This window comes from Manacus candei, unplaced genomic scaffold, assembly GCF_025592945.1.
Source record: "Manacus candei isolate 608988 ecotype Guabito, Panama unplaced genomic scaffold, ASM2559294v1 h1tg000093l, whole genome shotgun sequence".
NCBI lineage: Eukaryota > Metazoa > Chordata > Aves > Passeriformes > Pipridae > Manacus > Manacus candei.
The window spans coordinates 1,746,472-1,818,560 of record NW_026138141.1 but is presented as its reverse complement, the minus strand read 5'-3'; the positions used below and the strand labels follow the sequence as shown (position 1 = coordinate 1,818,560).

Below are 72,089 nucleotides of genomic sequence, written 5' to 3'. Positions count from 1 at the left end.
GCCTGGTGCTTTTTCCTGACGTGGAAAATCTGGTTTAAGTTTGAAATCTGAAATGTCCAGCACATGAGAAAATTAAGAAAAATAAATAAAGACCAGAAAATTGAGTGTGTGATAACTATAATCTTTAAATTTTTCTATGGAGGCAAGCCCAGGTAGGAAAAATTGCAAAAAAGGGAGAGAGAAAGTGAGAAGCTTAAAAAAGGTTAACTGAGAAGTCATAGATTCAGCAATTCTGAAGCATGTGATGTCACTTTTACCCATGACTTTTCCTCCATGTTCTTCTCATGAAGTCTTTTTCTTATAAGGGTTGTATAAGACAGCTGTAAAGAATACCCAGAAATGTCGAAAAAATAGAGCTAAATTCACGGCGAACTGATGACCATGACCCACTAAGGAAAAACTGAAAGGAGCCTCTGATTTGGATACAATTACACATCTTCAAAGTTTTGTCAGACAGGAAATCTCACACTAATCAGAATTGTGAAATTTATGTAAAATTTGGAGACTACTGATTAAGTATTGATAATTATGCTAAGGGAACCAAAACCCATGGATCTAATTGGTGATAGGCCCTGTTCCCATACATAGTTTTTGGCCTAGTATTATGGCATATTAATATTCTTTTGACTTAGATTGTAATGGTTGTGTCACAAAAAACCAAAAACAAACACAACAATTTAGGCCTCTTAGGCACCTCCTACAACTGGGGATTTTAAATACTTTTTACATTAACTTGCCTTCTTAGCTGTCTATCAGGGTCTGAGTTTGACTTTCATAATTTATTTCTCATATAAAAAATAAGTTAGTAGGTAGAAACTAGTGAATTCAAATAATGACACAGTAATCAAAATTCTCTCCAGACAACATTAAATGAATAGAGGTTTTGAGAATATTCAAGAGAAGAATGGAACTAAGATCAGGAATTTTAGAAACAAAAAGAAGGCTGCAAAGCTGCATCTGACCTTGGAAAGGAAATATTGAAAAAGTTCTTTAACCATATAAATGAAAATATAATAAATGCAGAGTCAAGATTTGCATAAGACAGATATTTTTCTGTGTCAATTAGAATCTATCTTTGTTTCCAATACGAAGAACTATGCTGATCTTGTACAGAAAGTGTTAAAGGCTAAGGAATGATAGACAGAAATTGCCTTACAAGACAGAAACTAAACAATATATCTAAGTCAAGATAATTTGTAATTTTCATCCAAGAGCCTAAAATTTACTTACAAAACTGTAAGTCCATCCGGAATGTGTCTGAATAATTTCATCATGTCAGCTGAAATATTGTGTAATTAGGAATAATGATATTTTATCGGGAAGAGAAAGTAAAAATGTTCTGTGAGATGACAACCATTAATTAAGACTCAATAGCGTGCAAGTCTTCAAAACAAACCATGGATATACAATTGAGATTAAATATGACACAGTTTATCAAAGATAGGTCATGCTAGGTAGCTTAATATTTTTCTTTGATAACGTAAACCAAAGACGTTATTTAGGAATTACATTGATGATGAAGGCTTTCATAAAGTGTCATCTCAGGCACATGGTGTGACTCTTGGGAATGTCCCTGTACAGGACTAAGTGCTGGACTTGATGGTCCTTGTGGGTCCTCTCAAAGGCAGCATATTCTGTGATTCTGTGATAAGTGCTTAAGCCTGAAGAGTTAGGAATTGGAACAGGATCTGTGGACTGGGAAGAATGTTAGCTAGAGCAGAGAGGATGATTCAATATTGAAAGAAGAACTGGGGCTACAGGACTGGTCTCTGTAGCAGACTTATGAAGATTGAATCAGCCTTATTTAGTTCTTTCAAGAGAGATGTTGATGCACAAAAATGCACTGAGTACATAGTCATCTCCCCTTAGGGCAATACTGGAAGAGAACGTGCAGAGGGATAAGGATGGCCTGCGGAATACCTTGTGAACCTGAAAGATGAAGAAAGATGAGAGGCAGGAAAACAGCACAGTAATGATATCGCCTGTCTTCCCCTACATTCCAGGAAGAAGAATTCCATTCCCAAGTGCAAACTTTTCCAGTAAGGAATAAAAAAAGCATTATGAACAAGCTTGCAATAGAAAACCTTATGACACCAATGAGATACTAGTGTGAAAACAGTAGGCAGTTGGCTCCAAGATACAGCATATTTTGTTCAATAAATGTACTATATACCCTGGAAGTTTAAAAGATTCTATAAGTTGGCTGCCCACAATAAAGGCACCATCTGGGGAAAAAATAAAATTTCCTTACAAACTGGTATTTCTACATGAAAGAAAAGATTTTCAAAAGTAGATCAAAGATTTTAGTGGAATCTGGTGGGTGATTAGGCCGTCCAGTTAACTTCCTCTTAATGGTAGGCAGTAAAATAACAACTTTCATAAATATTTGCTCTGGGCACAAAGCTGAACTATTTTTATACCTTAGAGAAACATTTCTAACACCAGAAGTCTCACTTCTTCTGTATGTGGAAGGTCAAAAACACTGATTAATAATGGCCTTATATTGACATAGAAGGAGAGTGACTACCAAAACAAGATTTCTTGTTGAAGTGTATTCTGATTGTCATCTTACCACTCTTTAATGTGCAAAGCATGCCTACTAGCTAAATATTTGACTACCAAAAGAATAAGCTGGTAAGGAAGCCTGAATAAAACTGAGATGTTTAGATTCAAAATGTTAATTTGAAGCAAAATGTATAGATCTCCTCTCTCAAAACAGAAATTTAACCGGATATCTCGTTCAACCTCCATTTTAGAATAAAAGTGAAGGCTTTAGCAGATGCTTTGTGCAGGCACTGTTTTAAAGTAAAGTGAAAGGGAAGTCACATTAATATTTGCTTCTTGCTGTGCACTGGAGGGAATCAGAGTAACATAGTTTCAACTAAAATAAACCTTGGATTGATTTCCGTGTAAATTTTCAAACATAGAGCATAGCGTGCATTTCTTTGTGTCATCCTCCCAAACCCACCCTTAATGACCAGAGGATTCTTAGGTAAGGCACTGCCAATTCCAGTTATCTCCTTTCCCTCTTCATCCCTCAAATGTTGGGGACAAAAGAGGAGGTCTGAACCATAATTTTAAAGTATGTTAAGTTTGCTTGCACATTGAAACTGACTTTAAGACCTTTGGCAATCAGCCAAGTATGGATTTAGATTTTGTAATTAGTAAGAGCTCTTCAAGGAATAAGGCTGGTATCTTGCTGAACTCAGTGCCCCTGTTCAGTACAAGAGCTTGAAGCAAAGAAATCTGCAAAGGAAGATGGAAGTGATGCTGCAGAATTAAACAACCTTCATTTGAGGCTGAACTGGTGATAGGATGACTGCCTAAGAGGATTTTTAATTTGTACATTCAACCTGTCTGTTTACTAGTAGTGTTAAGTTTTATTTTGCTCCAGCTCAAAAAGTTTCAGAGAAAACTACTGATAGAGATAAAAGGCCTTGCATTGAAGAGAATTTCTCCAAATAAAAAATCTCAAAGGAAAAGAGGGGAGAGTGAGAAAGTGTTTGTATAGAACCTGAAAGTTATGTTGCAGCTAAAATGGACTCAGGTTATTACACTTGAAGTTTGCAGGAAGAACAATATCTCTCTTGAGACTACCAGATAATACATAACCAAAAAAAAAAAAAAAAAAAAAAAAAAAATTTAAAAAACCCTCCAAACCATATCATTGCACCTAAGGTCTCCAAGTGGAATTTTATCTTTCAGTAACACCTTCTAAAAATCAATATATAGGAACAATTCTCAGTATGAACAGCCTAGTTAAATACAAAGAATGACATAAAATTAAATAGCATCAAGTGATTGAAAATTATTCCTGGGATCAATCAAAAGTTAAGATTCTGGTTTCAGTTGGACTTCGAATGACAGAGACTATCCATACGCCTTATTTTTTAATTTATATAGGGGGAAAATATCACCCTTGTTGAATACTACTAAGAATTGCATTTAATATGACCATAAAATAAGATGAGTTTTACTTATACCACGGCTTCAAGTGCGCAGGGAGAGACATCCCGCTGTGCTGCGCCTGGGCCCTATCAGGGAGCTCACAGAGCAGGGAGCGCTCCTGGACACAAGGGAGCGCTCCGCCGAACCAGCCGGGTCGTTCTCTACCACGGAATAGAAAACTACGGAACTAAAACAGCACTTCAAGTTCCAAGCACAATTTTCTGGAGAGATAATTTAATTTGTGTCCCTCATCTTCCTATTCCAAGAGAAGTTTAGTTTCTTTTACTCTGGGACACTACTTCAATTGTTGCAGCTCATTATTTTAAAAACAAATGCTTAATGGAAACAAGACATGCCTAAATGTCCCATATCTGCAATTACTGGTTCACAACAGCAAGTAAATGCTGTCCGCTGGGGAAGGTAAATATTATCAGTAGTAGTAGTAGTAGTAGTAGTAGTAGAAGTAGTAGTAGTAGTAGTAGTAACAGCAGTTGTAGTAGTATTGTTGTTGTTGCTGTTGTTGTTTTTATATTAATATATTATTATATATTTATCGTTATTATTTCATAATATTAATATCAATATTAATATTAATAATATCAATAATTTTATTATTTTTAACTGAGGCAGAGAAGTGATTGTCATATTGCCTTTTTTTATCCCTGCACCTAAAGTGGTAAGAAAATAGTGACCTATCAAACACTGATATGTTGTGATATTAGAAATTTGTGATCTGAATTTGTCTTTGGCAGTCTCGAAGACTAGTCAGCAGCTGCAGCAGCAAGGCCTGCAAAAATGCATCACTACTTTAAGTGAATAAGAAGCTGTCATTCCTTTTTTGAGTAACTTTTCCAGATGTTCTGTCATCAGTCTCAGGCTTGTTACAATTAACCTTAATGACTCTTTAAAGTCCCTTTCTAGATGTGGAGATTTGGGATCAGAGAAGAGAATATTTCACATTACAGCTTCCCCACAGACAGCAAATGGTGTTTCTGCTCAAAATTACCCCAAAACTATTTCTGATCCAGAAGAAAATAGTCATAGATGTTAATTATAGCTCTTACCCTTACCCCTGTTTGTGAAGTGACAGGAAAAATAAGTCTGTCCTGTTAGCTACAGAAGGTAAGATGATGCAAAATCATGGACAATGAAGAACAGCGACATGGAAATCAAAGATCAAACATTGTTCTTGGTGATCAACAAATAGTGGATATCTAGAATGAATGCTGTGAATCTTGATTTCTCGTGGTCATGTCCTGTGTCATCCTCAGGGGTTGCATTTTCTATGATTCTATGATTTTACTTCCCATGGAGCAGGAGGCTCAGCTCTGACATTTGCTTGAATTATGGGAGGCTGGAGACACTTCCCAGGCCCAACTACTTGGTGATCAGTGATTCATCTCCTGTTAGTGTGTAAAGACCCCTCTTCTCTGCCTTCTCTCTTCAGCCTTTATTCAGATGAAGCCCAGCAATACTGAGGCTAGTGGGTCAGACCACAGGAAAAGGGAGAGTTTGTGGTTCAAACCTGTCATCAACCTGCAGATCGGAAATCTGCAACAAGTTATTGGTCATTGCAATAATGGAAAGATGGACAGGTGAGAAGAACTTCATAAACAGGAGAGAGAGGAAGACAGTAATTATTTCTGGTTCCTTCAGGGGGAAATTTATCTTTGTGCATGAGATCTGTTTACCATATTTTCAACAGACCTGGGATAGCTGGCATCACCTTACTGAAAGCAGGTCCTATGCACGTGGATGAACTTCACTTATTTGAAGGGAAACTTTGCCTTCTGCAAAACATTTTCATCCAAAGTTTTGACTTGAAAATTTCCATCCAAAGTATGATAATTGAATGCTTTGCTGACCAGTGAAAGGAAAACAAAACAAAACAAATAAAAAGATGAAAAAATGAAGGAAACAAAAAAAAGACAATTAAAAAATTAAGAAAGCTTAAGGGATGGGAAGCCATATAGGAAAATGAGACCTAAAATGTAAATGAATATTTCTTGTTTTAATCAAGTTTTCAGATTACGTTTCAAAAAGGAGTAATGAGTATTCCATTATGGAAATACTTGCCTGTCTCTAAAGGCCTGTAGTTTCTTTCCCTCCTGCATGAGCCTTTCTGTTCAAGTAGTTCTTGTTCTGTCACTCTAGCACAGCACTATTTTCAGGATAGCAAAAAATCTTGTTTATTTTTTGATAATCATGTGTATTACGCAAAAATAATATGCTTTGCCTTCTAATAACTTTCTCAAAAGCTCCAAAACCAAACTGAAAAAACAACCTTTTCTTATCACCCCTTTCTGCAGGCAATAGTCTCTCCTACAACCCAGGAGGAGGCAAGTAGGCAGTGTGGCACTGGATGCTCATGGGTCTTCCTCAGGAGCTGGATGTAGCAACCAGTGCAGCTATTTTGTCCAAGGGTGCTTTCAGGGCCAGGGCCAGGGTCAGGGACCCTCCAGACCCTCTACATCTCATTGTAAGCCTGCCATAAACAAGTGGATCACCTTCAACCCTTGTGCTCCAGCACTTCTCAGCACAGTTTCTGGTTTCTCAATCACCTTGTGTTGCTTTTCCAGACAGAGAAGCAAATGGAAGTTCTCAAATAACACTGTGTTGATGTTCCAGGCATGCAGAGCCTGGAGGAGAAGAGAGAAATTTTAATCATCTGTCAGCAGAGTTTGGTGACATTGAATTCTCACTTGTGATAATCCCCAAGAGATGAGCATGTGATAGATGGTTTGTGTAGACATGGCTCCTTCAACACCTGGGAGAGTGAGACCAAGAAACCGGGTAAAGGGGTGAGATAATGACTGCAGCTCTGGTTCCTCCATAGGAACAAGGCTCTGGAAGGACATCTGTGACACTATAAAAATACGCATTGAGGTATCGCACGTTTTTCTGGACTTGCACTTACTTCAGAGAAAAGGGTCCATAGACCAAAGATTGTATTTTAAAAATAAAACAGAATTTCATAGTAACACTTTGTGGCCAAGAAAGCCAAATGCTTGCTTGACTATTAGCTTGACATCACCAAGTATTTGTAAGTGAATAGATACTTCCCTAAAGATTCAGTTTTTTTAATTACTTTATCATTGTATAAGGAATATGCTGTTAATGTCTAACTCAAAAAGACTTTCCTTATGTCTAAACAGCATGTAGAACTAGCTTGTAAAACCTCCACATTTCTCTATCCCAGGCTATTTATGGGCACTGACCATGTGTCTGGACGTCTTCATGAAGCACAGAGAATAACTTCCTTACAAATCAGAAAGAAAACTTAGATTTCTAAAAGGTTAGAATTTGTGTTGACTAAGCATGGTGTTCTTTAATCTAAAATCAGTGCTTTCAGACAACACCTTCCTAGATATGGGTTATCAGAGGAACAAGCATAGGACAAAGCAGACAATCTAAGGGAAAGGTTGGTGCCAGGAGATCCGCCAAGAGCTGCAGGTGGGATTATCTTGAAGTCGGCAAAAGTAGGCTTGAAAGGTCTCACTGTATTTAAGACTTTACAGATCAAGCTGGAGACACTTGGAAAAATTTATATCTGTGGTGATAACAATTATCTGGCTGCAATTAACCTGAGCCTGAAGTCAAACCTGATCTTTAGTCTTAGTCACCTCCTGAGGCAGCAATTTGGCTCTTCTCCCAAGGCAGACAAAGCTTCATTAGGATCAGGAAACATCCGGATAGGAGATTCAGGCTACAGTCTCTGCTAGGTAACTGCTGTCATCAGAGGTTCTTAATCTTTTTACTTGCTTAACTAAAGCAAGCTATAGATTAACCATTTCAAGACAGTAGAAGGATATCAGCTGTAGTTAGAAGGCTGGGCTTTGGAGGGCCTACCTACAAGTTTAATGCTCACAGTGGCTTCTGTTAACTACATAATTCTAGTCTAGGCCATGCAAGCACCAGCAGCTAAGGCAAAGCAGTGGGGAGATATCACAGTGCATGAATATGTAATTGCAGATTACTGCTGATGGTCTAAATCTAGCTGGGTTAGATCTGCTCGGAGGTATGGGAGTGGACACTGGAAGGGGACTCCAAGAAATGAGGATTACTTTCCTGGGCTGTATTAGAGACTTACTGGGAGACTTCAGTAATTGTGCACAATATTATAACTAGTTTGGAAGGCTTCATCCAGGTCTTACCTTATATTATAGAAAGTGGGGGGGGTTAAATTAATTATGGTATTGGGATTGATATTTGTTCTGGCAGGGGAGAAAAGCAGAAAGAACGACGTTTTTGAAGAGAAGAGTTTTCAAGACTACATTTTTATGTAGTGAAGGTAGTGGGGAAGGGTACGTGGCTCAGATCATCAAGAGGTAGTTAAATATAGGTCATTGTGGTCCTGACTGGGATTGCTGAGTATATGTTAAAGTGGATGCCTTTAAGGGATGTTTTGCAGAAAGGTGTGTGCTAGGATACAGATAATGTCAGAAACAGATTTGTTAGTCTGGATTAAGGTTGCTTGTTCAAAGAGAATATACTACAAATCAATATGAAAATAAATAAATCAAATTATAAAAGCCATACTGGTATACTAAGAGATTAGGTCTCGAACGAGCAAGGACTGAACTGTTGTTTTGTCAGCCAGAATTTGGGTTAGTAGAATTTGGTTTAGCAGCTGAAAACATCTCCCACAGGCTGAATTTACATTTTGTGTCTGGCTTCAGAGCAAATGATACTGCAAGACTCATGTACTAAATGGCACAGAGAATGTCTGAGAGTGGTTTAGGCCTGACTATTGGAGGACCATCAGTAAAGGTTTGGATGAACATGCAAAACTGTATTGGTGAGGTCACTGGGACAGATCCACAGATTATTCTTGTTGAACTTGTCAGTTGGATGGGGGCGCAGAGCCACAAGGATGGGACTGATCCTTTGAGGTTGGAGGTGTGCTGCATTCTTACATACGCTTGAAATACACTTCCCACAAAACCAAAAAGCATCACTAACAGAGAATGATATTTTGTTTGACCTTAAAGGACACTGGTGTTTGCCATTAGTTTGTTTATACTTAATAAGGGTGTGCTTTGCCTATCTGGACAGGAAATAAATCAGCATAGAACTTTTTTTTTCTTTTTTTTGTCCCTCAATCCCTACTCATAACTGTTAAAGTTACTGTTAAAAGATGATAAAGACTATTGATATCACTATGTTTGTTTCAGGTTAAATATTTTCCAGGGAACTGGGAAGGGATGGAAGCAATTCAGGACACTTAAAATAATGAGTTATTTCCTCTCCTTATAGTACTTAAAGTAATTGTCTTGGGGGAGGGTGAAGACTCATTCCTGGCAGTAATTGAATGTGTTCTCTTCATTTTATTCTTTCAAAAATATCAACACTGTCTGTACTAACTGACTTTTCTACACCTGACAACTTTGATAACACTGTTCACTTCCCATAATAAATAGGATCAGCCTTCAGTACCACTTTTGTTGACATTTATCTTGTGGCACTCTTTTTTCTAATCAGTGCAAGGGCAAACACAGACCTTATTGCATTTGTGACAGATCTTGAGCCTGACTGTGTAGCTGCTATTGCGGTGAATAAACATCTGTCCCCTTTATCTAATAAGCAAAGAGTAGTTGACATCAAGTGGTGTGCAAAGGAAAAAGAGTGAAAGGGTTGCATGACATCTTTAAGATGTCAAAAGTAAATCTTTCCACAGCAAGGTAGAAAGTAGGACAGCAATATGACCTACTCTTCATGCACTTCCTGACCTTCCATGATCTGGGGACAATGAGAGGCCCTGTGCTTCAAATAATGAGTGTGGCATCTTTGCTAGGAGAGCCTACAAGATTCATGCCAGTTCTGGGGTTGAGTTGCTGTCATTTCCCTGGGAGGCTCTACTTGCAAAACTTAGAACTGGCTCAAAAGCTAGTAATATGCTCCCAACAAAAGTACCTTTGTTCTACTTCAGAAGACAGAACCTGTCTGCTATTGTCTTGAAATTTCCAAAGAAAGAAGGTTTGTCTTAGCAGCAAGCCAATTCACAGTTGATAGCAACAGTGAGTTGATACTTCCTATGAAATCTTGTGAATCCAAGAAATTATTTTGCTTGTGTACTAAAACAAATCTTCTACAAGACCAGGTTGGATGGGGCTTTGAGCAAGCTCATCTAGTGGAAGGTCTCCCTGCTTATGGCAGGAGGGCTGGAACTAGAGGATCTTTTAAGTCACTTTCAACCCTAACCATTCTGTAAGTCTATGAATCCATGAACTGAACCTATAAAATACCAGAATACAGAGGATTTAACAAATAAAAGAACCTAATATCTTGTCTCAAAAATCTATCAGCTTCATTCACTTACATTTCTAATGAAAGGAGGGAAACGCCATTGTACTTGAATTAAAAATAGTTCTTCAATAGAAATTTTTTGAGACTGGAAAGTAACCACACCTTTAAAACCTGTACAAATTGAGTGGTGCTGTCAAAAGCATTTTGTGCCTTTTCAGTCTTCCTTCCACCATCTACTCATCGACCTTCCCACAGTGGATGGAAATAGGAATGTTTTAGATGGAAATTTGACCTGTAAACCAGTTTCTTGATGATGTCCCAGAAAACAGGAATTATTCTTAGTGAAATTAAATATGGAACAGAAATGACTCTCAAACTTTCCAGCTATTCCCTCAGAACCATGACCTGGAAAGAACAATCAGAGGTTCTGAGGATGGAAGATCAATGGCAAGTGTAGAGATCTGTTGAGCTGCACTGCATGTCTGCATGGAGGCACTCCAGAAGAAGGCTTAAGTGGCAGAAGGAAGTTGCAAGTGATCAGCAATTTCCTGGGGCAGTGGGGAGAACTAAAAAGAAGCAAGGGGACAATACCTAAATTATGGAGTGCACAAGTTTTACATGTACCTTTGCCTGATGAGAAGCAATCCTAAAAGAATTTAAACAGGCTTAATGGGTGTCTGAGTGTCAAGCTACGTTCCCTGGCTTCACTGTGCTAGGAATTTTAGTGTGTGGACCTCAATAGCTTCTTCATATACAAAGAATTGAGGAGCACCCTCTCTATAGACTGAGTTAATGGATGCTGAGAATAATATGCCTTAGCTTCTGTTGAAACTGTGTTGAGCTCTGGTAACATATATATTTTGTCCTTTATGACTGTGAATCTTTTTCTTTGAGTTATTTTTGCCTTGAATACATGACCAGTTTCTACTGTTAGGAATATAGCTAACATTTTTTTATATTGAAGTATAGAAACAAGCATAATACTGATTCTAAACACACAATTAAGAACAATCCTATCTTCCACTTCTTACATGACAAATGTGTAGAATACTTCACGCCTACACTGCTGTAACAACAAAACCAGGAATGAGCAGTTTGTTCCCTGACATTTTGCTAAAAATGAAAATATGCTCCTTAACATTACTTAGTTTCATGTGATAGGAAGGTTTCAGGATCTTGAATGTCTTCATTGTTCCAGACAGTAGTAATACATCACAACTGGCTTACAAAGCCAGGAAGTTTAAACTGACCATCCAAGCTGAACAAAACCAAATTTGAATGGCTTTGCAAGTCATGTTCTCCTTATGAATCTGTCTAATAAAAAGAATCTTACACTACTCTTTGTAGTGCATGTGCTGTTATTATAGCTCTGCTTTGCATTAATGCTGCTGCTTCCCATGCTTTCCTCTTTTAATTTACATTATTTAATTTTATATAATCACTATTATATTACAAATAAACAGACTTTATTTCACTTCAATATAATATGAAAAGATGTTTCCATTGTAAACACTCAACTGGAAGGTAGGGTGTGGTACTTACAGCTTACCCAGTAAGTCTGAGCTAACTGGCCTCTGCTTGAACCAAACACTATTTAGCTGCTTTGGCATTTCTCACAATATTAGAATGGCTGTGCTCCCAGTAGTTTACTGAGCATATGAACTCCTTTTAACAATTCTTCAGACCCTGAGTAGAATCATATTTTCTGCAGTCCAGTTCTATGCCTAGTAGCAGTGATAGCCCTTTCTTAAAATACAGCCTTTCTTCACCTTGGCCCATATTGGATTAATATCTGAAAATTAATATGCAAACATTAACATGGGGAAAAAATGGCTAAAACTTAGGAATATTAGTTCTTTCAACTTCTCAGCAATGCACTGTATCCCAGAGGCATAACTTCAGCCTTTAAATCTTAATTCTTTCCAGGGTCAAACCACAAATTCTAAAGCCACAGAATGGTTTTTATTTCTACAAATCTCTTAAAAAGTCTAAACTCTTTCACAGTACTGAAACAATGACCAGATGAGACATGACCAGATGTCTGTCTCTTTCCATTAGCAAGGCTGAAACTGGAACAATATTGGCATTACTGAAATAGAAAGCAAGGCTTCAAGGGTTCATGGTTCTTCTGAGCTGGTCCGGGGAAATCAGTTATGACACTGACATCATTTTGACCTGTTGAACACAGTTCACCTGCAACAACCTTGAGCAAGTTTATGTAACCTAGTAAAATAGAAGATTTTCATGGCAGGTACTGAAATAAGATTAGAGAAATTTTGAAGTTTTGGGGTTTTTTCTCTCTTTGTTTAAAAGAGGAGAGGTAGAAGAGATGTGGAAACTCAAAGAAACACTTTTTACCATGCAGAAGAAAATGGGGGAGGTACTAGCTAAAAACCCGACTAACAAACTGACAAGTCAATTTTTTTATGTTTGGATATATGCTCATAAAGTGTTTCTTCTCTTCTAGTACCTCTTCACTTTACACCTAAAATACATGTAATATACCCACAAAGGCTGTAGACTTGACTGTTGTTGAAATAGCTGATGCTCAGCTGGCTTTCTCTACTCTGAACTACTAAACCCCTCAATGACTTTCATTCCTTCCTGTAACATGCTTCCTGAATGATCAGAGGGTCTTCACTGTACCCCATTGCAGCCAAGTGCAATGAGTAGGTACATGCACCATTGAGTCTGTCACTGACTGCTATGACAGACACTGATGTTTGCTTTTAACAAGTCCAAATGTGGAATCAGGTCTCAGGAGTAAAAGCAGAAAGAACTCTCTTCTTCATTTTTACTGAGCCCTCCAAACAAAGCTACAACAACAACAACAATCATTACCCCCCGTCCCCCCCAAAAAAAAATACTAAACTGAAAAATGCACAAATCAAAAACTTGAAAGTCAGGTGTAGGTTAAGGAGACTGGAAGAGAGTGAGTGGAAGGGAAACAGGCAGACAGAAGATGAGGGGGGAAAGTGTTATCAAATGAAAAATGATTCTGAATAATACAACTTCAGGAGACTGAGCTAGAAAGGATCTAGGTTTAAGCAAAGAAAGATGGAAAATAAACAGCTTCTTGGTCTCACATGATGCTTCTTAATTGGTTGGAGTTATAACAGGGAATTTAACAGCTCACTGGGCTGTAAGTGAAAGAGAAGAAAGAATAAGAAATGGGGTTTTGATTCTTTTTATTTTTTTAGCAACCTAATCTAGTGGATGGTGTCCCTGATCATAACAGAAGGGGAAGCCTAGATGTTCTTTAAGGTCTCTTCCAAACCATTCTATGAATTTGTGATATTATTGGTCTTGGAATGGCACTTCATTGACAGGATGGAAATCAGACATTCATCAATTAGCTCAGGGCTAACAAATTAAGACTGAAACAAAAAGGTTAAAAGAGGGCAGGAACTGAAAGACGTGGGTGAGAGAAACTATGTTGAGTCAGGAAGCAATTGAATGTAAAAAAGTAAGATGTGGTTGAAACTAAAGCCTGTGATCACATAATTAATTGCAATAGAATACAGAACAAGACAGTTTGAGTTGCGCTTCACGGAGTTATAGTCATTCTTGCAACACTTTCCAAACTTCTGTGTGCTTAATTTCTAGGACTAGTACTGCAGTGCCTCTATCCTGTTTGTAGAAAAAGGTAATTTTGTTAACAAGGAAAGAGGTAGCAGGGCTAAATCTTAACTGAAAACTTACACAGCTTATTGACAGCCCTTTAACTGCAGTTGTTATAGCAGAAAATGTGTACATTTTCTCCAAAGACTTGAACCAATGCATAAAGACACTGGGTTCCAGTGTCATAATCCCTGTGGTTAGAATGTTTTCATCATATGCTACAGGGGTCTACCATTTTGTCATGTAGGTTAGTCTTGGAGATGGTGAGTAAGAAAAGTCTGAAGGATTCATCTGCAAGAGCATGTTTATCCCATGACTTACCTTCACAAGTCTTTTTACAGAGAAATATTTCTTATATACATAGTAGGAAGAAATGAAGTTTCAGGAACAGCCATGATAATGTAAATAGTTAGTAATGTAGAAAGATAAGTTAAATCAAAGCAACCGGTTTTCACAACACAAAATTGTGGAATCATAGAATTGTTTAGGTTAGAAAAGACCTTCAAGGTCATCAGTCCAACTGCTACCAGCAAGGACTGGAAAATGCTTGAGCCAGGTGCAAGGAATCTGTTCAACCAAACAGTTAAAAATCATTGTAGAACAGTTGCTTTCCACACCAGTGCTATCCACCTGGAGTGAACTGATGTTGGCAGAGACCCTACTGAGAAAGCAAGATGAGGCTGTACAACTAATCAGCATCCCTGGCTAAAGCTGAAGATACAAAAAGACACAGATGTACCCGTACTTTGGCAAACGACCAGAAAGTTTGAAGCAAGAAACAAAGTACATTAGAAATGTAGACTTTCTAGGCATCTCTGTCTTTGGCACCCACAAAGATTCATCGTATTACTGAGCCAAAAAGAATTGGTACAACATTCTTCTTCTGACCCATTCACTCAGCTGTGCCAGGACATAGCACAGGACTGCTTATGGTTGAGACTCAAGGCTGCAATTCAGTATGCAGTGTTGCTGACTGTAGTGGTTTGAACTAAGTTTTCCCCCTGAAGCTAAGAAAGTGGTAACCCCCAAGGGGTGGTAACCCCTGGAAGTTTTGAAGTTTTGAAGTTTTGTCCAATGGGCGCTCCTGCAAAATGTAAACATACCACAAGCAAACGGAAGAGAAGAGTTGTAGTTTGGTTGTTGTAAGAGAAGTGGCCATGTTGTAGAGCCACGAGGAAGGAGCTCGGAGCCCCTTGGGGCCTCTGGGGCCCCCCAGTCCCAGTTGGGGAATATGGAGACGTGGAACAGTGTTAAACTGGACTATGTGTCTGTAGCTATGAAGGCTGGGAGTTTCTCTCCACCCTGGGCAGTGTCAGGAGTAGCAGCAGCCAGCACTGACTGGAGAAACAGTGGTACAGAGCCAGAAAAGATAAGATGCAGCAGAGGAATTACAGTCAAGCAGGAGAGACACAGTGTTGTCCAAAGAAAGAGAACTAGCAGCAGAGAGACAGAGTTTGGGGTAAGAACTGAACCAGACCCCCCAAACTCCTTGGAGATCCCTCACATCCTAGAGGGAGGGGTGAAGTGCGACATGCACTGTAGAGAGGAGCTGAGAAGCTCAGAGCGTCCTGGGAAGCTGGACTGGGACAGAGGGGAATGCAGAGGGGGTGGCCTTGGCTCCCCCCTCGCACTGTTGCCAAGGTGGCAGCCTGAGGCAGGTCACAGAAGCCCTGCAAGGAGCTTGAATCTCCTGGAGATACCAGACCATCACAAAGACCCCCCCCTTTGTCTCGTGATGTGACCGTGGTGGAACGACCTTTGTCTGGGGTGACGTAGTCCACGGAGGAAGACCCCTTTGCCTGCATCAAGGGGCCGAGGGAACTTGGATACGTCCCTCGTGAGTGCTGGCAGAAATCCAGCTATCAGCTGCTGCATGCATGTGAAGAGGACAGATTGCTGCTGTAAAGGATACTCCTGCTTAGAGACTGGAAGGGATCTGTTCTTCTTCCCTCCTGGACTTTTATTTGGAGGGGAGAAGAGATCTGATCCATTGTAAATACTATATGTCATGGTAGAGATAGTTGTGATTGTGTGTATAATGTATTATAATATTTATTTGTACAGTCATTGTAATATATACTTCCTTTCCCCCACTTTGAGTCTGGTGTGTTTTGTCTGGAAAACCCATCTCACATTAGGTTGAGATGTGGGAGGGGGCTAGGACTAGGGAATTTAGATTTTGGGGCCATCTCAAACCATGACAGTGACACACTCTGAAAAGAAGGGGAATGGGGAAAAAGAGAGAGAAGGTAGAAGGTTAGCATGTTCCCGTGGCAACATGCTAAAAATCATTTCTGGTTTGTTTGTAGGAGCAAGCAGTAAACAGAGCAGTGTTTATGTGTATGGTTTCTGAGACCACCTTACTTTACTGTCAGCCAACTCATCTATTCCTTTCTTTAGAAGTTGCTAAGGAAATTTTAAAGAAACGTGCTGATTTTACTGTTTGATTTTATCTTGCTAGAAGGACTGAAAGTGTACTCATAAAAACTAAACAAAAACTGTTGTAGGAAAGTGGGATACACGATGCTTTCATGAGGGCACATGAGGATTATGTGAGCGATGCCTTAGGAATTTTAGCTTTTTGTAGATTTTAGTATAACTGTGTAGTTTCTCACACTTTAGAATAGCAGCTGACACTTACCCAATCCTATTCTTATACTCCATATAGAATTTTCTAAATTCTTTAGGCTTGTTTAGGTTCTTTTTCAAGGAAGGTCTATAGCAAACGCATCCTGTTTAAGAATATAGGCACTCTAGACTGGAATAACAAAGTGTCTTGTACCTAAAGCAATGTTGAAGGCCCAGAACCTTGAAGAAGCTCCAAAGATAATATGTGCCGGAAGGAGATCCAGGAAGATGAGGAAAAAATGGGTCTTGAGACTCCTCACCCAGTCCCAGGGAGATGTGCCAGGGGGGGGCAATTCTGGGGAGGATCTGGGGGAAGTTAGTTCTCAGATTGGATGGATAGTACCATAAAATTGTAGAAGCTCTGGACACCGTGCGTGCCAGAAGGCCTTCATTAAAGACCTGCTCTCTGTCTTATCTATACTGACATTGTCTGCTGAGTCTTATTCTCCTGATTTTTAGGCAACATGAGGAAAGACCCTGCTGTTCCGAGTCTCACAAAGGTTGTTGCATTTTTAGTAGCATGGAAACTCCTTCCCTTTGTGAACAGAGATATCCAGTCTATATTTGGGAAGCAAAGTACTAGAAACTGAAGTAGTGATAACCTCTGGCAATAATAATGCACTTCATATTTCTACATCCAGATAAGCAAGAATAAGGCTTGAAAAGTTTCTAACTGAGATGCCAAATTGAATTCACCCTACTGATAGGGACATGGTACATATAGAACTGAAATGATTTTCCTGAAGGCCTCAGAATACGTGAAAAGAGAACCAAGGTTTCCTGAACACTAATTCATTGTTATTTGACTGTGTTATACTAATGCATCCAACTTTTTCCCCTGTGCTTTTTTCCCCTCTTCAAGACAAGAAGTGATCTTCAGGTAACCTTCTTACCTCCATATGTCACAACAAAAAATTGTCCCCACAAATTTTCTCTGACTTACTTGTTACACATCTTTCACCTGATGTTCCCACTGTGGATGCTTGATAATGTTTTCTCAAATCACTGCTCAGGCTGAGATTTTTAATAGAATAAAATTATTGGTTCTTGTGTGTAGGTCCAACTAGGTCAGCAGTAAACATGAAAATGGCTCCAGCAAAAGACTGGTGTCTGGAATTCGTGTTGCAATAAAATAATATTAAATGTCATAGCAAAAAAAAAGTCCTCATAATCAAGCTTTATGTTATGATTCATCCGTGATATTAGAAGGGCTGACAGTTGAAGGATTTAGAAATACAACTAGGCAACTGTCACATTTCCTCCTGTAATGTGTCAGAACTGCAAAAGATGAGCATAAGTCATAGGATGTTGTTCTACCTCCTTATGTGTCAGATCTGACTAATTCTAGAAGTTCAATTTGTTTTTTTTCGTGTAAGTGTGATATAACCCAAAACTTGGCCATGATTTGAAGGTTTTGGCATAAATCTAAGGGACCCTGGATGTCTGGAACTTTTTTGTTCCAGAAAAAAATAAGTCTTAAATTTAGATTGTTGCATCTAGAGGTCTCTTGTTCACTTTATTTGTAAAACTGACGCACATTATTAATTTCACAACAGCTAAAGGACTCAGTTCTGTTGGTGCATTGGGAGCACAGCTCAATGAAATAGTTTTTCAATCAGAGGTTCAAAAATCTTGGGAGATCTGTAGATGGTTTCTTAGGCTTGTTTTGCTAACTTGTCTGTATAAACTACTGTCAGGATATTTAAAGCTATTGTGCAACAATGTATGTTTATGCAGGAAAATATTATGAAGTTTGTAATTGGGGAAAAAAATTAAACCACTGGCCTTGAAGGTTATTGAGATGCCTGCATGCTCTTGGGTGTTGCACAGAATTCTACGTACAGTCTCCAGTATTGCTTACAGCCTTATATATATCAATGCCACTGTAACTCTGATGCAAATGACTACCACAGCCTCTAAGTTTTCTATACTAAGCTTGACCCATAGGTGTAGTTCGTTGTCCCATATATTTTTAAAGTAAAGTGGATTGTATAAATGGTATTTACAATCTCTACCTAGTGGCCGTAGCACCTAAGGAAATCATGTATGTACATGGGCAAAGCAGTAGAGAAAGAATAATAATGCTTTAGAAACGCTTCTATGTTCTCCATGTGCAATGATTAATGCTTTTGAAGTCTGCAGGAGGCACTGGTACAAGTTGCTGTGAACACGTTGAAACACTGGAACTTCTCTGTATGCCTTCAGTTCTGATTCATCTGGGTTCTTGTACAAGCCTGTGAAACAGCAAGTGCAGCAGTCTCATCTCCTCCCTTTAAACAAAGGCAAGAAAATAATAATAATCTGGTTTTCTGAATGCTGTTACTGCTTTCCCTTTTCTGCTCTCTTCTCCCAGACCACGGCAAGGAGTTCCAGAAAGGAGATTAATAGCTTTTAGAAGGTGTCACTGAGACAGTGTGTCAAAACTAACAGAAATAAAATGGCCTGCTACTTTCACATCACCTTGTTCATGTTCCAGTGTTCCCTGGCATTTGGACGCAGGACAATGCACAGCAGTGGTATTCCTCCTGAGGCTGCTGTGGAGGTAATAGCGTGTCAGAGCAAGGTGCTCCTGATAGCTATTTCAGGCTTTCATAATTCTTTTTCTTACAGTTGCACACAACCAGATTTGGAGAAAGCCTGCTTTGGAGTGAACTTCCTACACACTGAATCCCCCACACAATCATACTTTGGTTCGTATGACCTAAACTTATCTTATTCTATAAACAAGCACCAGACTTTATTTTGTTAGTGGATTTGAGGAATAGTCATCTTGATGGTGATTATTAATACCTTCTATTAGTCTACCTGACTTTACTCATCTGCAGTCATTCTTTCATTATAGAGTATTTTCATTCCTCCTAAGGGACCCACTTAAGAAGTTCATCATTACCCTCCCCAAGCCGGAGTCACGCAATGTGACACCAAAGCATGACCAGTGAACATCCCTCTCAAAACACTTCACCCTCCTCTGGGTGTTGGTTTGAATAAACAAATAATGATTGCTTCCTAGAAGCATCTGACAAAGAATACCGGCATTGTGATGTAACTGGTTGAAAGCAGGAAAGGCAGGACTCCTGTCTACCACACCCTATGTTGTCATGTACTTGGAATTCTCTTAATGCTCCTGCAGCCTTTGAAGAGAAGACAAAGGCCCCATTTCTGTAGCCCATACTTCCAAGGGAAGGTTATTATGAGAAATACATTATCACATTATGAGAAATAACTCCCAAAAACTGGCTGTCCTCCAGGAAATTAATTTTTTAAAGAACTTTAAATATTCACAGTCTGATATGACATAACTCCAGATTAAATATCAGCCAAACTTTTTGCTGTACTGTAGGAATCTGTCTGACACTGTCAACCTATTAAGGAAATAATAAACTTGTATAGGCTTAAGGTACTTGCTGGCTACCTTCCAACATATTCTTCCAACATAATTTTTATAAAGGGGAAAAAGCAATGACAATATATACGAGCATTCAGGTCAGTATGGTAGAGCATTTTATGTTGGCCAAAAGGTGAGGTCTGACTGATTGCCCAATCAGTCAGCTGAAAACTTTGAGCAGTCTCTGAATTAGGCTAATGTTTATGACACCGGTGAGTCAAATTCATCTTGGATGTACTCTGGTTGAGAGAGGGCTTGACTGTAGGTGCCCCCCTTTGGATCTGGCTTCAGGAAAATTCCTACATTTTAGAATCGTATTACAACTATTTTTGCCCTCTAAGGCATCTTAAAGACTTTATTTAATGGAAATTGAAAGAAAAAGTATTATGAAGAGATCCATTATTATTAAAATCAATTATAGAAATAACCTGAGTTGCTGTGTCTCATCCCCTAAGTATAACGTCCCTTAAGTATATCATCCCTGTAAATAAATTTGCTTTTATTTTGTTATTTCTTTCCATTTTGAAGTCTAGCACTCCTCAACATGCATCTTTTGTGGAAAGCAAAAAAAAGACGTACATTGAGAACAAGACTTTAAGCCTCTTCTCAAGCTGCCCGTTGTTGTCCTGTTTCATGACTTTTGTCCTCTTATTACCCATGTGTTTATCTTCAACAATCACTCAAGAGCTAAATTTGCAAAGAACTATCATTAAAATGAGGTTCCCATCTTACAGGCTTGAAAGTAGTTACCCGATTAAACTACATGCCTGAAGTTCATAAAATCAAGGTCACGATGTGATCTTCAGAAATACATGTGTGTCTCATGATGGCACTATGGGTTTTTTACAGTATTTTCACCCTCCTGGACAAAGACAGCACCATGTTCTGGACCTCAAAGGTCTAAGGCATCAAGAAAAATTAAACAGTGAATTAATTTCATTTTACTTTCAAAATGTTTAACATAACATCCACTCTCCAATTTTTTATGTAAAATCATGGTTTGGCCTAAGGCAAGTCAAAGGTCATGCTCAGTAAAGTCATGTGAAGAAACTTTTATTCCTTCACTCTTACACCCTGAAGGGGATGCATATGAGATGGTGTGACAACAGAGAGCTTGTCCAACAAGAAGCTGAACAGCTTCATCTTTTATACACACAAGAATTCACACTTTGTTGGACTGAAATATCAAGACTTCTGGCTACAGAAAGAATGAAGGGGTTGATAGGAGGCTTTAACAAGGTGTTAAAATTGGTGAATATGTCTATCTGGACTTAAAAACAAACAAACAAACAAATAAGCTAGTAAAGACTGATCTAAATGACCTTATTCAGAGATTCAAAGTAAGAGATTCAGAAAGCTCTGAATCTCAGATAAAGATTAGACAGCACAGGGCTGAAGAAAACAGGGTAACACAAAAGGACAAGAGAAATACTGTTCACACTGTAGAGAGTAAATTCATGTGGCCAAAGCTCAATTAAGGTCCAAACTCAACAGCACTGTGAAGGACAACAAAAGAAGTTTCTTTGTTAAATATGTTAACTAAAAAAGAAGAACCAGAGATAATAGTCATCCGTTATTCTATTAGGTCAGTCACCTCAAAAACAAGATGTGGACAAAGGAGAGGCATTTTGTGCCTTTTTTTCCTCTTTCTTTAATACCATTGAGTCCTGAGCTCTGTTTTGGAAGACTGTAATTGGAGAAATTATAAAATCCCAGCTGACTCTGAATTTTTTTGGGCCTTACTGTTTCAGCTACATGCATATAAATTTATGAGAACCACTGAGACCCTGCCAGTATAGTGAAAAAGCTGGCCAATGTCATTGTAGAACCTCTCTCCACTATTTTTCAACAGTATTGTGAATCTAGAGAGGTCCTAGTCAACTGGAAGCACAGCAAATGATCTCCCAATTTTCAAAAATTTTAGGAAGGAAGACTGGTAATTACAGGTCTGTCAGTCTCACTTCAGTGACTTGTAAAATTATGGATAAATTTTTTCTGGGAGTTAGTGAAAAACACTTAAGATACAATACAGTCACTGGTGACAGCCAGCACTGATTCATGAGGGAAAAGTCCTGCTTCGCTAAATTAATTTCCTTTTATGACAAAGTCACCCATCTATTTGTCCATGGAAAGGCAGCAGATGTGGGCTCTTCGATTTTAACAAAGCTTTTGATACAGTCTCTCACAGTGTCCTTCTGGACGAAATGTCCAGCACACAGCTAGTCAAGTTTATAATATATTGGGCGAGCAATTGGCTGATAGGTCAGTAAGTGGGGTTATTTCAGGCTGGCAACCAGTCACCAGTGGGGTTCCCCAGGGCTCAATTTTAGGGTAGTGCTCTTCAGTAGTTTTATAAATTACCCGGATGCAGGAATTAAATGTATATTAAGTTTGCCAATTATACTAAAATAGGGGGAACTGCAAACTCCCTCCAGGGTAGAGAGGCCTTACAGAGAGATGAGGATAAACTAGAGAGCTGGGCAATCACCCACAGCATGAAATTTGACAAGAGTAAGTGCCAGATTCTCTGCCTGGGACAGAGTAATCCTGGTTACACGTAATTGGTGGAGAGACCAGAGAGAAATGTCAAAGAGATTCCTTGGTTTGGGTAGGTGGCAAGTTGGATAAGAGTCAATTATATGTCCTGGTGGCCAAAAGAGCCAGACCTGTCCTGTGGTGCATCAAGCACAGCATCATCAGCCAGTCGAGGGAGGTGATCGTCCCACTCTACAGTGTGCTGGTGCAGCCCATATCAAGTCCTGTGTGCAGCTGCAGGTGCCTCAGTAAAAGAAGGACATCAGACTATTAGAGCGTATCCAGAGGAGGGTGACCAAGGTGGTGAAAGGCCTTGAGGACAAGGCATACGAGGTCACTCTTTGTTCACCTTGAGAAGATAAGGTTGTGGGTTGTCCTTACCAGACACTACAGCTTCCTCATGGAGGGTGATGGAGAAGGATCTGGTCTCTCTGACAACCAGCAACAGGACACGAGGAAACAGAGTGAAGATTCATCGGGGGAAATTCCTGTTGAACACTGGGAAAATGTTCTTTGTCAGGAGAGTTTTTGGTCACTGGAACAGGCTCCACAGAGAAGAGGTCACAGCACCAAGCTTGTGAGAGGCCAAGGGCTGTCTGGATGATGCCCTATCATACAGTTTAGTTTTAGATAGTCCTGCAAGGAGCAGGGAGTTGAACTAGATGATCCCCTTCCAATGTAGCACATTTTAAGATTGTAAAATGAAGAGAGAAGGTCTGACCGACAGGACAAAAATGCAATTTGTTTACAACAGTAAACTGTTGTAAAAACTGTTTTTGTTTGTTTACAGAGAAACCTGTTTCCTCGAAACACTTATTAATTTAACAAATCTGACAACCCTAGAGATTTAGCAAGGTGACCGTAAATAGGCATGTCTTTTTATCTTTGTAATTCAAAAGTATACCCATGGACTTGCTAACTGTTACACTGTGCAGGGCCAGTGAGAGGTAAGAATCAGGCCACCAGATGGTGAAGAATAAATTCATGAACCCATAGGGTACATTATGTATTTAACTTTCTGAATGTTGTTTATAAAGAATAACAGAAATGGTTTATTTTCATTATTTTTAGGTTATTTACAGTAGAATTTGGGGAACTTTTTATTACTATGACCACTTTTTTTTAAACTAGCATAAAACTTTGGACTATTTCTTCTTATATTTTCATTATAAGAAGTTTGATTATTCAGGTAACCTGAAATATTTTTGAAAACTAATATTAATTTTTCAGATTTTTAAAAAAAGTCTTCAAAAAGGAAGTTTGAACAGAGTTGAATTATTACTTTTTTAATGCTTCTTGTATAACAAAAAATTGTCCTTTAATAGTTCAATGTCCTAACAAAAATAATGACAGAAACTTGGACTTTTACTTAACAAGGCATTCATAGATCACTGAGAAAGAATTTCAGTGGGATTCTTACTAATCTACAGAATGGCATAAACAATTTGAGATTATATAGAAACTGGTCTCTAAATATCCATATAACTGTAAGACATATTTGGTACTGGTGGCAGTGATTTTGTGTGTGTGGTTGCCTTTGGCTTTCTTTTCTAAAAAATATTGATGGACTTTTTGTCATCAGAACTTGCGAATATGAAAGAGAAAAATGTCTTTGCATATGTCTCACACAAAGGACTTCCAGATGATTATAGTGACACAATAAGGGTCCTGGTCTAAAATCAATGCACCTCTAAGATTATCAGATATGTATGTGAATTTTTTGCTTGACTGTACTAAATCCTTGCAAAGTTCTCTGATCAATAAATCTCAGATTTTAAAGTACTGATGAAATTATTTTGCAGAGAGCATCCAGTTTGCTGTAACAACATTTTGCTTTCCCAAGCTGACCACACTACTTTTTGTGATTCTAGATGCTGTGAAGGACCTGACACTCAGGGTTGGTGGCCTTACCCTCTCAGCCTCCTTGACATGTGTCAGCTGCAGTTCCACGGATGTGGCTATTCACACCTTTGTGCCTAAAAGGATTTTCAGTGCTGTGACAGGTATATGCAGCAGCACCATGGGACAGCTAGCTACAGGACACATCCAGCACTGCTATCTACACAGCCAAGACTTGCCTTGCTATCAGAGCAACTGGCTCAGGTTGCAAGCTTTACTTCTTAAAGAGGACGAGGGTAAAAAAATATTAAAAATAACAAGAGTTTTGGGGAGGAATCAGCTTGTCTGCAATAAAACCTGTTTGACGAGTGGGAATATCATTTGCACTGTACTTATGCTCCTATCCCAGTTAGAACGGGAGACTAGTTAATTTTCTTTTGTGTTTTTTTTTTTTTTTCCACTTTTTCCCTTTCTCTTTTCCTTCATTTTCTCTTTTCCTTTATTTTCCCTTCGCTCCCCCCTTTTTTTTTTCTTTTGCTCTTTTTTTTTTTCCTTTTCCTTCCCTTTCTCCACTCTTCCATCTCTCCTCTCTCCGCCGAGGGCACACGCAGTTCCCGAGCGCTGTCCCGGGCGCCTGGCGCAGTCCCCGCCGTGCGGGGGCGCCCCGCGGCCGCGCCGCGCCTCTTCTCCGGGCACCGCGGTGGGAGGGCCGCGCCGCGCCTCTTCCACCTGCCAGCGGCTTTAAAGTTGCAGCCGGGCGGGACGCGATGACTCGGGTCGCGCTGCCCAGGCCGGCGGCTGTCGGGGTGCTTCGCGGTCTCGCACACGGAGCAGAGCCGTTTTCCACCGTCGCCCCAGCCTGCCCGCCGTCGCCTTTCCCCGCGGCGGCAGAGCAGGGCCGGGGAGGGGGCGGCAGGGGCTGGTGCGCCCGGGAGATGCCCGAGCCCGCGGCGGGTCCCCCGCGCGGCGCGGCCGCCGTGGGTCTCGGCGCCTCCGCGCCCCGGCAGCGGCCGGACGGACGCGGGTAGAGCCGGCGCTGCCGCCGCCGCCGCCGTAGGCCCCTGCCGGGCAAGCCATGGAGCCGCCTGACCTCCGCGACGTCGAGCAGAAACTGGGGCGCAAAGTGCCCGAGAGCCTGGCGCGGCCCCTGCGCGGGGAGGAGCTCGCGGCCCGCCCCGCCGCCGCGGCCCCCGGCCCCCGGCACCGCCGCGCCGCCGCCCTGGCCCGTCTGGAGGCGAAACTTCAGCTCCTGAGGCAGGAGATGGTGAGTAGCCGGGCGCCGGCCGCAGCCCTCACGCTCCGCCGCCTCCCGCTCGGCGGCACCGGCCGGGATGGGGACGGCGCTGCGCTCCCCCTGCCCTGCCGGCCCGCCCTGGGAGAGGCGCTGCCTGACCCGGGAGCAGCCGCCGCCTCGCATCCATCCCCCGGCGGGGCCGGGCGGCAGCGGGGGCTGCGGTGCCGGGAGGGCAGGAGGCTGCTCGGCGGAGCGGCGTAGAATGAGGAACTTGCCGGTTCCTTCCCTCGCAGCGTGGCAGTTCGCCAGTGACTCGCTGTTGGCTTCCGTTCCTCTGTCAGCTCGTTAGAAGTACTGAAAGCTGGAGTACCAATAAACGAAAGAATGCACTTATCTCTCACCTTTGTAAGTGCATTTTCTGCATCGCACCTGTTTCCTGCTGATGACTAATACCTAAGGAGACACGGGATATTTTGGGGCTGGAAATTTGGCCCAGAATTCAGGGACTTGATTTCTGGACTTCAATCTTCAGAGACTTAATTAGTTCCAAACAGGCTACAGATGATGCACACTAATTCTTGAACAACTACTTATAATTTGGTGGAACGATTTCTCTTTTTTTTTTGCTAGTGATCTGTGATGGGACTAAGGTGTACGTAGTTTGGAACTTTTAACTTGTTTACTGTCTTAATGCAGGTGCTTGTCCTCCTTTGTATGCCACCATCTCAATAAATTTATTTTTTGATGATGCCATAAAACTGGCTTAATTTTTTAAGACAAACAAAAAGAATGCTCTTTGCAAGCAAGTGAGCACCTAGTGAACACTCAGCACATACGATCTTGACAACGCAGGGTACCTCAGATTTGCAGCCACAGTTAGCTTCCATTTTTATTAGGGAATAATTGTTATGTGAGGTCCTAAAAGACTCTTTTCAGTAGCAGTTCTTTCCACAACTCCTGCCACTAAGCTTATTTGAACACAGGATAAAATTTGATCATGTTGGGATGAGGATTTTTCTGGCAATGTGTTGAGATAACTTTGTGCAACAGTCTTGGAACTCAACCGTTTACAGCAAACAAATCAATCTCAATCTGTGTGAACGGCTGTAATGCCATACCTTCAGTCCCTGTGCAATGTCACATATATAGATGGATAGATATAAGTAAAAGGTGTGTGGGTTCATAAGTGTTTTTAAAGAAGAAGAATGCTAAGCAAAAAGAGGAAGAGAATGGATATTTTGAGAGTTGATAGCCAAAATGGTAATGTTAATCTTGAGGGGTAATTTATAAATCACACAAATCAAGATATCAACATATTCTGTGGAGACCTTTTAGGCACCTTTCAGTAACTAAACAGGGCCAAGAAGAAAGCTAGAGAGGGAGTGTTTACAAAGGCATGTAGTGATGGGCCAAGAGGGAATGGCTTTAAAATAAAAGAGGAGAGATTCAAATTAGATATTAGGAAGGAATTCTTTATTCAGTGGGTAGTGGGGCACTGAAATAGATTGCCCAGAGAAATTGTGGGTGCTCCATCCCTAGCAGTGTTCAAGGCCAGGTTGGACAGGGCTTTCAGCAACCTGATCTTTTGGAAGGTGTCCCTGCCCATGGCAGGAAGATTGGAACTAGTGATATTTAATATCCCTTCAAACATAATTCTGTGATACTATGCTGTTATTTTAATGATCACTGGGAATTTCAGTTTAGCATTGAGTAACACACTGTCAGCATATCTCATGTTTTTTTTTAATTTTAAGCTTGCACGATATTGTAGAATGACTTGCAGGTAGCTTATAATGTATGGGATGTCAGACTGCAAAGGAAGCAAATAAGGTAGCCAGGGTTCTCAGCATGCCTGTCTAGACGTATCATGACAATTAGGCCTATTAAGGGAGGGGGATGCCAGTGAGTTGCCCATATCACCCTTACCTTTCAAGTTGGTCTCTTCACCTACTTCATACTTAAAAGTTTCATGTCACAATCTTCGATTTGCCTCTTCTTCCTCCTACCACCCAGTTTCCCTCTTTTTCCTTCATGCCTTAAGCATAAACATATTTTAGTTCCAAAAGCCTTGACCTCTGCTGTTCTTCGTCACTTCAATGACTGACTGACTTTCGCATCTGAACTCATTGCTCTTGGTAAGCAAGGAGAATTCAGTTACGCATCTCTTCCCATTTGACTTCCAGTCTGTGTATGCACATTAAACCACCAGTAAAATGACTATTTGTGAAGTATTACTACCCTGTCTGTATCTTATTCATGCTTTCAGCTGTGTTCTGTAATCCAGAGCGTGACAGTGAACTACCTTCCTGAGGTTTGTCTCTAGCATTTTCACTGTTTTCCTCTATCCTAAGAGTTTCTTAATCGTCTTAATCTGTTACTTTCCCCTCTGCAGTTTTCTTTGTGACATTGTGCAGATTTAATCAATTTAAGAACAATACCAGGTAAAAATTGTGGTTCCTTTCTGTGTTTTTTTTTCTCTTTTACTGCATATCAGTCACAACTTCTTATTTCAGACCTCTTTCTTATTTATTGTTCTTTAGCTTTGCTGCATGGCCAAAGATGCCTTTAACATGTAGAAAAGTAATTTATATTTGCTGCAGTAGTAAAAAAATGCAAAAAATGGAACATACTAGAAGCTTAGAAAACCAAGTGTCATCCATCAAGCTGTTTTTTTCTGGTTGTGCTATGATGGCAAATTCCGCAGCCCACTCACTGAATTTTGGATAGACCTATCTATGCTTTTTTTTTTGTTTGCTTGTTTCAGACTTGAGGCAAACTTTTTGTAAGCATATACAAAACAACGTTATTCAGGCTCTTCTTTTCTAGTCAAATATGGAAAAAATTGACAATATTTGACTTGGAAATGCTGGTTTTGACTGTGAGTTACAGTACCTGACAGACTGGGGGGGAGGGGTGGCAACTGTACACCTCCTGGGTAAAGGTCTTGAGGCTCCTTCAGATCCTTTTGTGGTTCACAGCATATGGTTCTTTTTCCCTCGAGCCTGGTTTTGCTGATAGTCACTCCAATCACACACAAAGCACCACAGACTATCTTTCTAGAAAGGCAGACCTGTTTGGCCTTACTTCCCTTTCCTTATCCTCCACTTTTCCCAACAAGGCCACAATGGAGACTGGGTTGGATGCTGAAAACCTTTGAGTTAAAAGGCCATAAAGTTACCAGAGTAGCAAGATGTAATTGCCAGTGCAGGTCAAAACAGTGTGCTCTGGTCAGCCTAGAGTGGAATTTCTACTTCCTACTGGCTAATGTGGCCTTGACTCAGTATGAAATTTGTCACAATGTTACTGTTAAGCTCTTTTTTTCCTGTGGTATTTTAGGTGGAATGTTCCACTGGGGAATTAATAATAACCCTTTATAGCTGCAACCCTTTTTCTAGTGTACCATGCTCCAGAGGTCACCATTCAACACATATAACTTCAGCAGCTATGCACTACAGTAAATAATCAGTGAGGCTTATTCTGCAGCCTGAAATGATACTGCTTCAAAAGCCTCAATTCTCCTTCAAAAGTTCTGAGGTTACTCAAAGGGAGATTTTCCTTAACACTTGAAGAAAGAGAGTGGGTTTTGTTTTTTTTTCCTTTAATTCAAAAGTTTCCAAAATCAACTTTTTAATGCCTTTTTTGAAAGCTAAAAAATTAAAGAATATAGTCTACATTACATGCAATAATTAAAAAAATATTTTGCATAAAAATGTATCAGGCAGAAAAGATACGCCGTGGCTTGGAATTGAGGGGTGGATGGCAGCGCTGGGACTTTTAAATGAGATTCCTTCTGGTGAACACTGTTGAGGATCAAATACTGTTTATGAGTCTAAAGTCAAAATTGGTATACTGAGTGCAGCAGTTTTTAGAGTGAAGGATAAAGAACTTGAAACAATCCTATTTTCAAGGAGCGGAGCATGCCAGATTTAGGCTAAACCTATTTGAGATAGAGGTACACTCCTATGCTTTCTAATTCTATTATTTTTTTAGTATAACTATTTTTTAAGGGCTAATTGTCATTGATCCCTGACAAAATGAAGTAGAAGTAAAAGCATCTTTTACTGACTGTAATTAAGGCAAATACAATCATTATGGTGCCAGTTGTTCTTGGGGTTTTGTGTTGGTTTTGTTTTGCTTTGTTTTCTTGTTGCTTCTTTTGGTGGTTTTGTTTTGTTTTATTTTATTTTGTTTTGTTTCTTTCACATATCCTTAGCATGTCAATGAAGAAGCAAATTGGAGGGAAAAGCTGTTGTCACTCTCTTCTACCAGCTCTACAGAGTTTGAACAGTGTTTCAGATTTATTAGATCCACAGCTGGGGGGAGAGTCTGCATTTATTAGTTTCTTTAAAGAAAAAAAAGTCAACAACTAATTTGAAACATCTCTTTATCACTTGCTGTAAGTACAGGCTGCTACTTTCACTGTTTTGTATGATAATATCAGTTGTCTTAACTGAAGCCAAGTCTGGTTCAGTGTGCCTAGTCAGCCATGCAAAACTGTGTATCAGATGCTGGGTTTCTATTAGATTAATTGGAATTTTTGCTTAAAATCTTGACTGAAGATAAAATCTTAAATATAAAATTACTGGTGGGTAAGCCTCAAGCCTGTGTAGGACAGTTTGATTAACCTTCATTTATTCGTGAGCAGTTATTCAATGAGGCTCTTAGAAAGAAGTTCACTGGAAAAGGTAGTGTCATGGTTTGAGAGCCCCAAAAATCCAATTCCCTAGTCCTAGCCCCCTCCCACATCTCAACCCAATGTGAGATGGTTTTTTCCAGACAACCACACGAGACTCAAAATGGGGGAAAGGGAATATATATTACAATGACTGTACAAATAAATACTACAATACATTATATACAATCTTAGCTATCTCTACCATGATGTAAGTATTTGCAATGGATCAAATCTCTTCTGCCCTCCGAATAAAAGTCCAGGAGGGAAGAAAGAAAAAGATCCCTTTCCGCTCTCAGAGCACGACTCCAAGCGAAGGTCTCACCCATGGACTGCCAGCAGGGACAAAACTCGCTTCACCACGGTCATATCACGAAGTGCAGGGGCATCTTCGTGAAAGTCCCTTCCTCAGGGGATTTACCTCTGAGTCAGAACGTCTCGGGCAGCTTTCAGTTGAAAGTCTTTGCCTCAAGAGTTCTACCAGAGGTCTTGTGCTCTGTCTCAAGCAGCGGGGGGGACCAAGGTCACCCTCTCCGCATTCCTTTGGCTGTCCTGGTCCAGCTTTCCAGGACGCTTTGAGCTTTTCAGCTCCTCTGCAGTGCAGGTTGCACTTCACCCCTCCCTTCTAGGAGGTGAGGCATCTCCAAGGAGTTTGGGGTCTTTTGGTTTCAGTTTCTTACCCCAACTCTGTCTCTCTGCTGCTGGCTCTCCCTCGGCTCTCTCAGACAACTCTATGTCTTCTTTGGTTGCATGCTGTTTGCTGCTGCTTCTCTGGTTCAGTTCTTATCTGTTGGCTTTTAGCCATAGCCTCTGTTCGCTGCTGTCTCTGCCACTGCTTTTCAGTATCTCTTGCTGAAGAGATGGCTACTTCTCCTACCACAACTACAACTACCTTCTCTTCTGTTCTGCTTGTGATATGTTTATATTTTGCAGAAGCACTCATTGCGTAAAACCTCAAAACTTCAAGGGTCACCACCCTCTGGCGTTTTACCATTTTATAACTGCAGAGGGAAAACTGTTTCCCCCCACTGCAGGTAGTAATCCTGGATCTTGCTAGGAAGTTCTCTCCATACTCTCCAATTCACATGATGTAGTAAAGGAGTTTGTAATTTTTTACATATAATGCCAATTGGGCAGTGATACCAGGATACTCATGCTAAAAGGCACTTGTAGATTTATCCTTAGGGAAAATGATCAAATCTAACAGGAAAAAATTGCAAACTAAACAAGGTGCCAGCACTTTATCAGGTTTTCCACCTTTTCAGATCATCTATGGAATGATGAGCTGTGCAAGATTATTTAAATTAATGCATATTTAAACATATACTTTGACTGGCAAATTTCACCCAGTGTGGGGCAGAAGAATTTGAATTGTGGAGTGTCTCCAAGTTGCACTTGGTGCTTATGGCTGTTCTTATTCAGCTATAGCAGATGCTGAAGTGTTTAAGTCCCTAGGAAGTACAGACGAATATGTGCATACATTATTAGCTGCTGAATGGCCCAGGGTGTGAAACATTGCTGATACCTTACCTGGCAGCATCAGTGTGAGATACTTTGGTACATATGCTCCTGTCTCATGTATGGATCGTCACAGCGGTGTTGGGGAAACTTGCAGACAAGACTTCCAGTTAGACTGCCCATGTACTGTGAGACTTCTGCCAGCCTTTATTTCAAAGAGTGTATATTATAATTTCATGATTCATTCATGATTACTTTTTCAAGAATAGAAGAATCCTTGAAGTTGCTTTTTAAAGTCTGGTTGCTGACAATTGAAAGACATGGAAACTAAAGCCTTTCTGTACAGAGTTTTACAGTTTATGATAGCTTTTAGCAAATAGATTATAAACTTTCTAATGAAATCAGCAGAACACCATGGTTTTCATAGAATAGCCTAGGATAGAAGGGCCATTCTATGAAGGGAGCCCAAAAATTGTCTAGTTTCACTTTTCATAGGACCCAGAGTCTGGGTGAGACTATTGAGCACTCTGTCCAGTTGGATTTTGAAAACCTCCAGCAACAGGGACTCCTCAACGTACATGAGGAGGTTGGTTGTCATCACTGAAAAAAAATTATCATGTATTAAAATGAAGCCTCTCCTAGTTCTCTTTGTAGCACTAGAATGCTGTGATGAGACATCCTCATCCCCAAGACTTCTCTTCTCCAAGAAGAAAAGAACCTGTAGTCTTTCCTCATATGGCCAATGCTCCAGCCCTTTGATCATCATAATTTTGTGTGGATGCTTTCTTTTACGTGGATACTTGTGGCTAAAAATAATTTAAAAGTACCTTTTGTCTGTGAGCTGGTAAAACTTGAAATGTACAGTACTAAATACCTATATTGAGCAGAGATGATGGCAAACAAGTGCATTTCTACTCTTCAATAGTTTCTTTTTCCTAAAAGTAAATACTTAAGAAAAAGAATACACTTTCAATTCATGTTTTAAAGGTTACAAGATTATTTGTCTATTCTCTGCTCTCAAGGCCAAAACCTAGTAAACTTCCTGCAATGGACATGTTTATTTCCTATGTGTTTCATTTCTCTTGATGTCCTGGAAGAGAGGCTGGATACTTGAATCTGGAACAAACAAGGATAAAGTTACAGGACTAAAAAGTCAGAGGGTCTGAGCTGTTGAAAAACAGCTGGAATTCAATTAAATCGAGTGCAATTTCTCTAACGGATTTTCACCCACATTTATAAGCATGGAAGTTAGATTTCTTGCATATAAGCAGTTCCAAGAGATGGTTCTCACATTACTGTTTGTAAAGTTGAAGAGCTCTGATTGTAAAATTATGGACAACCTCATAATAAAAGGGGAACTTTTTTGATGTGAAGACAGACTTGTAGCCTTTGTTATGGAGCTTTTACTCTCATAAATGAGGCTTCTAATTATAAGCTTTTACCTGTGTTCATGATAACCAATCCTAATCTGAAGGGTGACCAAAACAAGTGACCAAAATTCATCCAGGAGGTCTGTAAGCCATCTCGTATTACAGCTATGAAAGGTATAAACAACACAGCTTCAAATCTAGAAGCATATTGGGATGGTCAGTTATTTCAGAGGTAACCTGTCCTGTCTTCCAGTGGTGAGTCCCTCTGCTGCATGCCTGTGGATTAGCATGTGGAATGTGTCTGAGGATTCCCCTCCTGAAGTAGCTCCAAAGGAAGTTTCCCTCCTTCCATAAGAGAAGATAAGGAGAATATACTTATATATCTGTATATGTTAAAATTAGCTACTCTGTTTTGTTAGGATATGCAATCTCTCCTAGAGCTTCCATAAACATAGAGAAGAGCTTAGTGGCACACCTGTGCAACCCTGCTTTCATCAATCCAATCCTCATCCTTTCCCACCACCTAGCCTTTCTTAATACTTTTGTCAAGGGAATGATATGACACATTTGTTAATTAACAGGAAACACAAACTAGCGAAGCTGCTAGAGAAGTTACCTGTTTCATTTACTGTGCTGTAAAATAAACTCCAAGTATTGTGTGGCCCTGCTAGGTGCAGTGCCAGGTAAAGTGAAAATACTTAGTGACTGTAAAGCAATGCTAAATTGCTATTTAGCTGCTGGGAGTTTCAGATTTTATAAACACTTATAATCACTTTACTGGCTTAATTTGTAATTTTGTTTGCTGCATTCATGACTAAAATGCTTCCAGAAGGAGAGCAATTTTACTACCATTATGCTTTGGCCATGAAACCTCTCTCTAGGTACAGAAGGAAACACATCTCCAAGGATTACAATGTAACGTGTTGAGTGTTTCCAAGCTCACAGGTTTTTACCTTAAGCGAGAAACAAAAATAGAACAGCTTTGTTGCTTTATGGTTCTCTATTACTTTTTTTTGTCTTCCTACAGAATTTCCACTGGTTTAAAGAAATGTATTTGAAATTGTTTCACTGCTTTTTTTGTCTCAGGTGCATGCTTATGAGACATAGCAGACATTGGACATGACTAAATATTAAGTATTTACTGAAAAGACTTTAATTTATGACAGAACAAGGGGTGACAGGCACAAACTGACACACAGGAGGTTCTATCAGAATATGAGGAAAAGCTTTTTTACTTTGAGGGTGACTGAGCACTGGAACACGCTGCTCAGAGAGATTTTGGAGTCTTACCTCTCTGGAAGTTTTCAAACCCCACCTTGACATGATCCTGTGCAACCTGCTGTAGCAGTGAGGTTGGATTAGATGATCTTCAGAGGTCCTTTACAACCCCAAGTATTCTGTGATACTATGATTCTGAATATCTAGCATCCTTCCTGAAATGAGATTAACATGTACCTTTTTAAGAGTGGCCAGAGAAGGCCTGTTCCAGCCACGCTGAAAGCCTGAAGTTGTCCTCCAATGAGCATGATCATAAAACAGTGGTAATGTAGTGGTTTTATGTTGGTTTTGGTACTGAACAATCCTTTCCACAGGCAGGATTTGGTTGGGTCTGCGCAAAAACATGACAACTTTGAGAACTCAATCATTGTAAACTCCAATGGTATTTTTCTAAAAGTCTTCTCAAAACTATACACCTGTGAGAGGAGCAAATATGAAACCAGAATTATAATTTTTAGAGATCTCCTGTTCTTTGGCTCCAAGTGCATTTTGCCTTCACAGGAGCACTTCAACCACTGTGACTATTAATGGTCTGTCCAGATGTCTTGGGAGAATTGTGCTGTACACTGAAATATTTTTGTTTCACGTTGTGGCCCGTGGCAGGGTCCTAGTGTTACAGGGTTTGTAGGAACTGTAAATCCTGCAACAGCAGAGGAGAAAGCTTCTTTGCAGGAGAAGAATAGTACCACTGGCATGCCAAAGCAACTATAAGTTTCTTCAAATGCCCATGGAATTTACATCCTCCTTTGCTAGCATCTAGCACTAGTTGTTGTGACTGGAGCACTGGAGTGGAAACGCGGTTTGTGTTTTTCCCATAGTCAGACAAAGTAGCCCTCTGTGACGATCAATTCATAAAGTTATTTATGCATTCACCAGTGCAGACAGCATCAGTCCTCCCATTTCAGACAAAAAAGAAACGCAACCAAAACAACAGTATGATGTTTAAGCTCTGTTATTTCTCTGTTTCATTTTCATTAATTTGTACTTAGTTGACAAAATTACTTCAGAAGAGTCCTAACCAACCCTTTTCAAATGCAACTGAACTTCTCTAATCCAAACCTGTTGCGTCCTGGTTTTCCTTGTCTAGTTCTCTCATTTCCCAGGTCACCCTTGATTATTCGCAAAGGCCATGTTTGTCTTTTCCTAGCCATGTGTTGCAAGTCTTGCACCTTATTTCTGCTTCCCAACTAGCTTAGTAGCTAGTATTTTCTCAGTAGAAAGAGAAATGGGACATATAACTAATGACCTTGATTCCTTCCCACTCTACTCATACCTCTCGTAACTGCGTTGATAGCTATGATTAATATTCTTTGCTGAATTAGAATCACTTTGCACTGCCCCAGTACTCTTCTATTTAGAAATCTTCATTAAGAACAGGTTTAAATTAAAAAAGAGTAATATGACATGAGTTAGAGTTGTGCAGGAGAAGCTGAGGACTGCACTATATGGTGCGGATGATAGTTATTGATCAGAGGAGAGTTCAAATAATATAGAAAGACTGGTACCTACAATGCCTGATTTTGCCTTGAAGTTTATAGTTCATGACTGATTGCTGTTGCTACCTTCTCATATCCTTCCCTGGAAGTATAGGATTTTTCTTTGTTTAATTGTTAATGTATGCTTTCACGGTTCTACCTAGATAATCAGGCCTTGTGACCTGTAGAACAGATTACTGCAGTGTGTTCTGTAGTAAACAATGGGGTACATGGCTTTTTGATCCATAATGGCTCAAAAGCTGCAGCTAGCGCAACTTTCAACAACCTACTTTGCTAGTTGTGCTGGACAATTTCAGCATTTCAGCTTGCTAAAGATGGTTCTAAACTCTTTGCTTCTAGATCTTTAACCCATAGATTCTATATGCATCTTGTATGCTGGCTGTTTGATACCTTCTTAGTGGATGAGAGAAAACTAAAGAAGCTAACTTTTTATAGATATCTGGAAGTTTAAAAGGGTGTTTTTGTTTGAAAGACTCAAAATATTCAGCTTCATTTTATCTGAAAGACCTAAAATTTGCTAGTACTTTCTGATAGGCATAAAGACTGCGCAGGAACCGTATTTTAGGAGGATGGTGATTACACCAGTAGGAAGATTTGGATGAAGTTTTACATTTAAAAGAATAAATGAGTCTGAATTTGAAAGACTTGCAACTTTAAATAGTGCACAAATTAAACTTAAAGAAAAAAAAAACAAAAAACCTTATTTTATAAGATATTGAATCATTTTTATTCAATAAGTTTTAAAATATTTAGCATGGAAATGTAATGCTTATAATGTTTTAATAGGAAAAAATCCCAGTGATCAGCATATCACTTTCTAATACTGTTAAAGCAGTTCTAAGAGCACCTGTGATCACTTAGAATTACAAGTCTGTCTTGAAGTTCTTTTTTATTCTTATCCAAATAAACCTTAAGTAAGTAGGACGGGAGTTTGCCTTTACTAAAGTTTTGGTTGTTAAATTAAAAATGTGCTTTCAATAGGATCTACCGCATCTCCGGGAACACAAAATTATTTCAAACAGAATTCCATTTTGGCTTCTGGGGAGATTCAGACAAAGATTTTTAAATTTTTTTTTAATAGTATGTGTCTTTCCAGTGGTATTGTGGAAGCAGACTTGAATTTCAAGAAACTTCAGATTTGTCTCCAGCATTAATATTGTCATTTCTCAGTTCTGACTTAATGAAATAAGTTGGGTGATTAGATTTTTTGTTGTTTTTTTGTTTTATTTTGCTTGGGGATTTTTTTACATTTTTGAATATTTTCAAAATTTGGTGTTATCTCTGTAAAAGCAATATCTTCAAATTTTGAATAAGTAAAACCCATTATCTTTTTTCACTTTTACTTTAGTTATATGCTTTTGAGCATACTTGCACAGTGCCAGTATTAAAAATAATTAATTTTAAAGGGATGAACAGGTCTGGAGTGATTATTAACCAAACGAGCAGATATTTTATCCATTTTTTGCATTGTGTTTTTAAGAGCATGTTTTGGTCAAGACAAACATAAGACAGAGAGTGAAATTCAATGAAATAAAAGAAATTAGATATGCTACTGAGCCCCAGAGCTGTCTCATGTTGGTGGGGTGACACATACAGTCCTGTATTGTGGCTGGTGTCCAGAACACTTAATAATGATGCTGTGATCGTCCATCTGCTGTAACACTTTCTGACACCAACAGCCAAACATTACCGCTTCATATTGACCTGAATGTTTGCAGTGGTATTATCTTGTCTGTCAACGTATGTGGGTCCATATTATGGATTGTTCTGGACATTTTCACCTTTGTCATAGATACATCTCTAAGGTCAGATGAGGCTTTTCTGACGGTAGCATGAGATATTTGGAAACATTTGGTAAAACCTTCCAGTAGCATCAGAAGTTTTTGCTCTTCTCAAACCCCTACATTTCCTCACTGCTCCTTTTCGTGTTAATTCTACCAAGTTCTAAAAGAATCAGGATCTTCCTTTTACATTCATTCATCTTTATGAGGCTGGATGTTTCTCTATCTGAATTCTGTGGTACTTCTATATTTAAAGATCTTATTTTATTTTATTTTAATTTGGACAGGAGGTCATGAAATAGGGACTTAACTGATTAACCTTTATTTTTTTCCTCCTTCTTACTCTGAGGTGTAAAGCATGTTTCTCTCTGATTCTTGTCATATCTACTTAGGAGATATTTAAATTTTTCCTCCTTTTTCATAGTAAAATAAAAAGATAGCCAAAAAACTAGAACAAACAAACAAACAAAAAGACACTATACCTCCTGAGATTTTTTTTTATTACACTTAATCATACAAGATACCTCAAATTGTATAATGTTGAAAAAAAAAAGAATTGTACCCTACTGAGCAAATGATTAATCTGAATCATTGATATTTTACTATCAAAGGTATTAATGCAAATGACAGGCTACACACACACACACTCCACAGAAAAGGACTGTATATTTCAAGGAGGTGGAAAAAGGCCTTGTGATCCACTGTTTCTTTTTTTTGAGATAATGTGATTAAACAATTGCACAACTTGGCAGTATGTATTTTTCTGTCAAGTCTGAGAGGAATCAATTACTATGCATAAATTAAAATATTAAGATACGGTGTTGTAAGAGAAATGTAAATTACCAATACTGTAATTTCCTGTACCAGATGATAACCATACTAGCATAATATTTTAGTCATTTATTTGCAAGAAATATCCTTTGAACTTGTTAATTCTGTTATTTACTCTCATTGCTTGCTGAGTTAACTTGCTCTCTGATGAAGTTGCTCTGCCTTCCTGATTATTCTGGTGGTGGCTCAGGTTTGACTGCTTGCTTCCTTGCTTTAGCTAATCAGCTGGTAAGCTCTGCTTTCAGAAGGAGAATCCTTTTTTGGCCAATGGAGAATCACAAGGTCTCTCCTTCCTGGTTAAAAATCATTGTGCACAAAGCTATGTTATGTGGCTGCCAAATTTTACAGGAGGACCTGCAGAAATATTTATCGGAAGCATTTGGTAAAGGATTGTACTGGACTGCAGCACCTTGAAACAGGTGATGATGACTACACTAGAGCTTCTGTTTAAAGTAGCAAAGTAGCAAAGGGTGCAGACAGAAAACCGAATGACTGGAAACTGACTGACTGCTCACTTTCTGAACAGCTGGGACTTCAGTGATTGTAACGAATGCTGCCTAAAAAACTGCTATGAGGGTTTTAACAATTTTGGAGTCTTCAAGAGAAACAAGAGTATAAACAATCTCTTTGGCAAAAGCCAAAAATCAAGTGATTAAGACTGCTTCTGTAGCCAGCCACAATGTTTTTATTGTGACTCATAATGGAAGTATAGCTGAGAAAGGTCAGTGTAACTCACTCACTTTGCAGAAATAAAGTAGATCAGCACACTGCAACTACAAATCAATGGATCACATAAATTTAGCTTTTGTATAAGCACATAGCTTTTGTATGTGCTCTCTCATTGTCTGAAGTTTACCACGAGCCTAAAAAACAGGAATAAATAAATGGGAAAATGTTACAGCAATACATTTTGAAACAAGTCCATGATGAAAGAAACCAGGTCCACAAAAAGCTGTTGATCTACATATATCACTGTTAACCAAACTTTGATTTACCTAAATCAGTGTGAGGTAAATCACAGTCAGAGACATCTGGCCTAATGATGAACACTGCAGCACCTACCTCAATTTACTGACAGTCTCATCTCTGCCAGGCTTTGGTCAACATCTCTGTTGTTTGAGAGAGCTCGCATACAGTGTCAGTCAGGTTGGTTGGGTTAGCCCGAATTACTGTAGTGCCTGAATTAATCAGAGCTAGTTGGCTTTCCATGGAGTGAATATGAAGTATTCCCAAAAGCAGTTACAGTTTCACCTGTGCAGATATAATCCCTTGCAGTTAAGGATAGTAAACTCCGGGTTTTTTTTACAGGAGATGCTGAAGATTGTGTTCAAATTCAGAAGTCAGCCTAGGCATTCTGATTTCTTCATCTTGATCCTGAAATACCATTGCCTAAAGCAGCATCATTATTTGAGGAAACCACTGCAAATATTTTGAATCAGTGAGACAATTTAGAAGCAGGCAAGATGTTTAAAGACACGCAGATGCATATGTATTAATTAAAGTAGATGTAGCTCCTGCACAGCCTGTTAATCATCTTGTGTGTTAAAGGAGCAGACATTATCTGTTATTTGTGAGTTTATTTTATTTTAGACATGTTAACTGGAAAAAGAGCTTCTCTTCTACTCAGTGGTATCGAGAAGCTGTGGTAGTACCATTTTGAGCTTGCTGACCTTCAGGTGGCATGCTTCTTGCTTTGTGGTGGTTGTCCAATAAACAAAGCCTCTGTGTGTGTCACCACACTTGTCCTTGTTGTAAATATGTTAACTTGGTGACTCCAATTAAATAATACTTGCATTCACATGTTCTGAACCTTGGACATTGAATAGATTCTTTATGGTCTTTTTAGCTTGTTATATATATTCTCTCACAGAATTGGCTGATGAGGTTTAATTGTTCAGTTTTTTATTCTTATATATCTGCTTATTATATTTGTATCTTGATAAGGCTTGAATAATTCAATATTATTAACCACTGTTTACTTTCCACACTCTCATCTTTCTCTTTGTAAATTGATTTTCTTTAAAAACTGTTATTTAGTGTTTGTCATAGCAAAAGTAACACCAGGAAAAAGTGGAAGAAGGCTAGCTTTTTTGACAGAAGAGACATTGGAGAATGCAAAAGAAAGTATTACTTGGACATTAATTTTTAGGGTTTTTTTAAAATTATATTTCAAAATAATTCATAGAAGTCATTATTCCATGGAAAACTGAGGTAATCTGCCTTTAAAAAAAGAAAGAGGATGTAGGCATAGCTGGCAAGCTGTTCATCCTGAATGATATAGGAAATAGTGGAAATTGAATAGGAAAGTGGGAAGGAGTGACTGACACATCCTAGAAAAAGGAAACAACAGTAGCATTAATATTCCTGAACTGTAGTGGTCATGCACCTACTTGGCATGGAAATGTTCTCCTGGTTAGAAATTCTGTTTGTAAAAGGTGCAATAGAGATGGGTATGGCAGCATCTAACAACAGATAGAATTGACTCTTCATCTAACCCTCTTCACATATTCATTATCTTCTACAAGACTTCTCACATGCTGAACCTCTGAGTGACTTTCCGTATAGTACTGTACTTTGCTACTGTTTCCATCCAACTTCCATTTATAGTGCAATATGTGCCCAAACTCATATTGCTTTAGAACATAGATTCCATAGTAGCAAACACTAGATCCATGTTTGAGTCCTGCTCAAGACCCTGTACAGAACAGAACTTCTGTTATGAGTGACTTAAATACCTCCCTGAATCCATTAACTTGTAAGTATAAGATTTTGTGCCTTACTGTAGGGACTTATTTCACTGTGATCTGGCTAAAAGATTTGTCTTGAAGGAAATACCTTATTGTTTAGGCTCACTCATTTCTTTTACTAAGGCGCTCTTTACAGCATACAACATGAAAGTGTTGAGGAAAAAATGAAACTAAAATAGTTTAAATAAACTTAGAAGTATCTTTTCCTCAGATGACATTTTATCATTGACACTAATATCCCTGTGGACTCTCTGTAATTAGAAGAAGCAGCAACATGTGAGCTCAGGAATTTAAAAGAAGGTAATCTGCAAGAAGAAACTACAGTTTCAAACAGCTTTCAGATATTAAAAGGTTATATTGAACAGAATTTTTAGCTTTATCATTTTTGGAAAGAAACGGCACCTGCTATATTTGGACCAGACTGGAAATTGCCTACAGAACACGCAGCAGGAAAACACAAGTCCATTTTGCCCATATTCTGAGTGCAAGTGCAACTTTGATTCAAAAGCTAAGTGACCAGTCTAGGGACAGCTAATGCGCTACGTTGGGTGAAGGCCAGGAAGCGATAATTTTCTTTATTAGCAGCCCTGGTCATTAAGAGTTTTATTCTAAAAACAATAACCTTGTCAAGTCCTTTTTTAAAAACACTGTATATATAAAAATAGCATGAATATTTGTATATGTCTGTACATACATATGTACACAAGTGCCCATATGTTTGTAAATATAAATTCTCTTGAATATATAAGCCACTGTTGTGCATATTATTATGGATGACCAAAAGCAAGGCTAGTTGCGTAAGGAAGAAATATTTTGTTAGAACAAACAGTATGAGAGAGATGCTTAGACCAGCTATCCCTTCCAGACTAAAGATCTGGTCCTGTCTGAATGCTAATCTCTCCACCTGTGCTACCAGACTGTGTTACTTGAAAGATGCTGTCACTTTAATTTCATTATTTTCTCTTACTGTGACTAGCTGTTAATATTAAATATTTACGATCCTTCCTGTGGATCTGCACTATTGTAATTATACAAATTAAGCTAAAATATATAAAAACCTGTAGCAAGAATTTATTTTTTGCTCTCTTATCATGAATCGTTTCCTCTGTACACCACAAGTTTTGCTGAGGATTGATCTATGCTAACACACACCTTCCCTATGGTAGTGCTGCACTACCTGTTACTGTGCATAACAAGTGGAGCTGTCAAACATGGTGATATTTTATTGTGTTTAGTGCCTTTAGCTGAACCATCTTGGACTGATTTGTTTAAATTGTTAAATTTGTTTAAATTGGTTACAGCCATGTAAGTGACTAAAAACTAATGTGATTGTGTCTGGGCTAAAGCTGATAAGGGGCAAGAAATGTCATTTTGACATTCTTGTGTTATCAAGCAGATGATGAAGTAAACCATGTTAAAGAAAGATGACACTTTTTGGACTACTTTTTAATGTTTGCTTTAGGAAAAGCGCACTCTTGATATGGGAGACGTGGGATGACATGGTAGCTAGGAGGAGGAGAACTCTAGTAATCAGGAATGCAAAAAATTGCTTCCAGTAAGGCTATTCCACAAAAAAGATGATAGCAAAAATTTATTTCCAGTGAACTGAATCTCAAATATATGAGATTCCCTTTATCTATAAGGGACTGTTTCATTAGAGTCATATTAGTTCTAGTTCTCTTGAACATTTTCTTAATCAGCCTTTTGGGAAACTTGTCTCTGAGCTTGCTTATATTCAGAAAGTTGCTGAAGTCTGTAGTTGCATTTGAGAAGCTGGGTAATTTACTGCTTTCATGACAGCCTAGTTGCTGAGCAAATGGTTTCTAGTGATTTATTAGTAGGACTAGAGGAACTGGCTTGTGCAGAAGAACAACAAAATGGTCAATTTGTTTTCATAACCTCACATCTGAAACAATGAGAGTTGGACAGTATTGCTAAAACTGTGAATGGTAAAGCCATTTTGCACAGTACCAGGTTAACTGTGTTAAATCCTGGGATGTTGGACTGAGAATAATTCAGAAGTCATTTTGGTGATTGAGAAGGAAACTGAGAATACATATGACAGTTACTTAGTTAGTCTGTTACTGGCAAAGCTTGAAATATCTTTGCATTGGGTTGACCCTGACCAGTAACTAAGCACCCACCAGCTGCCCACTCACTTCCCTCTCCTCTTCCAGTGGGATAGGGGGACAGAAATGGAAGAACAAAAGTAAGAAAAATTCATACATAATAATGAAGACAGTTTAAAAAGTCAAGGAAATAAATCAAAAAAACCCAAACAAGTGATGCAAAGTCAGTGATGCACTATGTCCTGCCAGGAGACCAATGCTCAGCCAGTCCCCAAGCAACAGCTGGATTGGAAAGACCAAATGCACAGGTTTTATTGCTGAGCACAACATTATATGGCAAGGAATATCCTTTTGGTGCATTCTGGTCAACTTTCCCATCTCTGTCCCCTCCAAACATCTTTCTCTGTCCCAGTTTACTCGCTGAGGGTGCAGAGTGAAAAACAGAAAAGGCCTTGGTGCTGTGCAGTCACTGCTCAACAACAGGTGAACACTGGTGTGCTACCAACATTGATTTAGCTACAGATACAGAGCACAGCATCACACTGGCTGCTAGGAAGCATTCCCAGCTACAACCAGTACAATCTTCTGCAGTATCTAACAAAATAGAAATACATTAAAATAGCTTTTTGAAAACTGCACCAGGTCGATGTAATTAGGGTACTGAGAATATGACATTTGAGTATGGAAGGAACCATGTTCAGATTGTACTCTCAGCAAAACAAGATACAGTCTCTGCTTCCTGAGAATACAGATTCCGTTCCAGTCCATTGTGTATGAACAATACAGGTACTATTTTTCTGTATAACAGTTGTCAACATGGATAATATCATAAAATATCTATTGTCTGATGTAACAGATCTTACTTGTGTTTTTCTTTATATCTGAATTGAGTGAAGATGTTCAAAGGTGTCATAGATTTTTTTTGCCAATACTTGTTATATTTCAGATTAACAGAAAGCAGCAATGAATATAACCCTTAGACCTCACCTTTATTTGTCATCTGAAGTGGCTTCTGAAGTGGCTTGCTTATAAATTGGCTTATATAGTTAACCTATTAAGGAAAACATGAAGTCAATTAACTCAGGTTTGTCTGTGAAATGCAACACCACAATGTTCCACTGTGCATTTGCATTAACACTTCTGTGTGCATGCATCGACCACCACAATTAAGTGGGAAAGTAGGAGTTGGTACTTAATGTCCATTTTTTTATTTAGTTATTTATTGCAAATTGTTGCTCTTTTGACTGTGAACTCATCACCTTCATCTAATATAGGTTTAAATAATTGAAATTTATATTTTCAATAAGTTCAATATTTTAACAGTCAGACATTTATACAGCAGATAATAACATCAACGCAGGAGTAATGTGAGTAAAAGTTGAATGTCCACAAGCTTTTTTCCAAATTATGCACATCTGAAAATTTTAGGTTGCCCAATAAAGATAACTTTGGGTGAATGCTTAGATGCCTGTAGCTGCAAGTAGCTTGGAGTAATTGCAAATAGAAATGGCTTGGTGTCTTGCTTCTCTGATTAGTTAAAAGCTGTCCCCAAGTGTTGTCATATTAGCTGTGTTTCTCATCTAAATAGCGTCATACCAGTGTGTGTATAAATATTGTCATTGACTAGTGTTCCCATTAATGGACTGCTTAGGTAGCCTGATTGGGTTCCCACTTGACCTTCATTGAAAGCATTAGTATAGCAATATATTTTTTTTTACTTGTACTTAAGTATGTTGGCTCTAGATTGGCTGGATTTTTTAATGTGTTTTCTTTTAACCCATTCTTTGCCTCCAACCTGCTATTTGTTTTGATTTTGAAGAAAAAAGAGTAATTTTTTTAATCCTTTTTGCATTATAGGTTAATCTCCGAGCCACTGATGTGAAACTTATGCGCCAGCTTCTTATCATCAATGAAAGTATTGAATCAATCAAGTGGATGATTGAAGAGAAGGCCATTGCCAGTAGAGGCAGCAGTTTGAGCGGCAGCCTGTGCAGCTTGCTGGAAAGTCAGGAGACATCCCTCCATGACAGCTGTAACAGTTTACAAGACTGTAGTGATGGACTGGATGGAATATCAGTAGGGAGTTATTTGGACACCTTAGTGGATGATGTCCCTGGTCACCAAAGCCCTTCAGATATGGACAAGTTCAGTGATTCTTCTGTCACAGAGGACCCACAACCTCTTCATAAGCATCCCAAAATTGATTCTGATGAGTACTACTGTTTTGGTTAATAAGGAAAAGTTCCAGTGGGACACAAATGCACTTGTACTTATCCTTTTTCTTTGCTGCTGTTTTATTTCATGTGCAAAAGCCCCAGAGTTCTCTTGGAAGGAGAACATACTATGATACTTCAATGCTACTGCATAACTTTTCCATTGCTTCTAATGCATTTTCTCCTTAATAGGTTGGGCTTTTCTTCTCCTTGCATTTTCTTTTTCATAATTTATTGTCACAATTTTTCTTTCTGTTTTTTTTGTTTCCATTTTTTACAGTGCTGTATTTACAGGTCTTTAAAAGTGGTGAAGAAAAAGCTTTATCTTTAAAATGAGACATCAGGGAATGAGAGCAACAATTTTGTATTTGTTAGCAATAAAATATCTTCTAAAAAATATATGTTGCCATAAATTTTATTGACTACCAGGTTTGGTCTTTCCAAAGACACTGTTTTTATTGAGCCTTAAATCTGAACCTTGAAAATACCTCTAAAAATAATTTTTCTTTTATAAGCAATGAAATTTGGTTCTGTTAGGCTGTCTTCACTTGAAATATAAAGTATCCTAAACTTTTCTGTGTGGGATTTTTTTCTTTTTGCAATGTTCTCATGTCTCTTGTCTAATTTTGCCATTAAATTCTGATTCTAAGTTTGCTTTTTTATTCAGCAGTGTTGTCCTGCTGTCTTTTAGTTACTGATTTGCAAGTAAGAGTTTGCTTTAGCCTTTTTGTGCTTGTTGGTGCAGTGGAGAGCTGCAGTTAGTCAGTTATGATAAAAACAGCTGAGAACTAAAACTGTTGTGTGGAAAGTCTCCTGGTTCATGCTTTTGTGCAGAAAACTAGAAGATAGATTTTATTTTAGCTGCTTCAGAATTATAATAAACACCTGAAGATTTTATCCTTCTACAGTAAGAAAAAATTAGAATAAAAGAAATAGAATTGAACTAGACACTTTTAACACATAATGAATGTGTATTTCCAGTGTACATACAGATAGTGAGAGAGGTATTGATACTTACACGTCATCTAGAAGTGTTCTGTTTTGCCATGTCTGGCAGTATTCTTACTGACAGTAAACATGAAATTCCCTCACCAAAGAAAGTAATATTTGATAAGTAAAAGGCAGTGTCCCACTTAAGAACTTTTTTACACTTTCTGAAGGGATAAATGCCACGGCCTGAGGGGAAAAGGAGTAGGGACGCGGCACCACACAAAAGGGTTCAGACGCAGCTGAGGGTCTGGGTGCAATAGGGACTTATATAGGGTAAGGGTGAGGGGAGGATTCATAACTGGAGAGGTGCATGGGACTGACAACCAAGGGTGAGACAGGATTGGGAGACAGGGAAAAGGTGGGTGTGACTTGTGGGTATCCAGGGGAAGGGACCAATGGGGGCTCACTCTACACTGCGGCAACTCTCAGCCAATCAGTGACAGAGGAGCGGGAAAGCAGGGGAGAAGAGGGGAGTAAACAACTTTTGGAGGGAAAATCTGAGGGACAAAGGGGAATAACATCGGGGTACATTAAACTTAGTATGAAATCAAGGATAAACTGGGGAATAACAGTCAGTCCAGTAAGATATCAGTCCATTCAAGCTCCATAAATGTCTCTCCATGCTTGAAATCTTTCCCAATCGGATTTCTTAAACTAGCACATGCAGCAGCAGATGTACGTTATTTTAGTTCATTCTGAGATAAAGTAATAATCTGATAAGGTTCTGCTCTTCCAAACCATGTTTCCATGGATCTGTCTTGTCCAGTCTTGAGCAACATTAAATGTGAAGAACAGGTAGAAAATCAAGAAATTGAAAGTGGTAATTTGTGCTTTGTAGGCTAGTTCCATTGCTTCTTAATACAGAAGATGTCTGTGTCCCTCAAAATTAAAAACCAAGACATGTATGTTTTGCTTTGGACATCATGATTTCTTCAAATAGTGAAGAAATGTGTGGTTTCCAAGAATGAGCTTTCTCAGTTCTGCTTCTGAGATCAACCTGGGTATTTCAGACAGCTTGAAGAAAAATGGAGGCAAGCCCTCAAATAGCAATGCTGTGCTGACTTAACTTTTTTTTTTTAATTCCTTCCCAAGTTTATGACTGCTGGACGTAGCTTAAAAAAAAAAGTTTGAATTAAAAAACGTTGGGAAAAATTATTTCTCAGTGTAAGATTAAATAGAACTTCAAATGTGAATTCAAAATAGGTTTTACTACTTTAAATTATTTTAATCTAAGGAACAGAACTAAATACCTGATATAAAAGTATGGCTATCTTGAAAGCTTTTTCTACCTTTATCGCTTGACATGGAAGTTAAATATCAGGATGTATACTCCCTCTGAATCTAATGAATGTGCAATATATAGAGTCTTTTCTTCCTCAACTGAGATTTTGGGCAGTAGAACAAGACGCAAATAAAATTTTTCTAATGTGTAAAAAATTAAAGAATATTCTTAACATACATTCTCAAATATCCCCTCAAGTTACGCTGAAATTATTTCGAGGAAAATAGTCTATAGCTGTCATTCACTCTTTTACAACTGGAATACTGGATAAGGAGTAATTACATCAGTGATAGATTTATCACATTATGATTTAGAAGTCCATTTAAATGGGAATCAAAGGTGGGGGGGAAAAGCCCGCTACTAGAAGTGGTGACATAAAAGCTGTATGTGATTAGAAGCTTTTATTCCTCCACGTCTCGACTGGAAGTGGAGAAAGAGTACAAATGCCAAAACAGAGGTGTCAGCAGACTGTTAGAAGTAAACAAGAATTTTCAGGTGTTTGTTTCTGATATCCAAGAACATGAACACTTCAGAGATTTAGGTTTGACTTAAATTCCTTAATTTCATTAACAGGATTTCATAGTCAGTAGTTTACTCTGACTTGTCACTTAAGACAGATCATGAAATTTGATCATCTCTTAAAATTAGTCAAATAACTTTGACACCTGAACTACTACTTGACTGTTTAGACAATGGAAAATGTTCAATGCTCATTAAAAAAGTATTCACATTGAGTCTTCAACTTTGGTTTTAAAGTTTGCATATTTCTTCTAGCTTCCTCTTTATCTGGTTGACCTTGGTCTTGCAGAATCTTTTTGTGGTAAAAAGCGATCTGGATACCCTCTTCTAGCATAGGCTTCTTTGTAATTTTTTATCTGATTTAGAGAAATACAAACACAAAGCTGTGTTTGTTTCAAATGGATAAAAGCAACAGTATTTAAAAAAGTGTAAAAATAGCAAATATAATTCATTATTCTGTGTCACTTTCTACCACCTTGGCTCTTGTGACACTCAGCTTGCTTTCATTCATGACAAACCATTTCAAGAAACTTTGTAAAATCACAGATGATGAGCAACACCCACTCCATTCTTATTTCCATACTACTGAAGTTTTGTCTTTGAAAGACATTCCACTATGGAACCTGTGTGATTCAGAGACAATAAGGGACAGTCAAAAATAAGGTAAATTGAGTATGCTTTCTGTTTTAAAATTAATCTTTCCTGTTAATAATAGGAACCAGCTAGTAAATGAATATGCTGTGGTTCACAAGCAAACTACTGAAGCGGGGTGGGGGGGAAGCTTATATTTTCACATCTGAAAACTGCAGTTCTTTAAAGATTCTGCCAAGACAGTCTAGTTATGAAGTTTCGAGGCACTTTCAAAGGAGCAATTAAAATTCTTTGAAATCTCTCTGCCAGCTGCCAGGTCTACTATTGATCTCAAGGTTGCACGACTATGTCTCTACAAATGCTGTGAAAGTGTGAAGAACCAAGCAGGAGCTCTTCCATCTTCCATCAGAAGGCCTGAAACACTGCACTAGGAGACCAAAGACAGAGCAACATCTCTGCGTTTGGAAGAGGAACTACCATTATTCTATGAATAGAAACAAGATGACTAAAAAACCCAGAAATCTGGTGTAACTTAAAATGGGGCCTAACTTTTGAAGGGAGGGGTAAAATGCTGGAAGTACTGTAGAACTCATTTGAAGTTTCAGAAATCTTTCTCTGCATTTCCCTTTGAGAAAGAGAACTAGTTAGTCAAACTGGGTGAAGTGCAGTCTGAAGTTATGTCTGGTTACACCATGTAGTTGCATCTCATAGAACCCTATATAAGCGACTGAGAAACTATGGGGGTTTTGTTCAGTAATCTTAAGCAGTTACTAAGCTGTCGAAAAAGCCTGTGCTAGTATTTTTCATCTTGCCAACACTTCTGAACCAAGTCTAAAAGATGTGTCTTTGATATAAAGAATTAACATATACCCAGTAAACATGAGACAAGCAGAAACATCAATCACTGTACAGCAAAGGAGGCTTTGTTTTGCTTTAGATGTGCTCTCTTTCAGAAAGTTTGTCTTTCTCAGAATACCTATGAATTGACTATAGAAACAGTATAAGAGCATCCTGCCTTGAAACAAACAGAAGCTTTTCCCTTACATAACTTAAAAAGAGATTAATACTACCAGCACTTGACCCTCCCATTGACCAAAGATTAAATTTCCCTACTGAGTATGTCTAGAGTGAAAATAATACAATTTATTTTTTTCCCCATGAAATTTTCTATGCTATGGCATACCACTAGTTTGGTCTTCAGGACTGACATTTCCCTACTATCTTGCTTGGTTTCCTTGGCTCAGTCTCAAAAATACGATATTTGAAAAGATGTGTCTTTTAGTTACAATTAGGGAACTACAAGAAACAAATATATGATAATAAATACTAATGACTGAATTTTGAGTTGAGGGATGGGTTGTTGTTTTGTTGGTTTTTTTGGGGGTTTTTTTCTTTCTTTCTTCCTTTCTTTTTTTTTTTTTTTTTTCAAAAATAAGGTGCAAAAACTGTTTTGGTATTCCTGAGCAATTTTTTAATTTCCCCCCCCCCATTTTTGTCTGATAGTCATATAGAGAGAAAACAGCAGATTGAGCCCAAAGGTATGAAATCATGCTTTTATCTGGGAACACTTATCCTCAGTGCAAACTTATCATCATTACTGGGTCAAAAATTTTATAGCTGACATCTATAACATTATAGTCCTTTAAAACCCTTTCGCATAATGACAACATTGTTCATCTTCTAGAAACCTATGAGACCACTGAAACCTTTTTAGTTTAGAAAGGATATTGCTTTGATTTTGTGAATGAAAACTTTAATGTAAGAACACAGAAAATTTTGGTTTATGAATTATGAACTCAAAGGACAAAGTACACAATAAAATAAACATCGTTTTGTGTTAGGTCTGTCTTATAGTATACTGTGTTTCTCTTTAATGTTGCTGGAGACAGCATTTGTCTTCAATCTGTATTATATCACTAAAACCCAAAAAGTAGTTTACTTTTTACAGATGGCATTATGTGAGGTTTTGTCAGAACTATTTAAAGTTGTAAGAGCAGTAAGAGGATGCACTGGAATACTGAATTAAGAATAGGTTTTAAGCTTTAGAAATTTTGGTTGTAAACTATTTATTGTTGGCAATATGGCTATTGCTACTATTTCATTTTGAAGGAAGAAAAACTCTGTTCTGACTCTTAAATATTATTTTTTTGCATTCCAAGTTAATTTCCAAAAACCAACACTACAGAAAGAGAACAATAAATGTTATATATGAGATTATTCATATAAAATTACTTGGTTAATTCTTTTTTCAAGTTTTGCTGTCAGAAGTGTTCCCATCATCTTACCGGATGAATGTCTAAACAATAGTGTATGGCTTATCTGGAAAATCAGTATTAAGCAATACAGCACAAAGTTGTATTTGTAATGAAGTGATTGTGCTGTCTTTTTAGAGAAAAACAAAACAAACCACCAAAAAAAAAAAGCAAACCAAAGACATTTCTCTAGGAAAGGAAGGAAGAGGGACAATAACAGAGTAGTTATCAATGCATCCAGTCCTGTGTGTGCATCAAAAGGATAAGGGATCTCAATATGTTAAGGACAAATCTGAACTGCTGCAGGAGGCAGCCAAAATGTTTTATATATAGAAAACAAATCTGAATGCTTCCTCTGCATTTTCAGTTTACTGAACTCTACCTAAAAGTGTTTGCTAAACCAAGGGAAAAAAAGATTATCAACCCAGCATTTGGTAGTCTTCCCAGATTACTTATTCTAGCTTTAAGACATGCTAATTTCCAGGGGACTGTTCAAATGTTTGAAGAAAAAGTGCTACACTTTTATTAAAGAAGTACACGAATATAAAAAACATTTTTAACAGTAATTCATGCTTATTTTTCTCCTATTGATTTTTTAAAAGCCACCTTTTTCTAAAAGGCAACCTTTTCCTCTGAACGTAAGAGGACTATGCCAATATTTACATATTTTGCAATCCAATTATTTAGGTACAGTTATTAACTTCCCAGTTGATATCACAAATTATCAAATTAGGGACAACCTATTTTTTTGTGCATCTCTGAGAATTTTGATTGCTCAGAAGAGCACCTCTTTCTCTCAGGAATACAGTGCCCTTTGTTCTTGACAACTGGCTATCACAGAGTTAGCACAGTCAAGTAATCCTAAAAATATTTTGATGAGGGGGGAGGAGAAGGGTAATTAAAATGCTCCTCGCTTTTGCACAGAGAAGCTGTGTTTGGAACAGTGACATAATTCTTAGGACAAATATGGCTTTCATTTTGCCACCCCACCTCCCCGTTGTCTGAATTAATGTAAATATTTGCTTCAGTCCATGGAGCTACTCAGAGTCATTGCTGGGTCACTTTCTTTCTGGTATTCAACATGCTGATATCAGCAGAGACATTTGCAGAGTGAGTCACAAGGCTGTATGGGAAGCTACCAATTTGTTTAATCTTTGCATAGAACATATTGCTCTTCAGAACACCACCATCAGGAAAGGTAGAGTTGAGAAAGGCTTTCAGATAATAATTATGGGGTTTTTTAAAAAATTAATGTAAGCCTAAACTTACAATCTTATCATCCTACTTGTCATACTGTAGCTTCAGTTACTCCAGACACTCAAGAAGGCTGAACAATGAATTTCAGTTTGTAAGAGGAAGACTGTGATTTATTGATGACTTTTTATACCAAAGCATAAGTAAAAGAGAAAGATACCATCAAAATGTTATGAAAATATTATCATGATACTTTTTGCTCTGAAATGAATTAAAATTCACAATATTCCCTTGGAATTGCTGAAGACTAGGTTTTTTTCTTCTTTTCATTTGGGAGAGAACAAAACCTCTCCAGAGAGCTTAGTTTCTTGGTGAACTGGAACACACAGATGAGGAAGTGAGTGAATATGGAGACAGTATTTGAATAAAGAGAATATACTACTGACCCATCTGAATTGTACACTTGCAATTGTCTTGGAAAACAAATATAATCTGATTGATTTCCAGAGGTGAATCTTTAAAACACCTCTGTTTGTAGTGGACTTTGACAGTACTTGTGGAGACTTCCATGTGGGTAAATGTTTGGTGGCTGTGGGCTTTCGGGTTTTTGTTGGATTTTGCTTGGTTGTTTTGTTGTTGGTTTTTTTCCCCCATTACTGAGTGGTAAGGTAAAAAACTTACATTTGTACCAATTTCTGGTTTAGGAAATCAAACACCATCCCTTCTGTCTTTACTTTCAAGTGCTTGGTTGTTAAAACCACTAAGACATTCACTGAACAATGGTAATCTGTAACACCATGCCTGGAGTTGGACTTTCTCCTAAAATGCTGGCATTTCTCTACCTTTAAATAAGCATGCATGAAACATTTTAGTATACATTTGAATTTCCACAGTAGAAAATCAACTTAGAGCAGTGTACTGAGGAAGTCAACCCTGTACCAATGTTTCCTTACATTTCTGCACAATGTGAAATCTTTTTTTTTTTATTTCTCTTTTCCATATTGTAATAAATCCATGATACAGTAAAATATAGAGTGGCTTTTTCCCCTTAAGTTTTCATTCGGACCAAAAAACATCTAGCAAGACTTTCAAGTTCTTGGTATTTCATAAAGATGTAAGAATCACTTAGAAAGAAAAATTTACTCTGTTTTTTCTCAAAGAGTTAAAAAATTGTATAGAACTTAACAAGGTAATATCCATGTTTTCAGATCCTTTACTATGACAATTAGGGCAATAAAAGGAACAAGTCTGGTTTACTCCACATTTCTAAGTGTATGTTAATCTTGACATTATGACATGAGCATTTAAAGCCTGAATTGCCAGTTTTGCCATGTCATCAGACTGATGAACCATTGACAGTGGAAACATGATATATTGCCATGTTTTAAGACTAGGTGGCACATTATCTAGCCTGGGAAATGCTTTCAGTGAGGCATCCTCAGAGTGTCTGATTTGTGCTACCAATCCCGGGTTGATTCTTATGCTTTTATACTGATGAATATTAATCAGCAGGACCTGAGGTGGTATCTGGAATGTACAGTACACAGAAGACTGTACCATTAGAGTCTGTCATGAACAATGTACAATTCATTCAATTTATTAATGCTCTGTTTCCCCTTCAGGCAAATCATTTCACCACTGTGTGAGAATAAAGGGCTTCAGTCAGACAATTTTGACAAACTTGACATGTTATTGGACAGAAGCCATGTTCTCAGATATAAACCCACAGCATGTTTTGCTGGGTTTTCTCATAACCAGGCCTGGAAAACGAACACACATTTCCATCAGTGTCAGGTTATTTGATGCAACACTTAGAAGTTAGCATATGTCTGATATTGAAGAGAACTGCTTAGTGAGAAAGACTTGGAGTTGGAGAGGGAGGGGAGAAAGGACACTGCCAATGTCAAAAGATGCTGTTGTCATGGAGGTTCCAGGCAGTGTCTCAGAACCAAAAATACAAAGCAGGATTAGTCATAAAAGACAGGAAAAACAATTGCATCTCATTTGTCCCATCTGTCTCCTTTCCACCGTTGCAGATCTTATGGGTATGTACACTTGTAAGGCAATCACAAGGCATCATTCCTTTTCGCTGGCTGTTTCTACACATATAGGGGATAATTTTATGAACCCTTTAAAATGCTACAACTTGCTTGCCTCTCCTGCCTCTCATCCCAAGCCACTTTCCTTTTTCACCTTGAGAAGAGCCTGGAAGAAAACTTAACCTGTTCCTTTTAACACTCAGGTAAGGAATCCTGGCAGAGGAAGAGCTGGTCACTATCAACCCACCTTTGCCTCTCAAAACTGCACTACAGGCTTTGCCAGCTACTGATTTGTGTTAACCAGTACAGTAAACAGAACTTTATTAGCCAAAAGGTGATGAAGAAGGACAAAGTTTAAAGGTTTTATAATTCTTTAATTCAGCGATAGTCTATATTCTGCTCATGTTTCAGCAGCTTGTCTACAAAATGGGGCTATATTGTGTCAAAATATCAAAATAGCAGGTAAGAAAGTCTAGCTTTTTCCATGAATAAATTAAAAATAAATTAAAAAGAAGAAGAAGAAGAATTACCTATGTTTTTTTTTTTTTTTTTTGATGTGGAGCAATAAGGTACAAAGGTTTGTCACTTTTCCTTGATAGTGAGGGAAGTTCAAAGTTAAATTTGGAATAAAGCCCAGAGTACCTGGAATCACATAACTTTATCAAGGACTGCCTTTTCATATTGACAAAATACTGTTCTCTGCTGTAGATATCTCATTTTTTCACGTGGCTTCTGACTTCCGGCCTGTAAGGAAAAAAAATTATATACTATATATATCTTCACGTTTTCTATATATTTTATGCTTTATGTATAGAATTCTTTCCTTTTTTTCAGATTACAAAGTCAAAGTAATTTCTTGGACATCTAGCTTCATTTTGAAAATTAGGTGGATTTTTGTTCTGTGTACAGTTTCATTGTTTATTAATCTTCAGCAGTTATTGTTTACATTGTTACATTGTTTAGAATTATTTTAAATTATTGACTCATCTACCTGTTTAAGCTTCTAGTTTTCATAATGGTAAAGTGTATATATTGGTTTTTCCCTTTCATTGCACTAATTGAATTTATATAAGATAAATAGTACCATCTTCCCCTTTAGTGATAGGGGACTTCCTTTCAAGCTTCTGGAACAATTCTGTTGGGATATTTTTGCCTTTTTGAAAAACAATGAAATATGAATAACATTTTGCAAATCTTGCAAATCAATCAGCACTTTATTTTAGAAGTGCTTCCCAGGATGAGGATTTGCTCCAGTAATAAGCTCACTCATTAAGATACAAATATGAGAAAACTGGTCTGGAAAACAATTGGCTTTCTTGACACACTAGGCAAAGTGCAAAGAGCTTACTCTATGCCCCTGCATAATCTTCTTAGAGAACAAGGCAAAGGACTATTTTATCTGTTTTACCTTCTTGCCTCTAGCTATTCTGACAGTTCAGTTGGGTGGAAAAATGTACCTTTTCATGGGAAAGTTCTGGCAGACTCTCCAAACAAACATTACAAAGCTGATTTGTAGGCAGTCTCTGGCAAACCAGTTCTCTACAACAGTTCTGCAAGTGTAGACATTCATTTCAGAAAGATACTTAAGTATGTGGTTAACTTCAAGTGAGTGAGTAATCTCATTGATTTCAATGGGACTATTCATGACCTTAAATGCCTGGCTGAATCAGGAACTAAGTCTTTCTGGTTATCCTTTCAACCTTCAGAGCCGACTCTGTGCAGACACTGAATCTTTCCAAATGAAAGTTTGCCAAACAGTCTTCACTTAGAATCCAGGGTTCATTGTTCTCTCAGACTCTAAAATGCCTCTGTTATCATCACATTGCTGGAAAATAATCCAGCTTTCAGTTGCTTCATTCTTAATCTTTACAGAAATCATCATGTAGCAATATTATCTGGTAACGCTGTCATTGAAATTGTGACCATACCAGGGTTCAGTCAAAAAGTAGGGGGGTTTATTAGTCAAAGTATGAGGTAGTTTTCTTTTTTTAAAAGTCAGTACTTTTTTAAGGTTTGTTGTAATCTAGGCCAACTTTTCAGTCTTTCTGGAAAAAAAAAAAAAAGGGAAAATATACATTGTGACAGGAATAGGGAAAAATATTAATAATTCTGTCATAGCTCTGTCAGTACTCTCTGTCATAGAACCTGCTTAAGATGTTTAAAATTTGTAATTTCTTTGTCAACTTTCCAGATAGCTTCAAATTATTCGGGGGGGGGGGGAGGGGGGGGAGAAAAAAGAAAAAGAACTGTTACTGGCTTTCTTTTTCCTTTCTTTTTATTTTAAGGCTATTTCATCATATTGGGTTAATACAGCACTACTTAGTTCTTTCACTGAAGAGCAGTCCTACATGTTGCTGGCATGTACTCTTGTGAGCTCAGTGATAACATATTGTAGTGCTCTTCCTGAAGACATTAAATGTGTAATTAAAATATAAGAGAGTGAGATCAGAAGAACGAAGGGTAAATCTATTTGTAATTGTCTATCTGTTCTGTATGGATACTCTTGCTAGATCTCTATAATGTTTTTTTCTGGTATCCTCATTCTATTAATTGTCAAGTGGTAGGGACTTAGCTCCGGCTATAGACAAAGGCTGGGTTTTCTTTTTCTTTTACTGTTGGAGCTACATTGTTGTCTGTCAGTACAAAACAAGCAACAAAAGTCTCTTCTTTTTTTTCTATTGTCTCCTAAGGAGCACACAGTATACCAAAGACTAGTGCCATACAGTGTGACCAGTGTAATTTACTACTTTTTATCTGTTATGCTGTCTTCTCCTCACATGTGTGTGTTGTGACCTCTGAATAACATAGACCTGGTAGGAGGAATCAAACTCTAATGTGAGAGCATAAACAGGTAGCATAAATCTAGGAGATGCTGGGAGACTTGGAGCAGCCAGTCTTCTTACAAAAGGGGAAGATGATCCAAACCCTTATTTTACAAATCAAATTCATTTCTATTATATCCTCTTGGGATTTTTTATTATTCTAAATGGAAAACTGTCTTGCAAGGAAATTTCTAGCTGTTAATGCTTCGTTCCATTAATAAAATTAATATTTTATTTATGAAAGTGATTCTTGCTTACTAGAATATGCACCTATTTTGTTCTCATTGGAAATGCAAGATTGTTTAGGAAATGCTCATTTGATTCACTGTAAAGTTCAAGGACATTCAGACAAATGGTTGGCTGGATCACATTTAATGGATTATACCAAATAGAATGCAAGAACCAAAAAATCTGTATAATAGGCTGTGGAATTAAGTAAGTATTGACCAGTGCAGAAGGAATCAATGGCTGTTGAAAAAAGAATGATTACAGTATACTGCATCCTCAGGGTATAAGCATATAAACACATACGAGTGTTTGAACTTTTGAAGCTTTTTTCTGTTTAGGCAATGCAAAAAACCCTTGGAAGTATTAACTAATCTAATTGTTACTTTCACTGAGAGAGAGAAGCAGTACGGGGACAGTTATTCTTGTAAAAATATGATAATATCTTTATTGCAAAAAATACAGGTGACATAAATTCTTTCAGAATTGTCTAAATGTTTACAAGGGCCTGATCTAGTTTGACAAGAGCTGGAATGTCTGTAATTGTGTTAGGGCAAAACCATCAATTTATACTCACTTCACTCCGAAAAGCTAGGTAGTAAAATGGCTCCAGGGGATTCCATGCTGATTACATGTGAAAGGCCTTCAGATTGTTGTGGAAGGACATACAAATATTTTGGGCCAGCATCTCACAGAAGTGTTGAACAGAATCATGTACAGTATCAGTGTACAAAGACAAAACACAAGTTCCTTGGTCGAAAAAGTGAAAGCAGAACTATCATAATCTTGTAAAAAATCTGGCATAGCAGTGTACTTAACAAATTTCTGCTTTTTGGAGATATTTCCATGTATGAAGTTCATATTTATGTTTTCCCTACAGAAGTATGTAGCCTGCTGCTCCCAAAAGAGTATGCTGCTACTATCAATTATTTTTCAATGTGATTCTCTGTTGATCGACTTCCTCTGTCAACAGAAATAAATGAATATTGATATTCTTGCCAATGTTATGAGAGACTACATTTTAGCTTTTAACCATAACTACTTTTAACAAGCAGTTTAACAACAACTACTATTGAATTCAGTGAAAGTTTGATAGTTTGACTTGAATAACTTGTTCTGAAATAAAAGTCAACAGCTTAAAAACTCAGCAAATAGATCCACACTTAGGTAGATAGGGAAGTAGTCCAGCATCTCAAAGTGCTGAAAACCAAAGTGAAACTACATATTCCTCATGTTTATGCTTTCTACTTGGCAGAAAATATTTACAACATCTTAGCAGAAATGTATTAACATCTTAAACTCTGTGTTTGGAATTTTTTGTATTCAATTGTGTTTGATAATTTTCAGTAAGTGCACAAATGAGATGCATATCACAAAGTCCTTAAATTTAAGAAAGCAAGCCAAAATACTTGTTCTTCCCAGCAAGCCTGAAGATTTTGCCCAATTGTGTTCATTAGGAGTCCTACCAATATGACTCTGGCGACTGATTTAATTCTGGCCGGTCGCATGAATCATGCCCAGATCGAAGTCCCCAGTGGTGAAGCTAAATTCAGAATGCCCATTAACTTCGTATGAATTAATTAACTGTGCACATGACCGAACAGTTCCATTAATTATTTAACTCTATCAAATTTAAAATTGAATTGGACTTTATGAGCATCAGTTGAACTGTGGATATCAGTTGGATAAAGCAATCGGCACAGGAAGTATTTACAACCTAACTAAGTTCTATGGTAGAGATCTATTTTTATTTCCTGTGTTTTTTTAATAGTCTTCTTAGTCTTGGCTGAGAAATACCAACTTTGCCACATTTAAGCTATTTATAAATCTAGGCCTAATTCAGTTAACAGTTTAGGTTGAGCTTAAAGGAGAATTATTTTGGGGATGTCAAGAAGGCTCATTTTGACTTTTTGTGAATATACTCTTCCAAGTTTCTAAGCCAGTCTTAGAAAGGAGACTAAAACCCCAACTTCCAAATGAATAAGAAGGAAGTTCTTCCAACAGACTTCTTCTTGATGTCTGTTATTCCAGCCATCCATTAAGATGCGAAAATCCCGATTCAGAACCATTCTACCCCGGTTTCCATTTCTTTGCCTCTAGATACTTCCTTGAATGATGTGGTTTATAGTTAAACCGAACACCTAGGGACTGACACATCTGAGTTTCTGTCTCGCTGTCATTAAGTTTATATGTATTTTCTACAAAACAGGACCACATCATGAGGAAATTTTGAAGGGCTTATCTTCTGTGAAAGAGTTAACCTTTGTCTTAATGTCTTCTGTAAACCAAGCTGAAAGGGAAGGAAAATAAAAACAATATTTTAGTATGGATAAATTGTTTAATTTGATATAAAATAACTTTTTTCTCTTTTTTTTTTTGTGTTTGACCTCTATACTCGCACATCCATTTTGAGAGATTTGAAGTAAGATGAAAGAGTTCATCTGGGAGACAATATAGAAGTTTTTTTAAATTATATGGACATTTTGAAAGTAGATGTAGAGCCAGATCTGCTATGCATCCTATTTATCTTCTTCCTTGATGATAATAGTCCTCAAGTGTTTGAAGAATGTAATCATATTCCTTCCTAGTAACTCTTTAACCAAATCAAGGTATTTATTTCATATGAACTTTCCTCATAAATTAGTCCCTACAACCACATGTTTATTTCTGTTGCTTTCTCTGAACTCCCTCCAGCATACGGAAATTTTTTGGCACAGAGACTCAAGTTACCATAAACTGTATCTGTGGTGTGGTCTCTTTTATGCTACACAGACTAGAGCAATCTTCTCCCTAGCCTGCAGCATTGTGCCTCTACATGTACAGCCTGAATTTACACTGGCAGTTTTTGTTGCTGCATTCCTTAGCAAGATCCTTTATAATTTGCAATACGGTGTCACCCTGAGGGATTTTGGCTGAATCCCTATGCTGATAAATATCTTCATTTCAGGTTATTCTTCCCCTAGACTAGCCTGCATATTTTCCAGATTTGACTTAATTTTCTTATTTTCTGATCAAATTTCTAGCCTTTCATTCCTCTTGTCTAACTTTAGTGGTTTTTTTTTACCACAATAAACCTTATAATATGTAAATATCATTTACATCCATTCTTATTGCTTTTAGTTCATCAGTGAGCAAGATAAATGAGACAAAATTGAAGGTGAATCTCTTTGGTATCCACCACTCTCTCTTTGTTACCAACTATTTTTCTATCTAAAGCATTACTGTTTTAATTAACATTTTTACTATAGCCCCTAGCACATATCTGCATATGTGCTATCTGATATCTATTTCTTGCCCAATTTCTTTTCTGTGGTAGTTGGTAAAACAAGAATTCAGATTAGTAAAATGACTTTGGAAGTTAGAGGCATAAACATGACAGTGCCTCTACCTTAAGAATTTATATGTACATATTATTTTTGTATACGAAAATCTCAGCATTTCAAATGTAATTAACTTGCCATTATTGCTGTTCTAATGTAAATGCAGGACTATGGTACCCAAAGACTGAAGCTATGATTAGCAGGAAATTTAAATTTGCGACCACTACACCATATTAGTGAACTGGGAGTCCTTGTCCTAAACAACCTTTGCAGAAATATAAATTATTGGAGATAAAAGATCATATTATTTTGTAAAAACAAAATAATTAAACACTTGAAAAAGATGTCCTGTAAAATACAAGAAGGAAGAAGCTTCAACTTCTCTTTTAGAGAATTGTTCCAATGATGTAAAATCTATATATTCATATGTAGAAAGAAAAGTAATGTTACAAAAGGTTTAACTTGCCCTTAAGAACACTAATTCCAAGGCCGCTTCAAAGTATGTATTTTTTAATCATGGTATTATTGAAAAAGGAGGCTGCAGCAATGCTAACTCACCACTCTCTGAGTTGTTTCAAGCAAGTATCAAAAGGAATTTAATAACAGCACTTGGAAAGACTTTGTAGATTAATAATAACCTTGGAAAAGACTTGTTTCTTAAGGAATGAGAGATGTTTAATGCAGATTTATTTGGAAAGTAGGAAGGTGTCAGTTTTATTAAGCGCAGGTCTGAATTTCACTTTCTTGTTAATGGAGGACCACTGATGACATGGGTGCTTATGATCTGAAGAGGAAATAATATTTTATTTGACTTTGTATTATAAATAGGATACAGAAATGTTTCCACAAATGTTCCCACAAATGCTTTAGATGCTTAATCAACAAAGAATGTACCAAGTTGTTTTCATAAGGAAAGAGAAAGAAAGGATGACACTTTAAGGTTAAATATCTGAAGTTTAGATTATTGGCTTAGTGGGGTTGGATTTTTTTTGAAGGTTAAAAACAAAGCAAAGCAAAACAAAACAAACAATCAAACAAAAATACCAAAATAACAACAAAAAAACCCCCACAAAACACCTAAAAAAACAAACAAGCAAAAAAAACCAAACAAAAACCAAAAAAAAACCATAACCAACCAACCAACCAAAAAAAAAAACAGATAAAGCCTTAGAAAGTTAAAATGGTACATCTAAAAACTGTTGCTTTGAAACCTTGCATAACCTCCTACAACAGAGTTTGATCAAGGTGCCATGGATATTGACAAAAACTTATAATATGTCAAAAAGCACTTCAGGAAAGTGAAGACTTCTTTTCTTAAAAGACATTTCTCGTAGGCAGTTAGATGTCAGTATGTTATTGGTACATACACGCCATATTCATATATTGTTGAAGGTCTTCCACACCTTCATGTTTAGTGAAAAAGACTGAGTTCTCCCTTACAGGGCAGCACATTCCTGTTTTTATCTATCCTCTCACATGTACTCTTTTTTCGAGGACTATATTAGGAATTCCATTCCCAAGACAGTCTGGAAGCGAAAGTTTTCAAAATCCACCAATCATGCAAAACCTTATGGAAATGTAGAAACATCACAACAGGTGTCTGGAATCTTTTTTGACTCATTTGCCAAACCCCACTGCTTTGGGCTGCAAGTCTGGCACATAGCTGGCAGTCTGCTTTAGGAAACAGGTAAATGAAGCCCTGCTGTTTGCTCAACAAGAACTCACCAAAATATTTCCATTTCAAAAAAAAATAGTGTTTTCCAAGAGAACCCTTCAGGAGAAAGTGTTTGACAATACCTAGTAATAAATAACATTGAAACATACTTCAGTGCATTTGATTCTCTAATGAAACAGAGTGGGGGAAATTTAATCACGATACATAAAATCTCAAGAGATTGGTTCAAAAATTCTGCAGGTAAAGATTCATATCTATTTTTCTGTGAACCAGATCTATATTACTCAGTGGGATTTCAGTAGTTATTCACTATTCTTGAGAAATAGTTTGCATGCTGTACTGCACATCACAGATTTTAGGATGTTTATTATAGAACCCAAATATAATGATTCTTTTGTAAAAATGTGTTAGATACTTTTTCAAATATCCCAGAGCAATGGTCTGTTTGCCAAAGAATTAAATCTGAGTAATTTACAGTCCTACTAGTAATTCCTAAAGGAAGGTATTGAAGCTTGAATGGTTGTGTAACCAGCTCTGTCTTTAACATTTTTCAGATCTTGGATGAGTAGTTCCATCTCCAGTGCTTCAATGTGTTGATCCGTGTTCAACAGTGCATATCTATAAACCACTATGAGGTAAAATTCAAAACCCCTTTTTTTTTGTTATATTTCCATACATTTTGCTGGTTGTTTTTTATCTTCTTGGCCTCAAGAAAACACCTGTGTTTGTTTCAGCATTGTTCTAGGTGTGCAGTGAGGCACTCCCTCTTGCACAATGCAATATATACACGTGCGTTTAGCAAGAGGCACTTGTCCAACAGGCAGATACAAACTACTGTCGCATTCCTTCACCCTCACCCTTCCCACCAACAAGGCAAGATGGGGTTGATTTTCTTCTGCCTTCATTTTCAGAGGAAAAAGAAGTGCAATCCATTTTCAGTGCTGTTTCAACTACAATAGCAAAAAGGTGTAAAATTTCAGGCCCAGTGCTCTGTGCTTTAAACTCCCATGTTTCTCTTAGCATTTTGAGAGAAAAGGTGTTTGAGGGAAAAATTGCACCAGGTATGTTTACTGATGTGCAGAATTTTGTTTTTCCTATTTCTTTTGACAACAATGTGAGGTTGCAGAAATATTTATAGCCTGTTTCACAGGAAACTGCTGCAGATTAGCACTGTGGTCCTCCATAGACTGAATATCTTATTTGTTAATACTTAAAACTGTGTAGTATAGTAGTATGATGTCTTCACTGTTCAGGGAATCAGACAGAGAAAATTTTTGGCTCAGTTCACATATTCTGATTTTAAAAATATACAATACAATCAGTGTAGCCTTCATTGAATGGACAAACTCAGACAAAAAAATAAATGAGAAATTTTTATCCAAAAATGGCATACTTTCTTAAAATTTCCACCTTTTAATAAAGACGATCTTTGATTTAAGCAGAAGCTAGAGAAACACATCTCAAATACAGTCAGAGAACAGAGCCATCAGGGAATATTAGGAGAAGGAGGAGGAAAATGCTCTTACACTTTATAGCATCAGTGAGGCTATTACTGTGTCTGAAAGACATATTTAAAAGCAATATCTGAAATTGGAAAAGGTCTACTGAGATAGTCTGAAATCTGAATAATGGACTATATAGGGTAAGATTTAAGACCCTTCTACTGCAGAAGATTTAAAGTATCAATCCATCAAATAATCCAACAGGAGATTAATCTGTGACTTGATCTCATTTTCGAAGTATCTACATGGGAAAGATTTGTGTATCTTAGCAGAAAAAAAAGCATAAAGACATCAAGAGATGTAAGCTAGTGGAGGTGAATGTCAACTAAAAATAAAGCACCGTATTAGCAGTGGAGTGATTTCCATGCCACCTGAAACTCTTAAATCAATACAAGCTGTCTTTTCAAAAGATACACTATAATTCAAGCAGAAATGATTGGTTTGGTGCAAAAATACCAGAGCTACGCTGTTGCTCAGAACTTAATTTCTCCTTTGTGGACTGGGAAGAGTTTCAGATCATGCTTCAGAGCTCAGCCTGTTGTAGTGCCTGTGGCTAGATTTCTTTATTTTTCATGAGAGATAATTCAAAGACAGAAAGCCACAGGATAGGATTCCTACACATTTTTGCCATGCACAGTGCTGTTTCTGATGTCTACAATCTAACACTGGAGGTAGGACACAGACACTGGGTGCCTCACTTCTTGCATGTTACCTGTTAGGCATACCATCCTTCAAGTAGAGACTGGGTTAGGCTATATACAATTACTATAGATACTGAGATATCACATGGGCTTTGCCCTCCTGAGCTTGAGACAAACTTAAGAATTAGCTCTCAAGTCATTCAAGCCTGTATTCTTGTATACCCCAAAGCTGAGATAATGTAGGTGAAATTGTAGAAAAGCTGTTCTGAATTTTAGAAAATATGATTTATGTAGGAGCAGCAGCATTGCATCCCAGGGTTTGTCCCCTTCCCAAACTATTCATTTCCCCAGCAATGGATAGCTTCTTTTTATACCTTAACCTTTTGAACAGGCTTCCTGGAGGCTTCCAGGATCAGTCCTTCCTTCACAATTAAAACATTTCTGATGTTAAACAACCCTCCATTGTTGTTTCAAGAATAGCTGCTATATCACCTGTTAGGGGTTTCCTGTTTATCAGTAGAGAGCCCAGAGATCACAAAGTATCTCTCTTGAGTATTAGGAAGACTAAAATACTACTTTACACTAGTAGTATTGTATATACTTTAACTACTACTGCTGTGGACATTTTGCATAAGTACAGACCATTTTGACAACTAACTTCAATAAATCAATTTTACATAGTTGTTTTTTCTTAATCTGTTTCCAAATGGTCTTTCTGAAGTACTCAATTGAAAGAGACATAAAATGTTCTGAAAGACAATATTCCGTAGCCAAGGCACATATTAAAAAATCACTCTATCTCTTCCTTTATAAAATATTTACTATCTAAAAGTTTGTGTTCCTAATCCCTTTTTGAATGTTTATATTAAAATATTTTTCTCTTTGTAACAGTTTGGACCAAAACATGTAAGAATTATGGAATTGCTGTTAAAATGGGTTGGGTTTAAGTCCATAGATAATTTTAAATACATGGTGGAAAGTGAAGGGAAGAATAACATATATAGTGAATTAATACTGAATTTCTGTCTTTCTGTAGCTTCAGAAATGCTTGGTGTTGGCTTAGTATTCCAAATCAGCAATAAGGATGTTAAAAAAGAATAAACTAAAATAGTTAATTCCCTATTCATTTGTTCTTATTAATGAATGCTTGTTTGTAAATTGCTTTGATGTATACAACTGAAGGCACAATTATTCAAGTCAGTAGACCAAATCTTTATGTACTAACAAGAATGTAACAGAAAGAAAGGCCTGAAAGGTAACTGGTCTCATGAGGCTGCTATCACAACTGTTTATCAGGGAGCATTAGGAAGACCTTTCCTCCAGTTAACCAAATATAATTAATGAAAACTTGGCACCCTAGTGGCTGGTGAAGGAGCTAAACAAATTAGGTCCATTGTATTCCATGGTCCTAGCCAGGGGGGTTTCAACCTTATGAACATCATGATTTTTAGCAAGGGTAATTTAGACTGGGATGCAGACATGAAGGTACTTAAAGCAGTTCTGTTTCTTTTTTCAAGCTTTATCTTTTCTCTGTTTCTTTTAATTGGTTTTGTGTGATTTTTATTTTGTCCTTTGGTCCATTAAAAAAAAAAAAAAGCCTTATGCAAAGCAAGATGATAAACAATATAGAAATATTTCTTCATTTTATCATTTCCTTTGGCTTTCATGAAGACAAATGTTTCTGGTTCCTGACAACACATTGGCAAGGAACAACAAAAATTTTTCTGCCAACTTGTTCCAAGTTTAATCCACATACTTAGGATCAGACAAAGAAATATTTTAGATGACATCTTATAGAAGATGATCATCTTAACGCAGTGGAGAATCAGAAGTTGTTTACAAATATAAAAGCTTTCCCTTGATAGTTATTTAATAAAGGAGCAAGGGCAACTCCATTTCTTGTGCCATTTGTCAGTTATCTGTGTACAATACTTCCTTGAGTAATAGCTTTGGAAGAGAAAAAAGGTAGCAGCCACACTCTCATGAACAGTTTTTTCCTCCATCTACATTTTACTGGAAGCAACAGGAATAGTTTCTAGATGATCTTTAAAAATATGCATGGTGGTTTCATTTTATGCTGGCTCAAAACTAAGAACAAAGCCTCATCTTAATAAATAATCCTGTTATCATTTAATTTTTTGAGTTTAGGTCTTTCTTCTCTTCATTTCCACATTAAAATGATATGTGCAGGTGAACTCTGTCACCATGAGAATCCCTGCTGAAATCTACATTATAGTCATATATGTGGTTCAATTTACCTTATATTTCTCACAGTACACACTTAGGTAACATGAGGATTTTAAAGTCCAATGATAATTAAATACATTTCAGTCTGCAGCATCTATGTAGTAAATGTAGATGTTTTACCTGCTTCTCTGCAAGAACTGAGGAAGAATGCTTAGGAATGTTTAATGGGGAGAATACCACAGACAGAACATACTGTTGAGTGAGTATTCTTCTCTCTTTTTCCTCCTTTTGCTCCTTTTCCTCCTTTTTTTCCCTTCCTTCTTTCACTGCCTCTCACATTCCCTCACTTCCTTGCACTGGTTTACTGTAGATGAGAGAAACTGCAGACATTCATGCTTCGAGGTTACTTTGTTACAGGTTGAAACAAAATCTTAAATGCCCTCCTGTGCCTTAATCCTCACTTCCAAAACTCACGTGTGATAACCTGAAGAGCCCAGATTTGTCCTCCATGAGTAGCTGTCAGTAACTATTTTCTCTCCTCTGGTTTATATATGTGGTTTTTTTCTGTAATTCCCAGGGATTAGCCTAAACCTAAGGTAGGAAATAGTTTTAATTAAAAATAGATTGAGTAAACCAATGAATTGTAACACAAAATCCTTGTGAACTAAGAGCGATACTGAATGTGAATAATGTTTTTTCCCATTTTAAACAGGAATGGATCTGCTCTTATCACTGATCTTCAGTCTTAGAGCACATGGAACATTTCTTTATTATATTTTACTTTTTATAATTAATTCCCAAACTCAAAATGTTTTGATCATCCTCTGTCTCCTATAAGTCTCCTATCTGTCTTCTGTAAAACTGTGTTTCTTTGTCCAGCCCTGTGAAATGACAAATAAGATATGGGTTTCTAAGGCTGTACAAGGACAGGTCTATTGTACAAGAATAACAACAAAAATATATTGCTACTTAGTCAAAGAATTTTAAAACTTTAGAAATTCCAATCACAGCATATCTTTGAATCAAAATCTAGAAATACAAAAAATTACAAGATGGATAGGATTCTCCAGATGATAGCAACAGCAAAAAGATCTCTTCTATTTTCTGTGTGTGTCTGTACACATCCCATTTCATAAGAAAATCATGTAATAACATGATGAAAGGTTTTCAAAGTAAGTAAGAGTTATTCAGCCATCTCAAGGCAAGATAGGGTTGTTTTCCTGTTTGCCAAGCTTTTATATAATGTATTTTCTTATCAGTTTCTGCTGTCTGCAGTTTCTTAAATCATGAGTCCTGGATCACTAGACTCGGAAATTAAATGAGTCAGTGGCAGTATGAAAATGTGGCTTCACAATTCTCCCTGACTGAATAAGAACACCTCCATCTAAAAAGGGAAATAGTATGCATGATGAAAATTTTGCTACTTTTTGTAAGGAGAGTCTCTACCTTTAGCACGGGACACCCTGTTACAAGTTAGCTGCTTTTTCTGCGGGACATTGAGTAACATGTTACTGCAGCTCTGAGGTAGCAGAACTTGGCATAGTATTTTCCAAGTTTTCTGTAACCTGAGGCACCAGTGATCAGCGAGTATCAGACTGAGTAAATTTTTGAAATTATTGATCAACAGCATATATATTTAAAAGTATGGCACACCTTGAACTTTATTGTAATATAGTCCTCATATGCTGGTTTAGACACTAAAAAATTTACTCTGATGAATTAGAGTTGGTAATGAAGAATATAACATGATTCTGGAGGGAATTGGTAGGAGAAACTAACTCAAAACAAACCGACTAAATCAACTGAAAATTGATTACTGCCCTCACTATTAATGTTATAAAGCAAACTGTGTTTCAGACATTTTTACTGCTTTCTGGTCCTGCCAAGAATTCTTATCTTATATATGTACTGTGTTTTATCTCTTTTAATAAATGCAGTGCTTGTGGAATGCAAACTACCCTTTATCTTTCAACTCCAGCAAAACATTTAGCTTTAAAATATTCCAGAATTCCATTTGTTTCCTCGGTAATATGTGAACTTCTGTAATTTTGTTCTTGACACTGCTAGGATCTCATATAAGCTCACCCTGGAAGCCTCTAGACAAGAGTAACTGTAATATTCCCTTCAGAATCAAAGGTGTAATGGCGGAAAAAATTGTAAAAGGTCCTATAATAGTTATTTTTTTCAGAATTCATACATATAGATCTCAACATAAAAATGACAAGGTTTTAGTTTCTATATTACAATTCAAACTGAATCTTTAACCTTCTTGATAATATTTTAGTATTAATAGTAAAGGTTTTCAAACTTTTCTGTTTGTCTGGAATTCTTCAGATTTGATCATGCTGATTTCAAGAGCCAATGGCAAAGAGTATAAGACTCTTGCATTATAGGTTCTTCTAGAAGATGCTGGTGTCATTAAACAGGGCATCCAAATGGATTACTTCTGGCCCATTAGTACATCAACAAACGATTGGTACCTTGAATGATGGGAAAGAAAGGAAGCATATTTTTAGACAAGTACATTTATTTACACATTTAAAATGGATTTAGGTTTTTCAAGATTTTTATTGGCCCCCCATCAGAGTTTAAGGAGCATCTTGATATGCACTTCTAAGATATTTCAGTGAAACTGAGGAGTATGTTAAGACCAAGTTAACCTTGATTCACCTTCATGAAGTTAGGCTGCACACTTTTTAAAAAGTTGCTATCCACTTAGATACATTTCTGAGTATTTAAGCACCTGGTAGGTGTAACCTTTAATTACTCAATAATATTTGGATGAAAAAAGTAAAGCATCTGTAGTGTCCTTTAATTTCAAAACTACTTTTCAATTTATACATAAAAAATCCCTCCTGCCAGACATATCTTTGCATCATGCTTGAGTAGCTTCCTTTCACAGACCTATAAAACCCATCCACCAGGCACTGCACAATAAAGTGCTCCAAAAACAGTGACTTTGAAGAGGGTTCACATGCACCACTTGCAAATTTACTTCTCCCTCTTTTTCCTTTGTCAGTAGCCACACAGCCACACACCATTCCTCAAAACATGTGGCAATTCAAATAATATTTAAAATTACTGAGTAAGTGTTAAGACTGTAAATGTTCATCAAATGTCTCTATAAGGACTTCTTCAAAGCATTGCTGTGTTTGGAGATGCACTAGCCTCATAGCTTAACAATGTAATAGGAAAAAACCTTTGTGTCCTTAGGATAAATGTGTTGTTTCTTTCTTTATACTTTGCTTTTGGATAACTAACACAGTTCACTGTGGGAAACTGGAAGTCTGAAAGGCACACAGCTCTGGTACTCTTTTCCATTGAATCACATGGACTGAAACTCCTCTCTATATAAACACTAAAATACCAGAAATACCAGTGCTGAAGAAGCTTATCCATCCTGAGTTTTACAGTGTCTGTCTGACTGGTTTGTCAAAGAGATTTGCAGATAAGAGTAAAACAGAACAATTTTGATGCCAGGTTTCTCAAAACAGCAGTCAAAGCAGTAGGGATGTGTGCAAAATAAATCAGACCATGAAGGATTCCTAACTTTTCCCTTTTCACTTTTTCCCCTTCTTTTCCAGTTCTTTGGCACATCCATGTCTCTTGAGCAGATTAAGTTACAGGTTTCTCAGTTTACATCAGAGGAAAATCTAAACTTTTCCACATAGAAAGGAGATTTTGCAGTCTGCAAATGAGGTGTATCTGACACAGTTGGTTTCTCCATCACTGTGACTTTAGAGAAGTCTGAATTTTATGGGTATTTTTAGTGCAGCATTTGCCAGAGGTTTCCAGTTTCCCTAATAATTGAAAATCTGAAACAGAGAGGAAAACTTTCAGGATAGCTCAGAAGCTAGTCAAAATCTGTGAAGGGAATGTCATCAGGGTCTGAGAAAGAGGACAGTATTACAAAGAAATAAAGGAGTGAGTTCAGGAAACTTTCATTTTAGTCACTTGAGTTTGTCTGTTTAAAAAAGTCAGTGTAGTCTGTGGTTGCACACAAGGCAGGTATTTTGTAATTGCCCTAAGCTGAAACCAGAGCTGAAAGAGCTGTCTAGAGCTCGTGAAACAATAAAATACCCTTTGATTTGAAAAACGAGGTAGAGGAGCTGAAATACCATGGCTTTAGAGAGCTTATAAGTGACCATGAGGTTGTGGAAAACTCTAGGAATGGTTTATTCAGACTTGAAGAGCATGAAGCAGGAGAGGTAGTAGCAGCATAAGTCAAGCAGCTGCCATGGATGTCCTGGCTCTCTGTGCTGCATCAAAGGGCACAATAGCCATCCTCTCCCTGTCAGCTGGTGAGTGAGAGACTTTCAGATGAACTCAGGAGAAGACATGTGGGAAGCATCTAATCCTCTAATAAATAAATATATTGAGGAAGTCCCATGCATGGTGACCTCATACTTTGTACAGCAGTTTTAAAATACAAAATTCTTGCATGATTGTTTCTAACTTCCACAAGAAATATCCACAAATAAATACACTTGTATTAATATTCAAATGCAGAAATGTTTTTTATAATTCTTTTCCTCCCTTTCCATCTATTCTGGATGTAAAGAATGCAAACACCATTAAGCAAAACATTATCAGTTGTAGTTAAAATTATAGTTATATATACAATTAATCTTCATAACACTCACTGTTCTGTGGCACAAAACTAATCACCAAGATCAGGATAAAAGTCACTTAAAAGGATTAAGAATTGCAATGTACCTGAGTCCCCTTTCTCCTCTGGGCTGATTAGAATATTCAGCTGTCACATCTTGAAAACTAAAGGCAAAAGAAAAAGTTTTACATGTTACAAAAGAGCTTTTCTTCTAACAATCTTAAAAAAAATAAAAGGGAGGGGGGCATTCATTGAAAGTAGAAGAACCAGAATCCAGGACTCAGCAACTATTATGCTGAAAGAGCACTGATGTGGATGAAATGCTTTGCCTTCTTGTGAGCCAGTAGTGAAAGTACAGACACAGAAATAAATATCTGGGTAGCAGCAAAACCTTAATAAACCCTAAAGTTTCTCCATAATAACCAACTTTGAAGTAATCTTAATTCTTTGCTGACAAAAGGAATTAAATTTATGCTGCCTAACATAGATGTTTCTCTCCATTTTAAGTTATGTATTCTCATTGTAAAAAGAAAAATTAACATTGGATAAAGATTTTTGTGATAAAGAAAACCAAACCAAACCTACGAAAAATCTTCCATTCATCTGGAATCTTTTCTCATCTACAGAATCATGAAATCCAAGCACACTAATGCAATATTAGCACTCTAGGCTGTTTTGGTCTAATAGTAGGATTTTTAGAGCTAAAAAAAAAATCAGTCTTAAGACATGATCTTTTGAAGATACCTCTGAATTTATTGTTTAAGAATGAAGAGAGATTATGATATAGAGATATTTACAGGGTAAACACACCATCTATGAAATCAGGCACCAGTTAGCAAATAATAAACAGATACTTGTTTAATATATTTTGGAACACAACAAGCTATCAT

General features: G+C 37.6%; 1 protein-coding gene and 2 long non-coding RNA genes across 3 annotated transcripts in view; 2 read left to right on the top strand and 1 right to left on the bottom strand.

Annotated features, from left to right (window-relative positions):
• The first annotated feature begins 24,936 nt into the window (after positions 1-24,936).
• Positions 24,937-46,000, top strand: LURAP1L (leucine rich adaptor protein 1 like). Its single transcript, XM_051768224.1, has 2 exons — positions 24,937-25,466; positions 44,996-46,000. The coding sequence occupies exons 1-2, from the start codon at positions 25,278-25,280 to the stop codon at positions 45,368-45,370; spliced, it is 564 nt and encodes a 187-aa protein (XP_051624184.1). The 5' UTR covers positions 24,937-25,277; the 3' UTR covers positions 45,371-46,000.
• Positions 46,001-46,660: 660 nt separating this feature from the next.
• LOC127460999 (uncharacterized) lies at positions 46,661-53,773 on the top strand. The gene is made up of 3 exons (XR_007899946.1): positions 46,661-47,136; positions 48,689-48,805; positions 49,043-53,773. It is a non-coding gene; the product is annotated as an uncharacterized LOC127460999 (long non-coding RNA).
• Positions 53,774-58,725: 4,952 nt separating this feature from the next.
• LOC127461002 (uncharacterized) overlaps positions 58,726-72,089 on the bottom strand; it is a 15,908-nt gene continuing 2,544 nt past the window's right edge. The window contains exons 2-3 of the long non-coding RNA XR_007899949.1: positions 71,307-71,363; positions 58,726-59,555 (exon numbers count right to left, since the gene is read on the bottom strand). This is a non-coding gene — a long non-coding RNA (uncharacterized LOC127461002). The remainder of the gene's footprint in view (positions 59,556-71,306; positions 71,364-72,089) is intronic.

What these genes read in the sequence shown, in the direction of transcription:
- LURAP1L (XM_051768224.1), top strand. Translation starts at nt 25,278, where the DNA reads ATGGAGCCGCCTGACCTCCGCGACGTCGAGCAGAAACTGGGGCGCAAA. An exon ending in AGCTCCTGAGGCAGGAGATG is followed by an intron (nt 25,467 to 44,995) that starts GTGAGTAGCCGG and finishes TTTGCATTATAG; the next exon opens with GTTAATCTCCGAGCCACTGA.